Source organism: Heterodontus francisci, unplaced genomic scaffold (assembly GCF_036365525.1).
Source record: "Heterodontus francisci isolate sHetFra1 unplaced genomic scaffold, sHetFra1.hap1 HAP1_SCAFFOLD_359, whole genome shotgun sequence".
Classification (NCBI taxonomy): Eukaryota; Metazoa; Chordata; class Chondrichthyes; order Heterodontiformes; family Heterodontidae; genus Heterodontus; species Heterodontus francisci.
Genome location: NW_027141611.1, coordinates 1749016 through 1821104, shown reverse-complemented (window position 1 = coordinate 1821104; position 72089 = coordinate 1749016).

Below are 72089 nucleotides of genomic sequence, written 5' to 3'. Positions count from 1 at the left end.
TATCAATGTCCTGTTTCAGTCAATTACTATCATCCTGACTGTCTGTCCATTCTGCTAAACTATCAATGTCCTGTTTCAGTCAACTACTATCATCCTGACTGTCTGTCCATTCTGCTAAACTATCAATGTCCTGTTTCAGTCAATTACTATCATCCTGACTGTCTGTCCATTCTGCTAAACTATCAATGTCCTGTTTCAGTCAATTACTATCATCCTGACTGTCTGTCCATTCTGCTAAACTATCCATGTCCTGTTTCAGTCAATTACTATCATCCTGACTGTCTGTCCATTCTGCTAAACTATCAGTGTCCTGTTTCAGTCAATTACTATCATCCTGACTGTCTGTCCATTCTGCTAAACTATCAATGTCCTGTTTCAGTCAATTACTATCATCCTGAATGTCTGTCCATTCTGCTAAACTATCAATGTCCTGTTTCAGTCAATTACTATCATCCTGAATGTCTGTCCATTCTGCTAAACTATCAATGTCCTGTTTCAGTCAATTACTATCATCCTGAATGTCTGTCCATTCTGCTAAACTATCAATGTCCTGTTTCAGTCAATTACTATCATCCTGAATGTCTGTCCATTCTGCTAAACTATCAATGTCCTGTTTCAGTCAATTACTATCATCCTGAATGTCCGTCCATTCTGCTAAACTATCAATGTCCTGTTTCAGTCAATTACTATCATCCTGACTGTCTGTCCATTCTGCTAAACTATCCATGTCCTGTTTCAGTCAACTACTAACATCCTGCCTGTATGTCCAGTCTGCTAAACTATCAATGTCCTGTTTCAGTCAATTACTATCATCCTGAATGTCTGTCCATTCTGCTAAATTATCAATGTCCTGGTTCAGTCAATTACTATCATCCTGACTGTCTGTCCATTCTGCTAAACTATCAGTGTCCTGTTTCAGTCAATTACTATCATCCTGACTGTCTGTCCATTCTGCTAAACTATCAGTGTCCTGTTTCAGTCAATTACTATCATACTGACTGTCTGTCCATTCTGCTAAACTATCAGTGTCCTGTTTCAGTCAATTACTATCATCCTGACTGTCTGTCCATTCTGCTAAACTATCCATGTCCTGTTTCAGTCAATTACTATCATCCTGACTGTCTATCCATTCTGCTAAACTATCAATGTCCTGTTTCAGTCAATTACTATCATCCTGACTGTCTGTCCATTCTGCTAAACTATCAATGTCCTGTTTCAGTCAATTACTATCATCCTGAATGTCTGTCCATTCTGCTAAACTATCAATGTCCTGTTTCAGTCAATTACTATCATCCTGACTGTCTGTCCATTCTGCTAAACTATCCATGTCCTGTTTCAGTCAACTACTATCATCCTGAATGTCTGTCCATTCTGCTAAACTATCAATGTCCTGTTTCAGTCAATTACTATCATCCTGACTGTCTGTCCATTCTGCTAAACTATCCATGTCCTGTTTCAGTCAATTACTAACATCCTGACTGTCTGTCCATTCTGCTAAACTATCCATGTCCTGTTTCAGTCATTTACTATCATCCTGACTGTCTGTCCATTCTGCTAAACTATCCATGTCCTGTTTCAGTCAATTACTATCATCCTGACTGTCTATCCATTCTGCTAAACTATCAATGTCCTGTTTCAGTCAATTACTATCATCCTGACTCTCTGTCCATTCTGCTAAACTATGCATGTCCTGTTTCAGTCAATTACTATCATCCTGACTGTCTGTCCATTCTGCTAAACTATCCATGTCCTGTTTCAGTCAATTACTATCATCCTGACTGTCTATCCATTCTGCTAAACTATCAATGTCCTGTTTCAGTCAATTACTATCATCCTGACTCTCTGTCCATTCTGCTAAACTATGCATGTCCTGTTTCAGTCAATTACTATCATCCTAACTCTCTGTACATTCTGCTAAACTATCAATGTCCTGTTTCAGTCAATTACTATCATCCTGACTGTCTGTCCATTCTGCTAAACTATCAATGTCCTGTTTCAGTCAATTACTGTCATCCTGACTGTCTGTCCATTCTGCTAAACTATCAATCTCCTGTTTCAGTCAATTACTATCATCCTGACTGTCTGTCCATTCTGCTAAACTATCAATGTCCTGTTTCAGTCAATTACTATCATCCTGACTGTCTGTCCATTCTGCTAAACTATCAATGTCCTGTTTCATTCAATTACTATCATCATGACTGTCTGTCCATTCTGCTAAACTATCAATGTCCTGTTTCAGTCAATTACTATCATCCTGACTGTCTGTCCATTCTGCTAAACTATCAATGTCCTGTTTCAGTCAATTACTATCATCCTGACTGTCTGTCCATTCTGCTAAACTATCCATGTACTGTTACAGTCAATTACTATCATCCTGACTGTCTGTCCATTCTGCTAAACTATCCATGTCCTGTTTCAGTCAATTACTATCATCCTGACTGTCTGTCCATTCTGCTAAACTATCAATCTCCTGTTTCAGTCAATTACTATCATCCTGACTGTCTGTCCATTCTGCTAAACTATCCATGTCCTGTTTCAGTCAATTACTATCATCCTGACTGTCTATCCGTTCTCCTAAACTATCCATGTCCTGTTTCAGTCAATTACTATCATCCTGACTGTCTGTCCATTCTGCTAAACTATCCATGTCCTGTTTCAGTCAATTACTGTCATCCTGACTGTCTGTCCATTCTGCTAAACTATCCATGTCCTGTTTCAGTCAACTACTATCATCCTGACTGTCTGTCCATTCTGCTAAACTATCAATGTCCTGTTTCAGTCAATTACTATCATCCTGACTGTCTGTCCATTGTGCTAAACTATCAATGTCCTGTTTCAGTCAATTACTATCATCCTGACTGTCTATCCATTCTGCTAAACTATCAATGTCCTGTTTCAGTCAATTACTATCATCCTGACTGTCTATCCATTCTGCTAAACTATCAATGTCTTGTTTCAGTCAATTACTGTCATCCTGACTGTCTGTCCATTCTGCTAAATTATCAATGTCCTGTTTCAGTCAATTACTATCATCCTGACTGTCTGTCCATTCTGCTAAACTATCCATGTCCTGTTTCAGTCAATTACTATCATCCTGACTGTCTGTCCATTCTGCTAATCTATCCATGTCCTGTTTCTTTCAATTTCTATCATCCTGACTGTCTGTCCATTCTGCTAAACTATCCATGTCCTGTTTCAGTCAATTACTATCATACTGACTGTCTGTCCATTCTGCTAAACTATCCAGGTCCTGTTTCAGTCAATTACTATCATCCTGACTGTCTGTCCATTCTGCTAAACTATCCATGTCCTGTTGCAGTCAATTACTATCATCCTGACTGTCTGTCCATTCTGCTAATCTATCAATGTCCTGTTTCAGTTAATTACTATCATCCTGACTGTCTGTCCATTCTGCTAAACTATCAATGTCCTGTTTCAGTCAATTACTATCATCCTGACTCTGTCCATTCTGCTAACTATCCATGTCCTGTTTCAGTCAATTACTATCATCCTGACTGTCTGTCCATTCTGTTAAACTATCAATGTCCTGTTTCAGTCAATTACTATCATCCTGACTGTCTGTCCATTCTGCTAAACTATCCATGTCCTGTTTCAGTCAATTACTATCATCCTGATGTCTATCCATTCTGCTAAACTATCAATGTCCTGTTTCAGTCAATTACTATCATCCTGACTCTCTGTACATTCTGCTAAACTATCAATGTCCTGTTTCAGTCAATTACTATCATCCTGACTGTCTGTCCATTCTGCTAAACTATCAATGTCCTGTTTCAGTCAATTACTGTCATCCTGACTGTCTGTCCATTCTGCTAAACTATCAATGTCCTGTTTCAGTCAATTACTATCATCCTGACTGTCTGTCCATTCTGCTAAACTATCAATGTCCTGTTTCAGTCAATTACTATCATGCTGACTGTCTGTCCATTCTGCTAAACTATCAATGTCCTGTTTCATTCAATTACTATCATCCTGACTGTCTGTCCATTCTGCTAAACTATCAATGTCCTGTTTCAGTCAATTACTATCATCCTGACTGTCTGTCCATTCTGCTAAACTATCAATGTCCTGTTTCAGTCAGTTACTATCATCCTGACTGTCTGTCCATTCTGCTAAACTATCCATGTACTGTTTCAGTCAATTACTATCATCCTGACTGTCTGTCCATTCTGCTAAACTATCCATGTCCTGTTTCAGTCAACTACTATCATCCTGACTGTCTGTCCATTCTGCTAAACTATCAATCTCCTGTTTCAGTCAATTACTATCATCCTGACTGTCTGTCCATTCTGCTAAACTATCCATGTCCTGTTTCAGTCAATTACTATCATCCTGACTGTCTATCCGTTCTGCTAAACTATCAATGTCCTGTTTCAGTCAATTACTATCATCCTGACTCTCTGTCCATTCTGCTAAACTATCAATGTCCTGTTTCAGTCAATTACTATCATCCTGACTGTCTGTCCATTCTGCTAAACTATCAATCTCCTGTTTCAGTCAATTACTATCATCCTGACTGTCTGTCCATTCTGCTAAACTATCCATGTCCTGTTTCAGTCAATTACTATCATCCTGACTGTCTGTCCATTCTGCTAAACTATCAATCTCCTGTTTCAGTCAATTACTATCATCCTGACTGTCTGTCCATTCTGCTAAACTATCAATCTCCTGTTTCAGTCAATTACTATCATCCTGACTGTCTGTCCATTCTGCTAAACTATCCATGTCCTGTTTCAGTCAATTACTATCATCCTGACTGTCTATCCGTTCTCCTAAACTATCCATGTCCTGTTTCAGTCAATTACTATCATCCTGACTGTCTGTCCATTCTGCTAAACTATCCATGTCCTGTTTCAGTCAATTACTGTCATCCTGACTGTCTGTCCATTCTGCTAAACTATCCATGTCCTGTTTCAGTCAACTACTATCATCCTGACTGTCTGTCCATTCTGCTAAACTATCAATGTCCTGTTTCAGTCAATTACTATCATCCTGACTGTCTGTCCATTCTGCTAAACTATCAATGTCCTGTTTCAGTCAATTACTATCATCCTGACTGTCTATCCATTCTGCTAAACTATCAATGTCCTGTTTCAGTCAATTACTATCATCCTGACTGTCTATCCATTCTGCTAAACTATCAATGTCTTGTTTCAGTCAATTACTGTCATCCTGACTGTCTGTCCATTCTGCTAAATTATCAATGTCCTGTTTCAGTCAATTACTATCATCCTGACTGTCTGTCCATTCTGCTAAACTATCCATGTCCTGTTTCAGTCAATTACTATCATCCTGACTGTCTGTCCATTCTGCTAAACTATCCATGTCCTGTTTCTTTCAATTTCTATCATCCTGACTGTCTGTCCATTCTGCTAAACTATCCATGTCCTGTTTCAGTCAATTACTATCATCCTGACTGTCTGTCCATTCTGCTAAACTATCCAGGTCCTGTTTCAGTCAATTACTATCATCCTGACTGTCTGTCCATTCTGCTAAACTATCAATTTCCTGTTTCAGTCAATTACTATCATCCTGACTCTCTGTCCATTCTGCTAAACTATCAATGTCCTGTTTCAGTCAATTACTATCATCCTGACTGTCTGTCCATTCTGCTAAACTATCAATCTCCTGTTTCAGTCAATTACTATCATCCTGACTGTCTGTCCATTCTGCTAAACTATCCATGTCCTGTTTCAGTCAATTACTATCATCCTGACTGTCTGTCCATTCTGCTAAACTATCAATCTCCTGTTTCAGTCAATTACTATCATCCTGACTGTCTGTCCATTCTGCTAAACTATCAATCTCCTGTTTCAGTCAATTACTATCATCCTGACTGTCTGTCCATTCTGCTAAACTATCCATGTCCTGTTTCAGTCAATTACTATCATCCTGACTGTCTATCCGTTCTCCTAAACTATCCATGTCCTGTTTCAGTCAATTACTATCATCCTGACTGTCTGTCCATTCTGCTAAACTATCCATGTCCTGTTTCAGTCAATTACTGTCATCCTGACTGTCTGTCCATTCTGCTAAACTATCCATGTCCTGTTTCAGTCAACTACTATCATCCTGACTGTCTGTCCATTCTGCTAAACTATCAATGTCCTGTTTCAGTCAATTACTATCATCCTGACTGTCTGTCCATTCTGCTAAACTATCAATGTCCTGTTTCAGTCAATTACTATCATCCTGACTGTCTATCCATTCTGCTAAACTATCAATGTCCTGTTTCAGTCAATTACTATCATCCTGACTGTCTATCCATTCTGCTAAACTATCAATGTCTTGTTTCAGTCAATTACTGTCATCCTGACTGTCTGTCCATTCTGCTAAATTATCAATGTCCTGTTTCAGTCAATTACTATCATCCTGACTGTCTGTCCATTCTGCTAAACTATCCATGTCCTGTTTCAGTCAATTACTATCATCCTGACTGTCTGTCCATTCTGCTAAACTATCCATGTCCTGTTTCTTTCAATTTCTATCATCCTGACTGTCTGTCCATTCTGCTAAACTATCCATGTCCTGTTTCAGTCAATTACTATCATACTGACTGTCTGTCCATTCTGCTAAACTATCCAGGTCCTGTTTCAGTCAATTACTATCATCCTGACTGTCTGTCCATTCTGCTAAACTATCCATGTCCTGTTGCAGTCAATTACTATCATCCTGACTGTCTGTCCATTCTGCTAATCTATCAATGTCCTGTTTCAGTTAATTACTATCATCCTGACTGTCTGTCCATTCTGCTAAACTATCAATGTCCTGTTTCAGTCAATTACTATCATCCTGACTCTGTCCATTCTGCTAACTATCCATGTCCTGTTTCAGTCAATTACTATCATCCTGACTGTCTGTCCATTCTGTTAAACTATCAATGTCCTGTTTCAGTCAATTACTATCATCCTGACTGTCTGTCCATTCTGCTAAACTATCCATGTCCTGTTTCAGTCAATTACTATCATCCTGATGTCTATCCATTCTGCTAAACTATCAATGTCCTGTTTCAGTCAATTACTATCATCCTGACTCTCTGTACATTCTGCTAAACTATCAATGTCCTGTTTCAGTCAATTACTATCATCCTGACTGTCTGTCCATTCTGCTAAACTATCAATGTCCTGTTTCAGTCAATTACTGTCATCCTGACTGTCTGTCCATTCTGCTAAACTATCAATGTCCTGTTTCAGTCAATTACTATCATCCTGACTGTCTGTCCATTCTGCTAAACTATCAATGTCCTGTTTCAGTCAATTACTATCATGCTGACTGTCTGTCCATTCTGCTAAACTATCAATGTCCTGTTTCATTCAATTACTATCATCCTGACTGTCTGTCCATTCTGCTAAACTATCAATGTCCTGTTTCAGTCAATTACTATCATCCTGACTGTCTGTCCATTCTGCTAAACTATCAATGTCCTGTTTCAGTCAGTTACTATCATCCTGACTGTCTGTCCATTCTGCTAAACTATCCATGTACTGTTTCAGTCAATTACTATCATCCTGACTGTCTGTCCATTCTGCTAAACTATCCATGTCCTGTTTCAGTCAACTACTATCATCCTGACTGTCTGTCCATTCTGCTAAACTATCAATCTCCTGTTTCAGTCAATTACTATCATCCTGACTGTCTGTCCATTCTGCTAAACTGTCCATGTCCTGTTTCAGTCAATTACTATCATCCTGACTGTCTATCCGTTCTGCTAAACTATCAATGTCCTGTTTCAGTCAATTACTATCATCCTGACTCTCTGTCCATTCTGCTAAACTATCAATGTCCTGTTTCAGTCAATTACTATCATCCTGACTGTCTGTCCATTCTGCTAAACTATCAATCTCCTGTTTCAGTCAATTACTATCATCCTGACTGTCTGTCCATTCTGCTAAACTATCCATGTCCTGTTTCAGTCAATTACTATCATCCTGACTGTCTATCCGTTCTGCTAAACTATCAATGTCCTGTTTCAGTCAATTACTATCATCCTGACTGTCTGTCCATTCTGCTAAACTATCAATGTCCTGTTTCAGTCAATTACTATCATCCTGACTCTCTGTCCATTCTGCTAAACTATCCATGTCCTGTTTCAGTCAATTACTGTCATCCTGACTGTCTGTCCGTTCTGCTAAACTATCCATGTCCTGTTTCAGTCAATTACTATCATCCTGACTGTCTGTCCATTCTGCTAAACTATCAATGTCCTGTTTCAGTCAATTACTATCATCCTGACTGTCTGTCCATTCTGCTAAACTATCAATGTCCTGTTTCAGTCAATTACTATCATCCTGACTGTCTGTCCATTCTGCTAAACTATCCATGTCCTGTTTCAGTCAATTACTATCATCCTGACTTTCTGTCCATTCTGCTAAACTATCAATGTCCTGTTTCAGTCAATTACTGTCATCCTGACTGTCTGTCCATTCTGCTAAACTATCCATGTCCTGTTTCAGTCAACTACTATCATCCTGACTGTCTGTCCATTCTGCTAAACTATCAATGTCCTGTTTCAGTCAATTACTATCATCCTGACTGTCTGTCCATTCTGCTAAACTATCAATGTCCTGTTTCAGTCAATTACTATCATCCTGACTGTCTATCCATTCTGCTAAACTATCAATGTCCTGTTTCAGTCAATTACTATCATCCTGACTGTCTATCCATTCTGCTAAACTATCAATGTCTTGTTTCAGTCAATTACTGTCATCCTGACTGTCTGTCCATTCTGCTAAATTATCAATGTCCTGTTTCAGTCAATTACTATCATCCTGACTGTCTGTCCATTCTGCTAAACTATCCATGTCCTGTTTCAGTCAATTACTATCATCCTGACTGTCTGTCCATTCTGCTAAACTATCCATGTCCTGTTTCTTTCAATTTCTATCATCCTGACTGTCTGTCCATTCTGCTAAACTATCCATGTCCTGTTTCAGTCAATTACTATCATACTGACTGTCTGTCCATTCTGCTAAACTATCAATGTCCTGTTTCAGTCAATTACTATCATCCTGACTGTCTGTCCATTCTGCTAAACTATCCATGTCCTGTTGCAGTCAATTACTATCATCCTGACTGTCTGTCCATTCTGCTAATCTATCAATGTCCTGTTTCAGTTAATTACTATCATCCTGACTGTCTGTCCATTCTGCTAAACTGTCAATGTCCTGTTTCAGTCAATTACTATCATCCTGACTCTGTCCATTCTGCTAACTATCCATGTCCTGTTTCAGTCAATTACTATCATCCTGACTGTCTGTCCATTCTGTTAAACTATCAATGTCCTGTTTCAGTCAATTACTATCATCCTGACTGTCTGTCCATTCTGCCAAACTATCCATGTCCTGTTTCAGTCAATTACTATCATCCTGATGTCTATCCATTCTGCTAAACTATCAATGTCCTGTTTCAGTCAATTACTATCATCCTGACTCTCTGTACATTCTGCTAAACTATCAATGTCCTGTTTCAGTCAATTACTATCATCCTGACTGTCTGTCCATTCTGCTAAACTATCAATGTCCTGTTTCAGTCAATTACTGTCATCCTGACTGTCTGTCCATTCTGCTAAACTATCAATGTCCTGTTTCAGTCAATTACTATCATCCTGACTGTCTGTCCATTCTGCTAAACTATCAATGTCCTGTTTCAGTCAATTACTATCATGCTGACTGTCTGTCCATTCTGCTAAACTATCAATGTCCTGTTTCATTCAATTACTATCATCCTGACTGTCTGTCCATTCTGCTAAACTATCAATGTCCTGTTTCAGTCAATTACTATCATCCTGACTGTCTGTCCATTCTGCTAAACTATCAATGTCCTGTTTCAGTCAGTTACTATCATCCTGACTGTCTGTCCATTCTGCTAAACTATCCATGTACTGTTTCAGTCAATTACTATCATCCTGACTGTCTGTCCATTCTGCTAAACTATCCATGTCCTGTTTCAGTCAATTACTATCATCCTGACTGTCTGTCCATTCTGCTAAACTATCAATCTCCTGTTTCAGTCAATTACTATCATCCTGACTGTCTGTCCATTCTGCTAAACTATCCATGTCCTGTTTCAGTCAATTACTATCATCCTGACTGTCTATCCGTTCTGCTAAACTATCAATGTCCTGTTTCAGTCAATTACTATCATCCTGACTCTCTGTCCATTCTGCTAAACTATCAATGTCCTGTTTCAGTCAATTACTATCATCCTGACTGTCTGTCCATTCTGCTAAACTATCAATCTCCTGTTTCAGTCAATTACTATCATCCTGACTGTCTGTCCATTCTGCTAAACTATCCATGTCCTGTTTCAGTCAATTACTATCATCCTGACTGTCTATCCGTTCTGCTAAACTATCAATGTCCTGTTTCAGTCAATTACTATCATCCTGACTGTCTGTCCATTCTGCTAAACTATCAATGTCCTGTTTCAGTCAATTACTATCATCCTGACTCTCTGTCCATTCTGCTAAACTATCCATGTCCTGTTTCAGTCAATTACTGTCATCCTGACTGTCTGTCCGTTCTGCTAAACTATCCATGTCCTGTTTCAGTCAATTACTATCATCCTGACTGTCTGTCCATTCTGCTAAACTATCAATGTCCTGTTTCAGTCAATTACTATCATCCTGACTGTCTGTCCATTCTGCTAAACTATCAATGTCCTGTTTCAGTCAATTACTATCATCCTGACTGTCTGTCCATTCTGCTAAACTATCCATGTCCTGTTTCAGTCAATTACTATCATCCTGACTTTCTGTCCATTCTGCTAAACTATCAATGTCCTGTTTCAGTCAATTACTATCATCCTGACTGTCTGTCCATTCTGCTAAACTATCAATGTCCTGTTTCAGTCAATTACTATCATCCTGACTGTCTATCCATTCTGCTAAACTATCAATGTCTTGTTTCAGTCAATTACTATCATCCTGACTGTCTGTCCATTCTGCTACATTATCAATGTCCTGTTTCAGTCAATTACTATCATCCTGACTGTCTGTCCATTCTGCTAAACTATCCATGTCCTGTTTCAGTCAATTACTATCATCCTGACTGTCTGTCCATTCTGCTAAACTATCCATGTCCTGTTTCTTTCAATTTCTATCATCCTGACTGTCTGTCCATTCTGCTAAACTATCCATGTCCTGTTTCAGTCAATTACTATCATACTGACTGTCTGTCCATTCTGCTAAACTATCAATGTCCTGCTTCAGTCAATTACTGTCATCCTGACTGTCTGTCCATTCTGCTGAACTATCAATGTCCTGTTTCAGTCAATTACTGTCATCCTGACTGTCTGTCCATTCTGCTAAACTATCAATGTCCTGTTTCAGTCAATTACTATCATCCTGACTGTCTGTCCATTCTGCTAAACTATCAATGTCCTGTTTCAGTCAATTACTGTCATCCTGACTTTCTGTCCATTCTGCTAAACTATCAATCTCCTGTTTCAGTCAATTACTATCATCCTGACTGTCTGTCCATTCTGCTAAACTATCAATGTCCTGTTTCAGTCAATTACTATCATCCTGACTGTCTGTACATTCTGCTAAACTATCAATGTCCTGTTTCATTCAATTACTATCATCCTGACTGTCTGTCCATTCTGCTAAACTATCAATGTCCTGTTTCAGTCAATTACTATCATCCTGACTGTCTGTCCATTCTGCTAAACTATCAATGTCCTGTTTCAGTCAATTACTATCATCCTGACTGTCTGTCCATTCTGCTAAACTATCCATGTACTGTTTCAGTCAATTACTATCATCCTGACTGTCTGTCCATTCTGCTAAACTATCCATGTCCTGTTTCAGTCAATTACTATCATCCTGACTGTCTGTCCATTCTGCTAAACTATCAATGTCCTGTTTCAGTCAATTACTATCATCCTGACTGTCTGTCCATTCTGCTAAACTATCCATGTCCTGTTTCAGTCAATTACTATCATCCTGACTGTCTATCCGTTCTGCTAAACTATCCATGTCCTGTTTCAGTCAATTACTATCATCCTGACTGTCTGTCCATTCTGCTAAACTATCAATGTCCTGTTTCAGTCAATTACTATCATCCTGACTGTCTGTCCATTCTGCTAAACTATCAATGTCCTGTTTCAGTCAATTACTATCATCCTGACTGTCTGTCCATTCTGCTAAATTATCCATGTCCTGTTTCAGTCAATTACTTTCATCCTGACTGTCTATCCATTCTGCTAAACTATCCATGTCCTGTTTCAGTCAATTACTATCATCCTGACTGTCTATCCATTCTGCTAAACTATCCATGTCCTGTTTCAGTCAATTACTGTCATCCTGACTGTCTGTCCATTCTGCTAAACTATCAATGTCCTGTTTCTTTCAATTTCTATCATCCTGACTGTCTGTCCATTCTGCTAAACTATCAATGTCCTGTTTCTTTCAATTTCTATCATCCTGACTGTCTGTCCATTCTGCTAAACTATCAATGTCCTGTTTCTTTCAATTACTATCATCCTGACTGTCTGTCCATTCTGCTAAACTATCCATGTCCTGTTTCAGTCAATTACTGTCATCCTGACTGTCCATCCATTCTGCTAAACTATCAATGTCCTGTTTCAGTCAATTACTATCATCCTGACTGTCTATCCATTCTGCTAAACTATCAATGTCTTGTTTCAGTCAATTACTATCATCCTGACTGTCTGTCCATTCTGCTAAACTATCAATGTCCTGTTTCAGTCAATTACTATCATCCTGACTGTCTGTCCATTCTGCTAAATTATCAATGTCCTGTTTCAGTCAATTACTATCATCCTGACTGTCTGTCCATTCTGCTAATTTATCAATGTCCTGTTTCAGTCAATTACTATCATCCTGACTGTCTGTCCATTCTGCTAAACTATCAATGTCCTGTTTCTTTCAATTTCTATCATCCTGACTGTCTATCCATTCTGCTAAACTATCAATGTCTTGTTTCAGTCAATTACTATCATCCTGACTGTCTGTCCATTCTGCTAAATTATCAATGTCCTGTTTCAGTCAATTACTATCATCCTGACTGTCTGTCCATTCTGCTAAACTATCCATGTCCTGTTTCTTTCAATTTCTATCATCCTGACTGTCTATCCATTCTGCTAAACTATCAATGTCTTGTTTCAGTCAATTGTAATCATCCTGACTGTCTATCCATTCTGCTAAACTATCAATGTCTTGTTTCAGTCAATTACTATCATCCTGACTGTCTATCCATTCTGCTAAACTATCCATGTCCTGTTTCAGTCATTTACTATCATCCTGACTGTCTGTCCATCCTGCTAAATTATCAATGTCCTGTTTCAGTCAATTACTATCATCCTGACTGTCTGTCCATTCTGCTAAACTATCCATGTCCTGTTTCAGTCAATTACTATCATACTGACTGTCTGTCCATTCTGCTAAACTATCAATGTCCTGTTTCAGTCAATTACTATCATCCTGACTCTCTGTCCATTCTGCTAAATTATCAATGTCCTGTTTCAGTCAATTACTATCATCCTGACTGTCTGTCCATCCTGCTAAACTATCAATGTCCTGTTTCAGTCAATTACTATCATCCTGACTGTCTGTCCATCCTGCTAAACTATCCATGTCCTGTTTCAGTCAATTACTATCATCCTGACTGTCTGTCCATCCTGCTAAATTATCTATGTCCTGTTTCAGTCAATTACTATCATCCTGACTGTCTGTCCATTCTGCTAAACTATCCATGTCCTGTTTCAGTCAATTACTATCATACTGACTGTCTGTCCATTCTGCTAAACTATCAATGTCCTGTTTCAGTCAATTACTATCATCCTGAATGTCTGTCCATTATGCTAAACTATCCATGTCCTGTTTCTTTCAATTTCTATCATCCTGACTGTCTGTCCATTCTGCTAAACTATCCATGTCCTGTTTCAGTCAATTACTATCATCCTGACTGTCTGTCCATTCTGCTAAACTATCAATGTCCTGTTTTAGTTAATTACTATCATCCTGACTGTCTGTCCATTCTGCTAAACTATCAATGTCCTGTTTCAGTCAATTACTATCATCCTGACACTCTGTCCATTCTGTTAAACTATCAATGTCCTGTTTCAGTCAATTGCTATCATCCTGACTGTCTGTCCATTCTGTTAAACTATCAATGTCCTGTTTCAGTCAATTACTATCATCCTGACTCTCTGTCCATTCTGTTAAACTATCAATGTCCTGTTTCAGTCAATTGCTATCATCCTGACTGTCTGTCCATTCTGTTAAACTATCAATGTCCTGTTTCAGTCAATTGCTATCATCCTGACTGTCTGTCCATTCTGTTAAACTATCCATGTCCTGTTTCAGTCAATTACTATCATCCTGACTGTCTATCCATTCTGCTAAACTATCAATGTCCTGTTTCAGTCAATTACTATCATCCTGCCTGTCTGTCCATTCTGCTAAACTATCCATGTCCAGTTTCAGTCAATTACTATCATCCTGACTGTCTGTCCATTCTGCTAAACTTTCCGCGTCCTGTTTCAGACAATTACTATCATCCTGACTGTCTGTCCATTCTGCTAAACTATCCATGTCCTGTTTCAGTCAATTACTATCATCCTGACTGTCTGTCCATTCTGCTAAACTATCCACGTCCTGTTTCTGTCAATTACTATCATCCTGACAGTCTGTCCATTCTGCTAATCTATCCATGTCCTGTTTCAGTCAATTACTATCATCCTGATCCTCTGTCCATTTTGCTAAACTATCAATGTCCTGTTTCAGTCAATTACTATCATCCTGATCCTCTGTCCATTCTGCTAAACTATCCATGTCCTGTTTCAGTCAATTACTATCATCCTGACAGTCTGTCCATTCTGCTAAACTATCCATGTCCTGTTTCAGTCAATTACTATCATCCTGACTGTCTGTCCATTCTGCTAACTATCCATGTCCTGTTTCAGTCAATTACTATCATCCTGACTGTCTGTCCATTCTGCTAAACTATCAATGTCCTGTTTCAGTCAATTACTATCATCCTGACTGTCTGTCCATTCTGCTAAACTATCAATGTCCTGTTTCAGTCAATTACTATCATCCTGACTGTCTGTCCATTCTGCGAAACTATCAATGATCTGTTTCAGTCATTTACTATCACCCTGACTGTCTATCCATTCTGCTAAACTATCAATGTCCTGTTTCTGTGAATTACTATCATCCTGACTGTCTATCCATTCTGCTAAACTATCAATGTCCTGTTTCAGTCAATTACTATCATCCTGACTGTCTGTCCATTCTGCTAAACTATCAATGTCCTGTTTCAGTCAATTACTATCATCCTGACTGTCTGTCCATTCTGCTAAACTATCCATGTCCTGTTTCAGTCAATTACTATCATCCTGACTGTCTGTCCATTCTGCTAAACTATCCATGTCCTGCTTCAGTCAATTGCTATCATCCTGACTGTCTGTCCATTCTGCTAAACTATCCAGGTCCTGTTTCAGTCAATTACTATCATCCTGACTGTCTGTCCATTCTGCTAAACTATCAATGTCCTGTTTCAGTCAATTACTATCATCCTGACTGTCTGTCCATTCTGCTAAACTATCCATGTCCAGTTTCAGTCAATTACTATCATCCTAACTCTCTGTCCATTCTGCTAAACTATCCATGTCCAGTTTCAGTCAATTACTATCATCCTGACTGTCTGTCCATTCTGCTAAACTATCAATGTCCTGTTTCAGTCAATTACTATCATCCTGACTGTCTGTCCATTCTGCTAATCTATCCATGTCCTGTTTCAGTCAATTACTATCATCCTGATTGTCTGTCCATTCTGCTAAACTATCAATGTCCTGTTTCAGTCAATTACTATCATCCTGACTGTCTGTCCATTCTGTTAAACTATCAATGTCCTGTTTCAGTCAATTACTATCATCCTGACTGTCTGTCCATTCTGTTAAACTATCAATGTCCTGTTTCAGTCAATTACTATCATCCTGACTGTCTGTCCATTCTGCTAAACTATCCATGTCCTGTTTCAGTCAATTACTATCATCCTGACTGTCTGTCCATTCTGCTAAACTATCCATGTCCTGCTTCAGTCAATTGCTATCATCCTGACTGTCTGTCCATTCTGCTAAACTATCCATGTCCTGTTTCAGTCAATTACTATCATCCTGACTGTCCATTCTGCTAAACTATCCATGTCCTGTTTCAGTCAATTACTATCATCCTGACTGTCTGTCCATTCTGCTAACTATCCATGTCCTGTTTCAGTCAATTACTATCATCCTGACTGTCTGTCCATTCTGCTAAACTATCAATGTCCTGTTTCAGTCAATTACTATCATCCTGACTGTCTGTCCATTCTGCTAAACTATCAATGTCCTGTTTCAGTCAATTACTATCATCCTGACTGTCTGTCCATTCTGCGAAACTATCAATGACCTGTTTCAGTCATTTACTATCACCCTGACTGTCTATCCATTCTGCTAAACTATCAATGTCCTGTTTCTGTGAATTACTATCATCCTGACTGTCTATCCATTCTGCTAAACTATCAATGTCCTGTTTCAGTCAATTACTATCATCCTGACTGTCTGTCCATTCTGCTAAACTATCAATGTCCTGTTTCAGTCAATTACTATCATCCTGACTGTCTGTCCATTCTGCTAAACTATCCATGTCCTGTTTCAGTCAATTACTATCATCCTGACTGTCTGTCCATTCTGCTAAACTATCCATGTCCTGCTTCAGTCAATTGCTATCATCCTGACTGTCTGTCCATTCTGCTAAACTATCCAGGTCCTGTTTCAGTCAATTACTATCATCCTGACTGTCTGTCCATTCTGCTAAACTATCAATGTCCTGTTTCAGTCAATTACTATCATCCTGACTGTCTGTCCATTCTGCTAAACTATCCATGTCCAGTTTCAGTCAATTACTATCATCCTGATGTCTATCCATCCTGCTAAACTATCCATGTCCAGTTTCAGTCAATTACTATCATCCTGACTGTCTGTCCATTCTGCTAAACTATCAATGTCCTGTTTCAGTCAATTACTATCATCCTGACTGTCTGTCCATTCTGCTAATCTATCCATGTCCTGTTTCAGTCAATTACTATCATCCTGATTGTCTGTCCATTCTGCTAAACTATCAATGTCCTGTTTCAGTCAATTACTATCATCCTGACTGTCTGTCCATTCTGTTAAACTATCAATGTCCTGTTTCAGTCAATTACTATCATCCTGACTGTCTGTCCATTCTGTTAAACTATCAATGTCCTGTTTCAGTCAATTACTATCATCCTGACTGTCTGTCCATTCTGCTAAATTATCCATGTCCTGTTTCAGTCAATTACTATCATCCTGACTGTCTGTCCATTCTGCTAAACTATCCACGTCCTGCTTCAGTCAATTGCTGTCATCCTGACTGTCTGTCCATTCTGCTAAACTATCCATGTCCTGTTTCAGTCAATTACTATCATCCTGACTGTCCATTCTGCTAAACTATCAATGTCCTGTTTCAGTCAATTACTATCATCCTGACTGTCTGTCCATTCTGCTAAACTATCCATGTCCAGTTTCAGTCAATTACTATCATCCTGATGTCTATCCATTCTGCTGAACTATCAATGTCCTGTTTCAGTCAATTACTATCATCCTGACTGTCTGTCCATTCTGCTAAACTATCAATGTCCTGTTTCAGTCAATTACTATCATCCTGACTGTCTGTCCATTCTGCTAAACTATCAATGTCCTGTTTCAGTCAATTATTATCATCCTGACTGTCTGTCCATTCTGCTAAACTATCCATGTCCTGCTTCAGTCAATTGCTATCATCCTGACTGTCTGTCCATTCTGCTAAACTATCCATGTCCTGTTTCAGTCAATTACTATCATCCTGACTGTCTGTCCATTCTGCTAAACTATCAATGTCCTGTTTCAGTCAATTACTATCATCCTGACTGTCTGTCCATTCTGCTAAACTATCCATGTCCTGCTTCAGTCAATTGCTATCATCCTGACTGTCTGTCCATTCTGCTAAACTATCCATGTCCTGTTTCAGTCAATTACTATCATCCTGACTGTCTGTCCATTCCGCTAAACTATCAATGTCCTGTTTCAGTCAATTACTATCTTCCTGACTGTCTGTCCATTCTGCTAAATTATCCATGTCCAGTTTCAGTCAATTACTATCATCCTGATGTCTGTCCATTCTGCTAAACTATCCATGTCCTGCTTCAGTCAATTGCTATCATCCTGACTGTCTGTCCATTCTGCTAAACTATCCATGTCCTGTTTCAGTCAATTACTATCATCCTGACTGTCTGTCCATTCTGCTAAACTATCAATGTCCTGTTTCAGTCAATTACTATCATCCTGACTGTCTGTCCATTCTGCTAAACTATCAATGTCCTGTTTCAGTCAATTACTATCATCCTGACTGTCTGTCCATTCTGCTAAACTATCCATGTCCAGTTTCAGTCAATTACTATCATCCTGACTGTCTGTCCATTCTGTTAAACTATCCATGTCCTGTTTCAGTCAATTACTATCATCCTGACTGTCTGTCCATTCTGCTAAACGATCCATGTCCTGCTTCAGTCAATTGCTATCATCCTGACTGTCTGTCCATTCTGCTAAACTATCCATGTCCTGTTTCAGTCAATTACTATCATCCTGACTGTCTGTCCATTCTGCTAAACTATCAATGTCCTGTTTCAGTCAATTACTATCATCCTGACTGTCTGTCCATTCTGCTAAACTATCCATGTCCTGTTTCAGTCAATTACTATCATCCTGACTGTCTGTCCATTCTGCTAAACTATCAATGTCCTGTTTCAGTCAATTACTATCATCCTGACTGTCTGTCCATTCTGTTAAACTATCAATGTCCTGTTTCAGTCAATTACTATCATCCTGACTGTCTGTCCATTCTGTTAAACTATCAATGTCCTGTTTCAGTCAATTACTATCATCCTGACTGTCTGTCCATTCTGCTAAACTATCAATGTCCTGTTTCAGTCAATTACTATCATCCTGACTGTCTGTCCATTCTGCTAAACTATCAATGTCCTGTTTCAGTCAATTACTATCATCCTGACTGTCTGTCCATTCTGTTAAACTATCAATGTCGTGTTTCAGTCAATTACTATCATCCTGACTGTCTGTCCATTCTGCTAAACTATCAATGTCCTGTTTCAGTCAATTACTATCATCCTGACTGTCTGTCCATTCTGTTAAACTATCAATGTCCTGTTTCAGTCAATTACTATCATCCTGACTGTCTGTCCATTCTGTTAAACTATCCATGTCCTGTTTCAGTCAATTACTATCATCCTGACTGTCTGTCCATTCTGCTAAACTATCAATGTCCTGTTTCAGTCAATTACTATCATCCTGACTGTCTGTCCATTCTGCTAAACTATCCACGTCCTGTTTCAGACAATTACTATCATCCTGATGTCTATCCATTCTGCTAAACTATCCATGTCCTGTTTCAGTCAATTACTATCATCCTGACTGTCTGTCCATTCTGCTCAACTATCCATGTCCTGTTTCGGACTATTACTATCATCCTGACTGTCTATCCATTCTGCTAAACTATCCATGTCCTGTTTCAGTCAATTACTATCATCCTGATGTCTATCCATTCTGCTAAACTATCAATGTCCTGTTTCAGTCAATTACTATCATCCTGACTGTCTGTCCATTCTGCTAAACTATCAATGTCCTGTTTCAGTCAATTACTATCATCCTGACTGTCTGTCCATTCTGCTAAACTATCAATGTCCTGTTTCAGTCAATTACTATCATCCTGACTGTCTGTCCATTCTGTTAAACTATCAATGTCGTGTTTCAGTCAATTACTATCATCCTGACTGTCTGTCCATTCTGCTAAACTATCAATGTCCTGTTTCAGTCAATTACTATCATCCTGACTGTCTGTCCATTCTGTTAAACTATCAATGTCCTGTTTCAGTCAATTACTATCATCCTGACTGTCTGTCCATTCTGTTAAACTATCCATGTCCTGTTTCAGTCAATTACTATCATCCTGACTGTCTGTCCATTCTGCTAAACTATCAATGTCCTGTTTCAGTCAATTACTATCATCCTGACTGTCTGTCCATTCTGCTAAACTATCCACGTCCTGTTTCAGACAATTACTATCATCCTGATGTCTATCCATTCTGCTAAACTATCCATGTCCTGTTTCAGTCAATTACTATCATCCTGACTGTCTGTCCATTCTGCTCAACTATCCATGTCCTGTTTCGGACTATTACTATCATCCTGACTGTCTATCCATTCTGCTAAACTATCCATGTCCTGTTTCAGTCAATTACTATCATCCTGATGTCTATCCATTCTGCTAAACTATCAATGTCCTGTTTCAGTCAATTACTATCATCCTGACTGTCTGTCCATTCTGCTAAACTATCCACGTCCTGTTACAGACAATTACTATCATCCTGATGTCTATCCATTCTGCTAAACTATCCATGTCCTGTTTCAGACAATTACTATCATCCTGATGTCTATCCATTCTGCTAAACTATCCATGTCCTGTTTCAGTCAATTACTATCATCCTGACTGTCTATCCATTCTGCTAAACTATCAATGTCCTGTTTCTGTCAATTACTATCATCCTGACTGTCTGTCCATTCTGCTAAAGTATCCATGTCCTGTTTCAGTCAATTACTATCATCCTGACTGTCTGTCCATTCTGCTAAACTATCCATGTCCTGTTTCCGTCAATTACTATCATCCTGACTGTCTGTCCATTCTGCTAAACTATCAATGTCCTGTTTCAGTCAATTACTATCATCCTGACTGTCTGTCCATTCTGCTAAACTATCAATGTCCTGTTTCAGTCAATTACTATCATCCTGACTGTCTGTCCATTCTGCTAAACTATCAATGTCCTGTTTCAGTCAATTACTATCATCCTGACTGTCTGTCCATTCTGCTAAACTATCAATGTCCTGTTTCAGTCATTTACTATCATCCTGACTGTCTGTCCATTCTGCTAAAGTATCCATGTCCTGTTTCAGACAATTACTATCATCCAGACTGTCTGTCCATTCTGCTAAACTATCAATGTCCTGTTTCAGTCATTTTCTATCATCCTGACTGTCTGTCCATTCTGCTAAACTATCAATGTCCTGTTTCAGTCATTTACTATCATCCTGACTGTCTGTCCATTCTGCTAAAGTATCCATGTCCTGTTTCAGTCAATTACTATCATCCAGACTGTCTGTCCATTCTGCTAAACTATCAATGTCCTGTTTCAGTCAATTACTATCATCCAGACTGTCTGTCCATTCTGCTAAACTATCAATGTCCTGTTTCAGTCAATTACTATCATCCTGACTGTCTGTCCATTCTGCTAAAGTATCCATGTCCTGTTTCAGTCAATTACTATCATCCTGACTGTCTGTCCATTCTGCTAAACTATCAATGTCCTGTTTCAGTCAATTACTATCATCCTGACTGTCTGTCCATTCTGCTAAACTATCCATGTCCTGTTTCAGTCAATTACTATCATCCTGACTGTCTGTCCATTCTGCTAAACTATCCATGTCCTGCTTCAGTCAATTGCTATCATCCTGACTGTCTGTCCATTCTGCTAAACTATCCATGTCCTGTTTCAGTCAATTACTATCATCCTGACTGTCCATTCTGCTAAACTATCCATGTCCTGTTTCAGTCAATTACTATCATCCTGACTGTCTGTCCATTCTGCTAACTATCCATGTCCTGTTTCAGTCAATTACTATCATCCTGACTGTCTGTCCATTCTGCTAAACTATCAATGTCCTGTTTCAGTCAATTACTATCATCCTGACTGTCTGTCCATTCTGCTAAACTATCAATGTCCTGTTTCAGTCAATTACTATCATCCTGACTGTCTGTCCATTCTGCGAAACTATCAATGACCTGTTTCAGTCATTTACTATCACCCTGACTGTCTATCCATTCTGCTAAACTATCAATGTCCTGTTTCTGTGAATTACTATCATCCTGACTGTCTATCCATTCTGCTAAACTATCAATGTCCTGTTTCAGTCAATTACTATCATCCTGACTGTCTGTCCATTCTGCTAAACTATCAATGTCCTGTTTCAGTCAATTACTATCATCCTGACTGTCTGTCCATTCTGCTAAACTATCCATGTCCTGTTTCAGTCAATTACTATCATCCTGACTGTCTGTCCATTCTGCTAAACTATCCATGTCCTGCTTCAGTCAATTGCTATCATCCTGACTGTCTGTCCATTCTGCTAAACTATCCAGGTCCTGTTTCAGTCAATTACTATCATCCTGACTGTCTGTCCATTCTGCTAAACTATCAATGTCCTGTTTCAGTCAATTACTATCATCCTGACTGTCTGTCCATTCTGCTAAACTATCCATGTCCAGTTTCAGTCAATTACTATCATCCTGATGTCTATCCATCCTGCTAAACTATCCATGTCCAGTTTCAGTCAATTACTATCATCCTGACTGTCTGTCCATTCTGCTAAACTATCAATGTCCTGTTTCAGTCAATTACTATCATCCTGACTGTCTGTCCATTCTGCTAATCTATCCATGTCCTGTTTCAGTCAATTACTATCATCCTGATTGTCTGTCCATTCTGCTAAACTATCAATGTCCTGTTTCAGTCAATTACTATCATCCTGACTGTCTGTCCATTCTGTTAAACTATCAATGTCCTGTTTCAGTCAATTACTATCATCCTGACTGTCTGTCCATTCTGTTAAACTATCAATGTCCTGTTTCAGTCAATTACTATCATCCTGACTGTCTGTCCATTCTGCTAAATTATCCATGTCCTGTTTCAGTCAATTACTATCATCCTGACTGTCTGTCCATTCTGCTAAACTATCCACGTCCTGCTTCAGTCAATTGCTGTCATCCTGACTGTCTGTCCATTCTGCTAAACTATCCATGTCCTGTTTCAGTCAATTACTATCATCCTGACTGTCCATTCTGCTAAACTATCAATGTCCTGTTTCAGTCAATTACTATCATCCTGACTGTCTGTCCATTCTGCTAAACTATCCATGTCCAGTTTCAGTCAATTACTATCATCCTGATGTCTATCCATTCTGCTGAACTATCAATGTCCTGTTTCAGTCAATTACTATCATCCTGACTGTCTGTCCATTCTGCTAAACTATCAATGTCCTGTTTCAGTCAATTACTATCATCCTGACTGTCTGTCCATTCTGCTAAACTATCAATGTCCTGTTTCAGTCAATTATTATCATCCTGACTGTCTGTCCATTCTGCTAAACTATCCATGTCCTGCTTCAGTCAATTGCTATCATCCTGACTGTCTGTCCATTCTGCTAAACTATCCATGTCCTGTTTCAGTCAATTACTATCATCCTGACTGTCTGTCCATTCTGCTAAACTATCAATGTCCTGTTTCAGTCAATTACTATCATCCTGACTGTCTGTCCATTCTGCTAAACTATCCATGTCCTGCTTCAGTCAATTGCTATCATCCTGACTGTCTGTCCATTCTGCTAAACTATCCATGTCCTGTTTCAGTCAATTACTATCATCCTGACTGTCTGTCCATTCCGCTAAACTATCAATGTCCTGTTTCAGTCAATTACTATCTTCCTGACTGTCTGTCCATTCTGCTAAATTATCCATGTCCAGTTTCAGTCAATTACTATCATCCTGATGTCTGTCCATTCTGCTAAACTATCCATGTCCTGCTTCAGTCAATTGCTATCATCCTGACTGTCTGTCCATTCTGCTAAACTATCCATGTCCTGTTTCAGTCAATTACTATCATCCTGACTGTCTGTCCATTCTGCTAAACTATCAATGTCCTGTTTCAGTCAATTACTATCATCCTGACTGTCTGTCCATTCTGCTAAACTATCAATGTCCTGTTTCAGTCAATTACTATCATCCTGACTGTCTGTCCATTCTGCTAAACTATCCATGTCCAGTTTCAGTCAATTACTATCATCCTGACTGTCTGTCCATTCTGTTAAACTATCCATGTCCTGTTTCAGTCAATTACTATCATCCTGACTGTCTGTCCATTCTGCTAAACGATCCATGTCCTGCTTCAGTCAATTGCTATCATCCTGACTGTCTGTCCATTCTGCTAAACTATCCATGTCCTGTTTCAGTCAATTACTATCATCCTGACTGTCTGTCCATTCTGCTAAACTATCAATGTCCTGTTTCAGTCAATTACTATCATCCTGACTGTCTGTCCATTCTGCTAAACTATCCATGTCCTGTTTCAGTCAATTACTATCATCCTGACTGTCTGTCCATTCTGCTAAACTATCAATGTCCTGTTTCAGTCAATTACTATCATCCTGACTGTCTGTCCATTCTGTTAAACTATCAATGTCCTGTTTCAGTCAATTACTATCATCCTGACTGTCTGTCCATTCTGTTAAACTATCAATGTCCTGTTTCAGTCAATTACTATCATCCTGACTGTCTGTCCATTCTGCTAAACTATCAATGTCCTGTTTCAGTCAATTACTATCATCCTGACTGTCTGTCCATTCTGCTAAACTATCAATGTCCTGTTTCAGTCAATTACTATCATCCTGACTGTCTGTCCATTCTGTTAAACTATCAATGTCGTGTTTCAGTCAATTACTATCATCCTGACTGTCTGTCCATTCTGCTAAACTATCAATGTCCTGTTTCAGTCAATTACTATCATCCTGACTGTCTGTCCATTCTGTTAAACTATCAATGTCCTGTTTCAGTCAATTACTATCATCCTGACTGTCTGTCCATTCTGTTAAACTATCCATGTCCTGTTTCAGTCAATTACTATCATCCTGACTGTCTGTCCATTCTGCTAAACTATCAATGTCCTGTTTCAGTCAATTACTATCATCCTGACTGTCTGTCCATTCTGCTAAACTATCCACGTCCTGTTTCAGACAATTACTATCATCCTGATGTCTATCCATTCTGCTAAACTATCCATGTCCTGTTTCAGTCAATTACTATCATCCTGACTGTCTGTCCATTCTGCTCAACTATCCATGTCCTGTTTCGGACTATTACTATCATCCTGACTGTCTATCCATTCTGCTAAACTATCCATGTCCTGTTTCAGTCAATTACTATCATCCTGATGTCTATCCATTCTGCTAAACTATCAATGTCCTGTTTCAGTCAATTACTATCATCCTGACTGTCTGTCCATTCTGCTAAACTATCAATGTCCTGTTTCAGTCAATTACTATCATCCTGACTGTCTGTCCATTCTGCTAAACTATCAATGTCCTGTTTCAGTCAATTACTATCATCCTGACTGTCTGTCCATTCTGTTAAACTATCAATGTCGTGTTTCAGTCAATTACTATCATCCTGACTGTCTGTCCATTCTGCTAAACTATCAATGTCCTGTTTCAGTCAATTACTATCATCCTGACTGTCTGTCCATTCTGTTAAACTATCAATGTCCTGTTTCAGTCAATTACTATCATCCTGACTGTCTGTCCATTCTGTTAAACTATCCATGTCCTGTTTCAGTCAATTACTATCATCCTGACTGTCTGTCCATTCTGCTAAACTATCAATGTCCTGTTTCAGTCAATTACTATCATCCTGACTGTCTGTCCATTCTGCTAAACTATCCACGTCCTGTTTCAGACAATTACTATCATCCTGATGTCTATCCATTCTGCTAAACTATCCATGTCCTGTTTCAGTCAATTACTATCATCCTGACTGTCTGTCCATTCTGCTCAACTATCCATGTCCTGTTTCGGACTATTACTATCATCCTGACTGTCTATCCATTCTGCTAAACTATCCATGTCCTGTTTCAGTCAATTACTATCATCCTGATGTCTATCCATTCTGCTAAACTATCAATGTCCTGTTTCAGTCAATTACTATCATCCTGACTGTCTGTCCATTCTGCTAAACTATCCACGTCCTGTTACAGACAATTACTATCATCCTGATGTCTATCCATTCTGCTAAACTATCCATGTCCTGTTTCAGACAATTACTATCATCCTGATGTCTATCCATTCTGCTAAACTATCCATGTCCTGTTTCAGTCAATTACTATCATCCTGACTGTCTATCCATTCTGCTAAACTATCAATGTCCTGTTTCTGTCAATTACTATCATCCTGACTGTCTGTCCATTCTGCTAAAGTATCCATGTCCTGTTTCAGTCAATTACTATCATCCTGACTGTCTGTCCATTCTGCTAAACTATCCATGTCCTGTTTCCGTCAATTACTATCATCCTGACTGTCTGTCCATTCTGCTAAACTATCAATGTCCTGTTTCAGTCAATTACTATCATCCTGACTGTCTGTCCATTCTGCTAAACTATCAATGTCCTGTTTCAGTCAATTACTATCATCCTGACTGTCTGTCCATTCTGCTAAACTATCAATGTCCTGTTTCAGTCAATTACTATCATCCTGACTGTCTGTCCATTCTGCTAAACTATCAATGTCCTGTTTCAGTCATTTACTATCATCCTGACTGTCTGTCCATTCTGCTAAAGTATCCATGTCCTGTTTCAGACAATTACTATCATCCAGACTGTCTGTCCATTCTGCTAAACTATCAATGTCCTGTTTCAGTCATTTTCTATCATCCTGACTGTCTGTCCATTCTGCTAAACTATCAATGTCCTGTTTCAGTCATTTACTATCATCCTGACTGTCTGTCCATTCTGCTAAAGTATCCATGTCCTGTTTCAGTCAATTACTATCATCCAGACTGTCTGTCCATTCTGCTAAACTATCAATGTCCTGTTTCAGTCAATTACTATCATCCAGACTGTCTGTCCATTCTGCTAAACTATCAATGTCCTGTTTCAGTCAATTACTATCATCCTGACTGTCTGTCCATTCTGCTAAAGTATCCATGTCCTGTTTCAGTCAATTACTATCATCCTGACTGTCTGTCCATTCTGCTAAACTATCAATGTCCTGTTTCAGTCAATTACTATCATCCTGACTGTCTGTCCATTCTGCTAAACTATCAATGTCCTGTTTCAGTCAATTACTATCATCCTGACTGTCTGTCCATTCTGCTAAACTATCAATGTCCTGTTTCTGTCAATTACTATCATCCTGACTGTCTGTCCATTCTGCTAAACTATCAATGTCCTGTTTCAGTCATTTACTATCATCCTGACTGTCTGTCCATTCTGCTAAACTATCAATGTCCTGTTTCAGTCAATTACTATCATCCTGATTGTCTGTCCATTCTGCTAAACTATCCATGTCCTGTTTCAGTCAATTACTATCATCCTGACTGTCTGTCCATTCTGCTAAATTATCAATGTCCTGTTTCCGTCAATTACTATCATTCTGACTGTCTGTCCATTCTGCTAAAGTATCCATGTCCTGTTTCAGTCAATTACTATCATCCTGACTGTCTGTCCATTCTGCTAAACTATCCATGTCCTGTTTCAGTCAATTACTATCATCCTGACTGTCTGTCCATTCTGTTAAACTATCAATGTCCTGTTTCAGTCAATTACTATCATCCTGACTGTCTGTCCATTCTGCTAAACTATCCATGTCCTGTTTCAGTCAATTACTATCATCCTGACTGTCTGTCCATTCTGCTAATCTATCCATGTCCTGCTTCAGTCAATTGCTATCATCCTGACTGTCTTTCCATTCTGCTAAACTATCCATGTCCTGTTTCAGTCAATTACTATCATCCTGACTGTCTGTCCATTCTGCTAAACTATCAATGTCCTGTTTCAGTCAATTACTATCATCCTGACTGTCTGTCCATTCTGCTAAACTATCCATGTCCTGTTTCAGTCAATTACTATCATCCTGACTGTCTGTCCATTCTGCTAAACTATCAATGTCCTGTTTCAGTCAATTACTATCATCCTGACTGTCTGTCCATTCTGTTAAACTATCAATGTCCTGTTTCAGTCAATTACTATCATCCTGACTGTCTGTCCATTCTGTTAAACTATCAATGTCCTGTTTCAGTCAATTACTATCATCCTGACTGTCTGTCCATTCTGCTAAACTATCAATGTCCTGCTTCAGTCAATTACTATCATCCTGACTGTCTGTCCATTCTGCTAAACTATCCATGTCCTGTTTCAGTCAATTACTATCATCCTGACTGTCTGTCCATTCTGTTAAACTATCAATGTCCTGTTTCAGTCAATTACTATCATCCTGACTGTCTGTCCATTCTGTTAAACTATCAATGTCCTGTTTCAGTCAATTACTTTCATCCTGACTGTCTGTCCATTCTGCTAAACTATCAATGTCCTGTTTCAGTCAATTACTATCATCCTGACTGTCTGTCCATTCTGTTAAACTATCAATGTCCTGTTTCAGTCAATTACTATCATCCTGATGTCTATCCATTCTGTTAAACTATCAATGTCCTGTTTCAGTCAATTACTATCATCCTGACTGTCTGTCCATTCTGTTAAACTATCCATGTCCTGTTTCAGTCAATTACTATCATCCTGACTGTCTGTCCATTCTGTTAAACTATCACTGTCCTGTTTCAGTCAATTACTATTATCCTGATGTCTATCCATTCTGTTAAACTATCAATGTCCTGTTTCAGTCAATTACTATCATCTTGATGTCTATCCATTCTGTTAAACTATCAATGTCCTGTTTCAGTCAATTACTATCATCCTGATGTCTATCCATTCTGTTAAACTATCAATGTCCTGTTTCAGTCAATTACTATCATCCTGACTGTCTGTCCATTCTGTTAAACTATCAATGTCCTGTTTCAGTCAATTACTATCATCCTGACTGTCTGTCCATTCTGTTAAACTATCAATGTCCTGTTTCAGTCAATTACTATCATCCTGACTGTCTGTCCATTCTGTTAAACTATCAATGTCCTGTTTCAGTCAATTACTATCATCCTGACTGTCTGTCCATTCTGTTAAACTATCAATGTCCTGTTTCAGTCAATTACTATCATCCTGATGTCTATCCATTCTGTTAAACTATCAATGTCCTGTTTCAGTCAATTACTATCATCCTGATGACTATCCATTCTGTTAAACTATCAATGTCCTGTTTCAGTCAATTACTATCATCCTGACTGTCTGTCCATTCTGCTAAACTATCAATGTCCTGTTTCAGTCAATTACTATCACCCTGACTGTCTGTCCATTCTGTTAAACTATCAATGTCCTGTTCCAGTCAATTACTATCATCCTGACTGTCTGTCCATTCTGCTAAACTATCAATGTCCTGTTTCAGTCAATTACTATCATCCTGACCGTCTGTCCATTCTGTTAAACTATCAATGTCCTGTTCCAGTCAATTACTATCATCCTGACTGTCTGTCCATTCTGCTAAACTATCCATGTCCTGTTTCAGTCAATTACTATCATCCTGATGTCTATCCATTCTGTTAAACTATCAATGTCCTGTTTCAGTCAATTACTATCATCCTGACTGTCTGTCCATTCTGCTAAACTATCAATGTCCTGTTTCAGTCAATTACTATCATCCTGACTGTCTGTCCATTCTGTTAAACTATCAATGTCCTGTTTCAGTCAATTACTATCATCCTGATGTCTATCCATTCTGTTAAACTATCAATGTCCTGTTTCAGTCAATTACTATCATCCTGACTGTCTGTCCATTCTGTTAAACTATCCATGTCCTGTTTCAGTCAATTACTATCATCCTGACTGTCTGTTCATTCTGCTAAACTATCACTGTCCTGTTTCAGTCAATTACTATCATCCTGACTGTCTGTCCATTCTGTTAAACTATCAATGTCCTGTTTCAGTCAATTACTATCATCCTGACTGTCTGTCCATTCTGCTAAACTATCCATGTCCTGTTTCAGTCAATTACTATCATCCTGACTGTCTGTCCATTCTGCTAAACTATCAATGTCCTGTTTCAGTCAATTACTATCATCCTGACTGTCTGTCCATTCTGCTAAACTATCCACGTCCTGTTTCAGACAATTACTATCATCCTGATGTCTATCCATTCTGCTAAACTATCCATGTCCTGTTTCAGTCAATTACTATCATCCTGACTGTCTGTCCATTCTGCTCAACTATCCATGTCCTGTTTCAGACAATTACTATCATCCTGACTGTCTATCCATTCTGCTAAACTATCCAAGTCCTGTTTCAGTCAATTACTATCATCCTGATGTCTATCCATTCTGCTAAACTGTCAATGTCCTGTTTCAGTCAATTACTATCATCCTGACTGTCTGTCCATTCTGCTAAACAATCCACGTCCTGTTTCAGACAATTACTATCATCCTGATGTCGATCCATTCTGCTAAACTATCCATGTCCTGTTTCAGTCAATTACTATCATCCTGATGTCTATCCATTCTGCTAAAGTATCAATGTCCTGTTTCTGTCAATTACTATCATCCTGACTGTCTATCCATTCTGCTAAACTATCAATGTCCTGTTTCAGTCAATTACTATCATTCTGACTGTCTGTCCATTCTGCTAAAGTATCCATGTCCTGTTTCAGTCAATTACTATCATCCTGACTGTCTGTCCATTCTGCTAAACTATCCATGTCCTGTTTCCGTCAATTACTATCATCCTGACTGTCTGTCCATTCTGCTAAACTATCAATGTCCTGTTTCAGTCAATTACTATCATCCTGACTGTCTGTCCATTCTGCTAAACTATCAATGTCCTGTTTCAGTCAATTACTATCATCCTGACTGTCTGTCCATTCTGCTATACTATCAATGTCCTGTTTCAGTCAATTACTATCATCCTGACTGTCTGTCCGTTCTGCTAAACTATCCATGTCCTGTTTCAGTCAATTACTATCATCCTGACTGTCTGTCCATTCTGCTAAACTATCAATGTCCTGTTTCAGTCATTTACTATCATCCTGACTGTCTGTCCATTCTGCTAAAGTATCCACGTCCTGTTTCAGACAATTACTATCATCCTGATGTCGATCCATTCTGCTAAACTATCCATGTCCTGTTTCAGTCAATTACTATCATCCTGATGTCTATCCATTCTGCCAAACTATCAATGTCCTTTTTCTGTCAATTACTATCATCCTGACTGTCTATCCATTCTGCTAAACTGTCAATGTACTGTTTCAGTCAATTACTATCATTCTGACTGTCTGTCCATTCTGCGAAAGTATCCATGTCCTGTTTCAGTCAATTACTATCATCCTGACTGTCTGTCCATTCTGCTAAACTATCCATGTCCTGTTTCCGTCAATTACTATCATCCTGACTGTCTGTCCATTCTGCTAAACTATCAATGTCCTGTTTCAGTCAATTACTATCATCCTGACTGTCTGTCCATTCTGCTAAACTATCAATGTCCTGTTTCAGTCAATTACTATCATCCTGACTGTCTGTCCGTTCTGCTAAACTATCCATGTCCTGTTTCAGTCAATTACTATCATCCTGACTGTCTGTCCATTCTGCTAAACTATCAATGTCCTGTTTCAGTCAATTACTATCATCCTGACTGTCTGTCCATTCTGCTAAACTATCAATGTCCTGTTTCAGTCATTTACTATCATCCTGACTGTCTGTCCATTCTGCTAAACTATCCATGTCCTGTTTCAGTCAATTACTATCATCCAGACTGTCTGTCCATTCTGCTAAACTATCAATGTCCTGTTTCAGTCATTCTCTATCATCCTGACTGTCTGTCCATTCTGCTAAACTATCAATGTCCTGTTTCAGTCATTTACTATCATCCTGACTGTCTGTCCATTCTGCTAAAGTATCCATGTCCTGTTTCAGTAAATTACTATCATCCTGACTGTCTGTCCATTCTGCTAAACTATCAATGTCCTGAGTCAGTCAATTACTATCATCCAGACTGTCTGTCCATTCTGCTAAACTATCAATGTCCTGTTTCAGTCAATTACTATCATCCTGACTGTCTGTCCATTCTGCTAAAGTATCCATGTCCTGTTTCAGTCAATTACTATCATCCTGACTGTCTGTCCATTCTGCTAAACTATCAATGTCCTGTTTCAGTCAATTACTATCATCCTGACTGTCTGTCCATTCTGCTAAACTATCAATGTCCTGTTTCTGTCAATTACTATCATCCTGACTGTCTGTCCATTCTGCTAAACTATCAATGTCCTGTTTCAGTCATTTACTATCATCCTGACTGTCTGTCCATTCTGCTAAACTATCAATGTCCTGTTTCAGTCAATTACTATCATCCTGATTGTCTGTCCATTCTGCTAAACTATCCATGTCCTGTTTCAGTCAATTACTATCATCCTGACTGTCTGTCCATTCTGCTAAACTATCAATGTCCTGTTTCCGTCAATTACTATCATTCTGACTGTCTGTCCATTCTGCTAAAGTATCCATGTCTTGCTTCAGTCAATTACTATCATCCTGACTGTCTGTCCATTCTGCTAAACTATCCATGTCCTGTTTCCGTCAATTACTATCATCCTGACTGTCTGTCCATTCTGCTAAACTATGAATGTCCTGTTTCAGTCAATTACTATCATCCAGACTGTCTGTCCATTCTGCTAAACTATCAATGTCCTGTTTCAGTTAATTACTATCATCCTGACTGTCTGTCCATTCTGCTAAACTATCCATGTCCTGTTTCCGTCAATTACTATCATCCTGACTGTCTGTCCATTCTGCTAAACTATCAATGTCCTGTTTCAGTTAATTACTATCATCCTGACTGTCTGTCCATTCTGCTAAACTATCCATGTCCTGTTTCAGTCAATTACTATCATCCTGACTGTCTGTCCATTCTGCTAAACTATCAATGTCCTGTTTCTGTCAATTACTATCATCCTGACTTTCTGTCCATTCTGCTAAACTATCAATGTCCTGTTTCAGTCAATTACTATCATCCTGACTGTCTGTCCATTCTGATAAACTATCAATGTCCTGTTTCAGTCAATTACTATCATCCTGACTGTCCGTCCATTCTGCTAAACTATCAATGTCCTGTTTCAGTCAATTACTATCATCCTGACTGTCTGTCCGTTCTGCTAAACTATCCATGTCCTGTTTCAGTCAATTACTATCATCCTGACTGTCTGTCCATTCTGCTAAACTATCAATGTCCTGTTTCAGTCAATTACTATCATCCTGACTGTCTGTCCATTCTGCTAAACTATCAATGTCCTGTTTCAGTCATTTACTATCATCCTGACTGTCTGTCCATTCTGCTAAAGTATCCAAGTCCTGTTTCAGTCAATTACTATCATCCAGACTGTCTGTCCATTCTGCTAAACTATCAATGTCCTGTTTCAGTCATTTTCTATCATCCTGACTCTCTGTCCATTCTGCTAAACTATCAATGTCCTGTTTCAGTCATTTACTATCATCCTGACTGTCTGTCCATGCTGCTAAAGTATCCATGTCCTGTTTCAGTCAATTACTATCATCCTGACTGTCTGTCCATTCTGCTAAACTATCAATGTCCTGTTTCAGTCAATTACTATCATCCAGACTGTCTGTCCATTCTGCTAAACTATCAATGTCCTGTTTCAGTCAATTACTATCATCCTGACTGTCTGTCCATTCTGCTAAAGTATCCATGTCCTGTTTCAGTCAATTACTATCATCCTGACTGTCTGTCCATTCTGCTAAACTATCAATGTCCTTTTTCAATCAAATACTATCATCCTGACTGTCTGTCCATTCTGCTAAACTATCAATGTCCTGTTTCTGTCAATTACTATCATCCTGACTGTCTGTCCATTCTGCTAAACTATCAATGTCCTGTTTCAGTCATTTACTATCATCCTGACTGTCTGTCCATTCTGCTAAACTATCAATGTCCTGTTTCAGTCAATTACTATCATCCTGACTGTCTGTCCATTCTGCTAAACTATCAATGTCCTGTTTCAGTTAATTACTATCATCCTGACTGTCTGTCCATTCTGCTAAACTATCCATGTCCTGTTTCAGTCAATTACTATCATCCTGACTGTCTGTCCATTCTGCTAAACTATCAATGTCCTGTTTCCGTCAATTACTATCATTCTGACTGTCTGTCCATTCTGCTAAAGTATCCATGTCTTGCTTCAGTCAATTACTATCATCCTGACTGTCTGTCCATTCTGCTAAACTATCCATGTCCTGTTTCCGTCAATTACTATCATCCTGACTGTCTGTCCATTCTGCTAAACTATGAATGTCCTGTTTCAGTCAATTACTATCATCCAGACTGTCTGTCCATTCTGCTAAACTATCAATGTCCTGTTTCAGTTAATTACTATCATCCTGACTGTCTGTCCATTCTGCTAAACTATCCATGTCCTGTTTCCGTCAATTACTATCATCCTGACTGTCTGTCCATTCTGCTAAACTATCAATGTCCTGTTTCAGTTAATTACTATCATCCTGACTGTCTGTCCATTCTGCTAAACTATCAATGTCCTGTTTCAGTCAATTACTATCATCCTGACTGTCTGTCCATTCTGCTAAACTATCCATGTCCTGTTTCAGTCAATTACTATCATCCTGACTGTCTGTCCATTCTGCTAAACTATCAATGTCCTGTTTCTGTCAATTACTATCATCCTGACTTTCTGTCCATTCTGCTAAACTATCAATGTCCTGTTTCAGTCAATTACTATCATCCTGACTGTCTGTCCATTCTGATAAACTATCAATGTCCTGTTTCAGTCAATTACTATCATCCTGACTGTCCGTCCATTCTGCTAAACTATCAATGTCCTGTTTCAGTCAATTACTATCATCCTGACTGTCTGTCCGTTCTGCTAAACTATCCATGTCCTGTTTCAGTCAATTACTATCATCCTGACTGTCTGTCCATTCTGCTAAACTATCAATGTCCTGTTTCAGTCAATTACTATCATCCTGACTGTCTGTCCATTCTGCTAAACTATCAATGTCCTGTTTCAGTCATTTACTATCATCCTGACTGTCTGTCCATTCTGCTAAAGTATCCATGTCCTGTTTCAGTCAATTACTATCATCCAAACTGTCTGTCCATTCTGCTAAACTATCAATGTCCTGTTTCAGTCATTTTCTATCATCCTGACACTCTGTCCATTCTGCTAAACTATCAATGTCCTGTTTCAGTCATTTACTATCATCCTGACTGTCTGTCCATTCTGCTAAAGTATCCATGTCCTGTTTCAGTCAATTACTATCATCCTGACTGTCTGTCCATTCTGCTAAACTATCAATGTCCTGTTTCAGTCAATTACTATCATCCAGACTGTCTGTCCATTCTGCTAAACTATCAATGTCCTGTTTCAGTCAATTACTATCATCCTGACTGTCTGTCCATTCTGCTAAAGTATCCATGTCCTGTTTCAGTCAATTACTATCATCCTGACTGTCTGTCCATTCTGCTAAACTATCAATGTCCTGTTTCAATCAAATACTATCATCCTGACTGTCTGTCCATTCTGCTAAACTATCAATGTCCTGTTTCTGTCAATTACTATCATCCTGACTGTCTGTCCATTCTGCTAAACTATCAATGTCCTGTTTCAGTCATTTACTATCATCCTGACTGTCTGTCCATTCTGCTAAACTATCAATGTCCTGTTTCAGTCAATTACTATCATCCTGATTGTCTGTCCATTCTGCTAAACTATCCATGTCCTGTTTCAGTCAATTACTATCATCCTGACTGTCTGTCCATTCTGCTAAACTATCAATGTCCTGTTTCCGTCAATTACTATCATTCTGACTGTCTGTCCATTCTGCTGAAGTATCCATGTCCTGTTTCAGTCAATTACTATCATCCTGACTGTCTGTCCATTCTGCTAAACTATGAATGTCCTGTTTCCGTCAATTACTATCATCCTGACTGTCTGTCCATTCTGCTAAACTATCAATGTCCTGTTTCAGTCAATTACTATCATCCAGACCGTCTGTCCATTCTGCTAAACTATCCATGTCCTGTTTCCGTCAATTACTATCATCCTGACTGTCTGTCCATTCTGCTAAACTATCAATGTCCTGTTTCAGTTAATTACTATCATCCTGACTGTCTGTCCATTCTGCTAAACTATCAATGTCCTGTTTCAGTCAATTACTATCATCCTGACTGTCTGTCCATTCTGCTAAACTATCCATGTCCTGTTTCAGTCAATTACTATCATCCTGACTGTCTGTCCATTCTGCTAAACTATCAATGTCCTGTTTCTGTCAATTACTATCATCCTGACTGTCTATCCATTCTGCTAAACTATCCAAGTCCTGTTTCAGTCAATTACTATCATCCTGATGTCTATCCATTCTGCTAAACTGTCAATGTCCTGTTTCAGTCAATTACTATCATCCTGACTGTCTGTCCATTCTGCTAAACAATCCACGTCCTGTTTCAGACAATTACTATCATCCTGATGTCGATCCATTCTGCTAAACTATCCATGTCCTGTTTCAGTCAATTACTATCATCCTGATGTCTATCCATTCTGCTAAAGTATCAATGTCCTGTTTCTGTCAATTACTATCATCCTGACTGTCTATCCATTCTGCTAAACTATCAATGTCCTGTTTCAGTCAATTACTATCATTCTGACTGTCTGTCCATTCTGCTAAAGTATCCATGTCCTGTTTCAGTCAATTACTATCATCCTGACTGTCTGTCCATTCTGCTAAACTATCCATGTCCTGTTTCCGTCAATTACTATCATCCTGACTGTCTGTCCATTCTGCTAAACTATCAATGTCCTGTTTCAGTCAATTACTATCATCCTGACTGTCTGTCCATTCTGCTAAACTATCAATGTCCTGTTTCAGTCAATTACTATCATCCTGACTGTCTGTCCATTCTGCTAAACTATCAATGTCCTGTTTCAGTCAATTACTATCATCCTGACTGTCTGTCCGTTCTGCTAAACTATCCATGTCCTGTTTCAGTCAATTACTATCATCCTGACTGTCTGTCCATTCTGCTAAACTATCAATGTCCTGTTTCAGTCATTTACTATCATCCTGACTGTCTGTCCATTCTGCTAAAGTATCCACGTCCTGTTTCAGACAATTACTATCATCCTGATGTCGATCCATTCTGCTAAACTATCCATGTCCTGTTTCAGTCAATTACTATCATCCTGATGTCTATCCATTCTGCCAAACTATCAATGTCCTTTTTCTGTCAATTACTATCATCCTGACTGTCTATCCATTCTGCTAAACTATCAATGTACTGTTTCAGTCAATTACTATCATTCTGACTGTCTGTCCATTCTGCTAAACTATCCATGTCCTGTTTCAGTCAATTACTATCATCCTGACTGTCTGTCCATTCTGCTAAACTATCCATGTCCTGTTTCCGTCAATTACTATCATCCTGACTGTCTGTCCATTCTGCTAAACTATCAATGTCCTGTTTCAGTCAATTACTATCATCCTGACTGTCTGTCCATTCTGCTAAACTATCAATGTCCTGTTTCAGTCAATTACTATCATCCTGACTGTCTGTCCATTCTGCTAAACTATCAATGTCCTGTTTCAGACAATTACTATCATCCTGACTGTCTGTCCGTTCTGCTAAACTATCCACGTCCTGTTTCAGTCAATTACTATCATCCTGACTGTCTGTCCATTCTGCTAAACTATCAATGTCCTGTTTCAGTCAATTACTATCATCCTGACTGTCTGTCCATTCTGCTAAACTATCAATGTCCTGTTTCAGTCATTTACTATCATCCTGACTGTCTGTCCATTCTGCTAAACTATCCATGTCCTGTTTCAGTCAATTACTATCATCCAGACTGTCTGTCCATTCTGCTAAACTATCAATGTCCTGTTTCAGTCATTCTCTATCATCCTGACTGTCTGTCCATTCTGCTAAACTATCAATGTCCTGTTTCAGTCATTTACTATCATCCTGACTGTCTGTCCATTCCGCTAAAGTATCCATGTCCTGTTTCAGTCAATTACTATCATCCTGACTGTCTGTCCATTCTGCTAAACTATCAATGTCCTGTTTCAGTCAATTACTATCATCCTGACTGTCTGTCCATTCTGCTAAACTATCAATGTCCTGTTTCAGTCAATTACTATCATCCTGACTGTCTGTCCATTCTGCTAAAGTATCCATGTCCTGTTTCAGTCAATTACTATCATCCTGACTGTCTGTCCATTCTGCTAAACTATCAATGTCCAGTTTCAGTCAATTACTATCATCCTGACTGTCTGTCCATTCTGCTAAACTATCAATGTCCTGTTTCTGTCAATTACTATCATCCTGACTGTCTGTCCATTCTGCTAAACTATCAATGTCCTGTTTCAGTCATTTACTATCATCCTGACTGTCTGTCCATTCTGCTAAACTATCCATGTCCTGTTTCAGTCAATTACTATCATCCTGATTGTCTGTCCATTCTGCTAAACTATCCATGTCCTGTTTCAGTCAATTACTATCATCCTGACTGTCTGTCCATTCTGCTAAACTATCAATGTCCTGTTTCCGTCAATTACTATCATTCTGACTGTCTGTCCATTCTGCTAAAGTATCCATGTCTTGCTTCAGTCAATTACTATCATCCTGACTGTCTGTCCATTCTGCTAAACTATCCATGTCCTGTTTCCGTCAATTACTATCATCCTGACTGTCTGTCCATTCTGCTAAACTATGAATGTCCTGTTTCAGTCAATTACTATCATCCAGACTGTCTGTCCATTCTGCTAAACTATCAATGTCCTGTTTCAGTTAATTACTATCATCCTGACTGTCTGTCCATTCTGCTAAACTATCCATGTCCTGTTTCCGTCAATTACTATCATCCTGACTGTCTGTCCATTCTGCTAAACTATCAATGTCCTGTTTCAGTTAATTACTATCATCCTGACTGTCTGTCCATTCTGCTAAACTGTCAATGTCCTGTTTCAGTCAATTACTATCATCCTGACTGTCTGTCCATTCTGCTAAACAATCCACGTCCTGTTTCAGACAATTACTATCATCCTGATGTCGATCCATTCTGCTAAACTATCCATGTCCTGTTTCAGTCAATTACTATCATCCTGATGTCTATCCATTCTGCTAAAGTATCAATGTCCTGTTTCTGTCAATTACTATCATCCTGACTGTCTATCCATTCTGCTAAACTATCAATGTCCTGCTTCAGTCAATTACTATCATTCTGACTGTCTGTCCATTCTGCTAAAGTATCCATGTCCTGTTTCAGTCAATTACTATCATCCTGACTGTCTGTCCATTCTGCTAAACTATCCATGTCCTGTTTCCGTCAATTACTATCATCCTGACTGTCTGTCCATTCTGCTAAACTATCAATGTCCTGTTTCAGTCAATTACTATCATCCTGACTGTCTGTCCATTCTGCTAAACTATCAATGTCCTGTTTCAGTCAATTACTATCATCCTGACTGTCTGTCCATTCTGCTAAACTATCAATGTCCTGTTTCAGTCAATTACTATCATCCTGACTGTCTGTCCGTTCTGCTAAACTATCCATGTCCTGTTTCAGTCAATTACTATCATCCTGACTGTCTGTCCATTCTGCTAAACTATCAATGTCCTGTTTCAGTCATTTACTATCATCCTGACTGTCTGTCCATTCTGCTAAAGTATCCACGTCCTGTTTCAGACAATTACTATCATCCTGATGTCGATCCATTCTGCTAAACTATCCATGTCCTGTTTCAGTCAATTACTATCATCCTGATGTCTATCCATTCTGCCAAACTATCAATGTCCTTTTTCTGTCAATTACTATCATCCTGACTGTCTATCCATTCTGCTAAACTATCAATGTACTGTTTCAGTCAATTACTATCATTCTGACTGTCTGTCCATTCTGCTAAAGTATCCATGTCCTGTTTCAGTCAATTACTATCATCCTGACTGTCTGTCCATTCTGCTAAACTATCCATGTCCTGTTTCAGTCAATTACTATCATCCTGACTGTCTGTCCATTCTGCTAAACTATCAATGTCCTGTTTCAGTCAATTACTATCATCCTGACTGTCTGTCCATTCTGCTAAACTATCAATGTCCTGTTTCAGTCAATTACTATCATCCTGACTGTCTGTCCATTCTGCTAAACTATCAATGTCCTGTTTCAGTCAATTACTATCATCCTGACTGTCTGTCCGTTCTGCTAAACTATCCATGTCCTGTTTCAGTCAATTACTATCATCCTGACTGTCTGTCCATTCTGCTAAACTATCAATGTCCTGTTTCAGTCAATTACTATCATCCTGACTGTCTGTCCATTCTGCTAAACTATCAATGTCCTGTTTCAGTCATTTACTATCATCCTGACTGTCTGTCCATTCTGCTAAACTATCCATGTCCTGTTTCAGTCAATTACTATCATCCAGACTGTCTGTCCATTCTGCTAAACTATCAATGTACTGTTTCAGTCATTCTCTATCATCCTGACTGTCTGTCCATTCTGCTAAACTATCAATGTCCTGTTTCAGTCATTTACTATCATCCTGACTGTCTGTCCATTCTGCTAAAGTATCCATGTCCTGTTTCAGTCAATTACTATCATCCTGACTGTCTGTCCATTCTGCTAAACTATCAATGTCCTGTTTCAGTCAATTATTATCATCCAGACTGTCTGTCCATTCTGCTAAACTATCAATGTCCTGTTTCAGTCAATTACTATCATCCTGACTGTCTGTCCATTCTGCTAAAGTATCCATGTCCTGTTTCAGTCAATTACTATCATCCTGACTGTCTGTCCATTCTGCTAAACTATCAATGTCCTGTTTCAGTCAATTACTATCATCCTGACTGTCTGTCCATTCTGCTAAACTATCAATGTCCTGTTTCTGTCAATTACTATCATCCTGACTGTCTGTCCATTCTGCTAAACTATCAATGTCCTGTTTCAGTCATTTACTATCATCCTGACTGTCTGTCCATTCTGCTAAACTATCAATGTCCTGTTTCAGTCAATTACTATCATCCTGATTGTCTGTCCATTCTGCTAAACTATCCATGTCCTGTTTCAGTCAATTACTATCATCCTGACTGTCTGTCCATTCTGCTAAACTATCAATGTCCTGTTTCCGTCAATTACTATCATTCTGACTGTCTGTCCATTCTGCTAAAGTATCCATGTCTTGCTTCAGTCAATTACTATCATCCTGACTGTCTGTCCATTCTGCTAAACTATCCATGTCCTGTTTCCGTCAATTACTATCATCCTGACTGTCTGTCCATTCTGCTAAACTATGAATGTCCTGTTTCAGTCAATTACTATCATCCAGACTGTCTGTCCATTCTGCTAAACTATCAATGTCCTGTTTCAGTTAATTACTATCATCCTGACTGTCTGTCCATTCTGCTAAACTATCCATGTCCTGTTTCCGTCAATTACTATCATCCTGACTGTCTGTCCATTCTGCTAAACTATCAATGTCCTGTTTCAGTTAATTACTATCATCCTGACTGTCTGTCCATTCTGCTAAACTATCAATGTCCTGTTTCAGTCAATTACTATCATCCTGACTGTCTGTCCATTCTGCTAAACTATCCATGTCCTGTTTCAGTCAATTACTATCATCCTGACTGTCTGTCCATTCTGCTAAACTATCAATGTCCTGTTTCTGTCAATTACTATCATCCTGACTTTCTGTCCATTCTGCTAAACTATCAATGTCCTGTTTCAGTCAATTACTATCATCCTGACTGTCTGTCCATTCTGATAAACTATCAATGTCCTGTTTCAGTCAATTACTATCATCCTGACTGTCCGTCCATTCTGCTAAACTATCAATGTCCTGTTTCAGTCAATTACTATCATCCTGACTGTCTGTCCGTTCTGCTAAACTATCCATGTCCTGTTTCAGTCAATTACTATCATCCTGACTGTCTGTCCATTCTGCTAAACTATCAATGTCCTGTTTCAGTCAATTACTATCATCCTGACTGTCTGTCCATTCTGCTAAACTATCAATGTCCTGTTTCAGTCATTTACTATCATCCTGACTGTCTGTCCATTCTGCTAAAGTATCCATGTCCTGTTTCAGTCAATTACTATCATCCAGACTGTCTGTCCATTCTGCTAAACTATCAATGTCCTGTTTCAGTCATTTTCTATCATCCTGACTCTCTGTCCATTCTGCTGAACTATCAATGTCCTGTTTCAGTCATTTACTATCATCCTGACTGTCTGTCCATTCTGCTAAAGTATCCATGTCCTGTTTCAGTCAATTACTATCATCCTGACTGTCTGTCCATTCTGCTAAACTATCAATGTCCTGTTTCAGTCAATTACTATCATCCAGACTGTCTGTCCATTCTGCTAAACTATCAATGTCCTGTTTCAGTCAATTACTATCATCCTGACTGTCTGTCCATTCTGCTAAAGTATCCATGTCCTGTTTCAGTCAATTACTATCATCCTGACTGTCTGTCCATTCTGCTAAACTATCAATGTCCTGTTTCAATCAAATACTATCATCCTGACTGTCTGTCCATTCTGCTAAACTATCAATGTCCTGTTTCAGTCATTTACTATCATCCTGACTGTCTGTCCATTCTGCTAAAGTATCCATGTCCTGTTTCAGTCAATTACTATCATCCTGACTGTCTGTCCATTCTGCTAAACTATCAATGTCCTGTTTCAGTCAATTACTATCATCCAGACTGTCTGTCCATTCTGCTAAACTATCAATGTCCTGTTTCAGTCAATTACTATCATCCTGACTGTCTGTCCATTCTGCTAAAGTATCCATGTCCTGTTTCAGTCAATTACTATCATCCTGACTGTCTGTCCATTCTGCTAAACTATCAATGTCCTGTTTCAGTCAATTACTATCATCCTGACTGTCTGTCCATTCTGCTAAACTATCAATGTCCTGTTTCTGTCAATTACTATCATCCTGACTGTCTGTCCATTCTGCTAAACTATCAATGTCCTGTTTCAGTCATTTACTATCATCCTGACTGTCTGTCCATTCTGCTAAACTATCAATGTCCTGTTTCAGTCAATTACTATCATCCTGATTGTCTGTCCATTCTGCTAAACTATCCATGTCCTGTTTCAGTCAATTACTATCATCCTGACTGTCTGTCCATTCTGCTAAACTATCAATGTCCTGTTTCCGTCAATTACTATCATTCTGACTGTCTGTCCATTCTGCTAAAGTATTCATGTCTTGCTTCAGTCAATTACTATCATCCTGACTGTCTGTCCATTCTGCTAAACTATCCATGTCCTGTTTCCGTCAATTACTATCATCCTGACTGTCTGTCCATTCTGCTAAACTATGAATGTCCTGTTTCAGTCAATTACTATCATCCAGACTGTCTGTCCATTCTGCTAAACTATCAATGTCCTGTTTCAGTTAATTACTATCATCCTGACTGTCTGTCCATTCTGCTAAACTATCCATGTCCTGTTTCCGTCAATTACTATCATCCTGACTGTCTGTCCATTCTGCTAAACTATCAATGTCCTGTTTCAGTTAATTACTATCATCCTGACTGTCTGTCCATTCTGCTAAACTATCAATGTCCTGTTTCAGTCATTTACTATCATCCTGACTGTCTGTCCATTCTGCTAAAGTATCCACGTCCTGTTTCAGACAATTACTATCATCCTGATGTCGATCCATTCTGCTAAACTATCCATGTCCTGTTTCAGTCAATTACTATCATCCTGATGTCTATCCATTCTGCCAAACTATCAATGTCCTTTTTCTGTCAATTACTATCATCCTGACTGTCTATCCATTCTGCTAAACTATCAATGTACTGTTTCAGTCAATTACTATCATTCTGACTGTCTGTCCATTCTGCTAAAGTATCCATGTCCTGTTTCAGTCAATTACTATCATCCTGACTGTCTGTCCATTCTGCTAAACTATCCATGTCCTGTTTCCGTCAATTACTATCATCCTGACTGTCTGTCCATTCTGCTAAACTATCAATGTCCTGTTTCAGTCAATTACTATCATCCTGACTGTCTGTCCATTCTGCTAAACTATCAATGTCCTGTTTCAGTCAATTACTATCATCCTGACTGTCTGTCCATTCTGCTAAACTATCAATGTCCTGTTTCAGTCAATTACTATCATCCTGACTGTCTGTCCGTTCTGCTAAACTATCCATGTCCTGTTTCAGTCAATTACTATCATCCTGACTGTCTGTCCATTCTGCTAAACTATCAATGTCCTGTTTCAGTCAATTACTATCATCCTGACTGTCTGTCCATTCTGCTAAACTATCAATGTCCTGTTTCAGTCATTTACTATCATCCTGACTGTCTGTCCATTCTGCTAAACTATCCATGTCCTGTTTCAGTCAATTACTATCATCCAGACTGTCTGTCCATTCTGCTAAACTATCAATGTCCTGTTTCAGTCATTCTCTATCATCCTGACTGTCTGTCCATTCTGCTAAACTATCAATGTCCTGTTTCAGTCATTTACTATCATCCTGACTGTCTGTCCATTCTGCTAAAGTATCCATGTCCTGTTTCAGTCAATTACTATCATCCTGACTGTCTGTCCATTCTGCTAAACTATCAATGTCCTGTTTCAGTCAATTACTATCATCCAGACTGTCTGTCCATTCTGCTAAACTATCAATGTCCTGTTTCAGTCAATTACTATCATCCTGACTGTCTGTCCATTCTGCTAAAGTATCCATGTCCTGTTTCAGTCAATTACTATCATCCTGACTGTCTGTCCATTCTGCTAAACTATCAATGTCCTGTTTCAGTCAATTACTATCATCCTGACTGTCTGTCCATTCTGCTAAACTATCAATGTCCTGTTTCTGTCAATTACTATCATCCTGACTGTCTGTCCATTCTGCTAAACTATCAATGTCCTGTTTCAGTCATTTACTATCATCCTGACTGTCTGTCCATTCTGCTAAACTATCAATGTCCTGTTTCAGTCAATTACTATCATCCTGATTGTCTGTCCATTCTGCTAAACTATCCATGTCCTGTTTCAGTCAATTACTATCATCCTGACTGTCTGTCCATTCTGCTAAACTATCAATGTCCTGTTTCCGTCAATTACTATCATTCTGACTGTCTGTCCATTCTGCTAAAGTATCCATGTCTTGCTTCAGTCAATTACTATCATCCTGACTGTCTGTCCATTCTGCTAAACTATCCATGTCCTGTTTCCGTCAATTACTATCATCCTGACTGTCTGTCCATTCTGCTAAACTATGAATGTCCTGTTTCAGTCAATTACTATCATCCAGACTGTCTGTCCATTCTGCTAAACTATCAATGTCCTGTTTCAGTTAATTACTATCATCCTGACTGTCTGTCCATTCTGCTAAACTATCCATGTCCTGTTTCCGTCAATTACTATCATCCTGACTGTCTGTCCATTCTGCTAAACTATCAATGTCCTGTTTCAGTTAATTACTATCATCCTGACTGTCTGTCCATTCTGCTAAACTATCAATGTCCTGTTTCAGTCAATTACTATCATCCTGACTGTCTGTCCATTCTGCTAAACTATCCATGTCCTGTTTCAGTCAATTACTATCATCCTGACTGTCTGTCCATTCTGCTAAACTATCAATGTCCTGTTTCTGTCAATTACTATCATCCTGACTTTCTGTCCATTCTGCTAAACTATCAATGTCCTGTTTCAGTCAATTACTATCATCCTGACTGTCTGTCCATTCTGATAAACTATCAATGTCCTGTTTCAGTCAATTACTATCATCCTGACTGTCCGTCCATTCTGCTAAACTATCAATGTCCTGTTTCAGTCAATTACTATCATCCTGACTGTCTGTCCGTTCTGCTAAACTATCCATGTCCTGTTTCAGTCAATTACTATCATCCTGACTGTCTGTCCATTCTGCTAAACTATCAATGTCCTGTTTCAGTCAATTACTATCATCCTGACTGTCTGTCCATTCTGCTAAACTATCAATGTCCTGTTTCAGTCATTTACTATCATCCTGACTGTCTGTCCATTCTGCTAAAGTATCCATGTCCTGTTTCAGTCAATTACTATCATCCAGACTGTCTGTCCATTCTGCTAAACTATCAATGTCCTGTTTCAGTCATTTTCTATCATCCTGACTCTCTGTCCATTCTGCTGAACTATCAATGTCCTGTTTCAGTCATTTACTATCATCCTGACTGTCTGTCCATTCTGCTAAAGTATCCATGTCCTGTTTCAGTCAATTACTATCATCCTGACTGTCTGTCCATTCTGCTAAACTATCAATGTCCTGTTTCAGTCAATTACTATCATCCAGACTGTCTGTCCATTCTGCTAAACTATCAATGTCCTGTTTCAGTCAATTACTATCATCCTGACTGTCTGTCCATTCTGCTAAAGTATCCATGTCCTGTTTCAGTCAATTACTATCATCCTGACTGTCTGTCCATTCTGCTAAACTATCAATGTCCTGTTTCAATCAAATACTATCATCCTGACTGTCTGTCCATTCTGCTAAACTATCAATGTCCTGTTTCAGTCATTTACTATCATCCTGACTGTCTGTCCATTCTGCTAAAGTATCCATGTCCTGTTTCAGTCAATTACTATCATCCTGACTGTCTGTCCATTCTGCTAAACTATCAATGTCCTGTTTCAGTCAATTACTATCATCCAGACTGTCTGTCCATTCTGCTAAACTATCAATGTCCTGTTTCAGTCAATTACTATCATCCTGACTGTCTGTCCATTCTGCTAAAGTATCCATGTCCTGTTTCAGTCAATTACTATCATCCTGACTGTCTGTCCATTCTGCTAAACTATCAATGTCCTGTTTCAGTCAATTACTATCATCCTGACTGTCTGTCCATTCTGCTAAACTATCAATGTCCTGTTTCTGTCAATTACTATCATCCTGACTGTCTGTCCATTCTGCTAAACTATCAATGTCCTGTTTCAGTCAATTACTATCATCCTGACTGTCTGTCCATTCTGCTAAACTATCAATGTCCTGTTTCAGTCAATTACTATCATCCTGACTGTCTGTCCATTCTGCTAAACTATCAATGTCCTGTTTCAGTCAATTACTATCATCCTGACTGTCTGTCCATTCTGCTAAACTATCAATGTCCTGTTTCTGTCAATTACTATCATCCTGACTGTCTGTCCATTCTGCTAAACTATCAATGTCCTGTTTCAGTCATTTACTATCATCCTGACTGTCTGTCCATTCTGCTAAACTATCAATGTCCTGTTTCAGTCAATTACTATCATCCTGATTGTCTGTCCATTCTGCTAAACTATCAATGTCCTGTTTCAGTCAATTACTATCATCCTGACTGTCTGTCCATTCTGCTAAACTATCAATGTCCTGTTTCCGTCAATTACTATCATTCTGACTGTCTGTCCATTCTGCTAAAGTATCCATGTCTTGCTTCAGTCAATTACTATCATCCTGACTGTCTGTCCATTCTGCTAAACTATCCATGTCCTGTTTCCGTCAATTACTATCATCCTGACTGTCTGTCCATTCTGCTAAACTATGAATGTCCTGTTTCAGTCAATTACTATCATCCAGACTGTCTGTCCATTCTGCTAAACTATCAATGTCCTGTTTCAGTTAATTACTATCATCCTGACTGTCTGTCCATTCTGCTAAACTATCCATGTCCTGTTTCCGTCAATTACTATCATCCTGACTGTCTGTCCATTCTGCTAAACTATCAATGTCCTGTTTCAGTTAATTACTATCATCCTGACTGTCTGTCCATTCTGCTAAACTATCAATGTCCTGTTTCAGTCAATTACTATCATCCTGACTGTCTGTCCATTCTGCTAAACTATCCATGTCCTGTTTCAGTCAATTACTATCATCCTGACTGTCTGTCCATTCTGCTAAACTATCAATGTCCTGTTTCTGTCAATTACTATCATCCTGACTTTCTGTCCATTCTGCTAAACTATCAATGTCCTGTTTCAGTCAATTACTATCATCCTGACTGTCTGTCCATTCTGATAAACTATCAATGTCCTGTTTCAGTCAATTACTATCATCCTGACTGTCCGTCCATTCTGCTAAACTATCAATGTCCTGTTTCAGTCAATTACTATCATCCTGACTGTCTGTCCGTTCTGCTAAACTATCCATGTCCTGTTTCAGTCAATTACTATCATCCTGACTGTCTGTCCATTCTGCTAAACTATCAATGTCCTGTTTCAGTCAATTACTATCATCCTGACTGTCTGTCCATTCTGCTAAACTATCAATGTCCTGTTTCAGTCATTTACTATCATCCTGACTGTCTGTCCATTCTGCTAAAGTATCCATGTCCTGTTTCAGTCAATTACTATCATCCAGACTGTCTGTCCATTCTGCTAAACTATCAATGTCCTGTTTCAGTCATTTTCTATCATCCTGACTCTCTGTCCATTCTGCTGAACTATCAATGTCCTGTTTCAGTCATTTACTATCATCCTGACTGTCTGTCCATTCTGCTAAAGTATCCATGTCCTGTTTCAGTCAATTACTATCATCCTGACTGTCTGTCCATTCTGCTAAACTATCAATGTCCTGTTTCAGTCAATTACTATCATCCAGACTGTCTGTCCATTCTGCTAAACTATCAATGTCCTGTTTCAGTCAATTACTATCATCCTGACTGTCTGTCCATTCTGCTAAAGTATCCATGTCCTGTTTCAGTCAATTACTATCATCCTGACTGTCTGTCCATTCTGCTAAACTATCAATGTCCTGTTTCAATCAAATACTATCATCCTGACTGTCTGTCCATTCTGCTAAACTATCAATGTCCTGTTTCAGTCATTTACTATCATCCTGACTGTCTGTCCATTCTGCTAAAGTATCCATGTCCTGTTTCAGTCAATTACTATCATCCTGACTGTCTGTCCATTCTGCTAAACTATCAATGTCCTGTTTCAGTCAATTACTATCATCCAGACTGTCTGTCCATTCTGCTAAACTATCAATGTCCTGTTTCAGTCAATTACTATCATCCTGACTGTCTGTCCATTCTGCTAAAGTATCCATGTCCTGTTTCAGTCAATTACTATCATCCTGACTGTCTGTCCATTCTGCTAAACTATCAATGTCCTGTTTCAGTCAATTACTATCATCCTGACTGTCTGTCCATTCTGCTAAACTATCAATGTCCTGTTTCTGTCAATTACTATCATCCTGACTGTCTGTCCATTCTGCTAAACTATCAATGTCCTGTTTCAGTCATTTACTATCATCCTGACTGTCTGTCCATTCTGCTAAACTATCAATGTCCTGTTTCAGTCAATTACTATCATCCTGATTGTCTGTCCATTCTGCTAAACTATCCATGTCCTGTTTCAGTCAATTACTATCATCCTGACTGTCTGTCCATTCTGCTAAACTATCAATGTCCTGTTTCCGTCAATTACTATCATTCTGACTGTCTGTCCATTCTGCTAAAGTATCCATGTCTTGCTTCAGTCAATTACTATCATCCTGACTGTCTGTCCATTCTGCTAAACTATCCATGTCCTGTTTCCGTCAATTACTATCATCCTGACTGTCTGTCCATTCTGCTAAACTATGAATGTCCTGTTTCAGTCAATTACTATCATCCAGACTGTCTGTCCATTCTGCTAAACTATCAATGTCCTGTTTCAGTTAATTACTATCATCCTGACTGTCTGTCCATTCTGCTAAACTATCCATGTCCTGTTTCCGTCAATTACTATCATCCTGACTGTCTGTCCATTCTGCTAAACTATCAATGTCCTGTTTCAGTTAATTACTATCATCCTGACTGTCTGTCCATTCTGCTAAACTATCAATGTCCTGTTTCAGTCAATTACTATCATCCTGACTGTCTGTCCATTCTGCTAAACTATCCATGTCCTGTTTCAGTCAATTACTATCATCCTGACTGTCTGTCCATTCTGCTAAACTATCAATGTCCTGTTTCTGTCAATTACTATCATCCTGACTTTCTGTCCATTCTGCTAAACTATCAATGTCCTGTTTCAGTCAATTACTATCATCCTGACTGTCTGTCCATTCTGATAAACTATCAATGTCCTGTTTCAGTCAATTACTATCATCCTGACTGTCCGTCCATTCTGCTAAACTATCAATGTCCTGTTTCAGTCAATTACTATCATCCTGACTGTCTGTCCGTTCTGCTAAACTATCCATGTCCTGTTTCAGTCAATTACTATCATCCTGACTGTCTGTCCATTCTGCTAAACTATCAATGTCCTGTTTCAGTCAATTACTATCATCCTGACTGTCTGTCCATTCTGCTAAACTATCAATGTCCTGTTTCAGTCATTTACTATCATCCTGACTGTCTGTCCATTCTGCTAAAGTATCCATGTCCTGTTTCAGTCAATTACTATCATCCAGACTGTCTGTCCATTCTGCTAAACTATCAATGTCCTGTTTCAGTCATTTTCTATCATCCTGACTCTCTGTCCATTCTGCTAAACTATCAATGTCCTGTTTCAGTCATTTACTATCATCCTGACTGTCTGTCCATTCTGCTAAAGTATCCATGTCCTGTTTCAGTCAATTACTATCATCCTGACTGTCTGTCCATTCTGCTAAACTATCAATGTCCTGTTTCAGTCAATTACTATCATCCAGACTGTCTGTCCATTCTGCTAAACTATCAATGTCCTGTTTCAGTCAATTACTATCATCCTGACTGTCTGTCCATTCTGCTAAAGTATCCATGTCCTGTTTCAGTCAATTACTATCATCCTGACTGTCTGTCCATTCTGCTAAACTATCAATGTCCTGTTTCAATCAAATACTATCATCCTGACTGTCTGTCCATTCTGCTAAACTATCAATGTCCTGTTTCTGTCAATTACTATCATCCTGACTGTCTGTCCATTCTGCTAAACTAGCAATGTCCTGTTTCAGTCATTTACTATCATCCTGACTGTCTGTCCATTCTGCTAAACTATCAATGTCCTGTTTCAGTCAATTACTATCATCCTGATTGTCTGTCCATTCTGCTAAACTATCCATGTCCTGTTTCAGTCAATTACTATCATCCTGACTGTCTGTCCATTCTGCTAAACTATCAATGTCCTGTTTCCGTCAATTACTATCATTCTGACTGTCTGTCCATTCTGCTAAAGTATCCATGTCCTGTTTCAGTCAATTACTATCATCCTGACTGTCTGTCCATTCTGCTAAACTATCCATGTCCTGTTTCCGTCAATTACTATCATCCTGACTGTCTGTCCATTCTGCTAAACTATCAATGTCCTGTTTCAGTCAATTACTATCATCCAGACCGTCTGTCCATTCTGCTAAACTATCCATGTCCTGTTTCCGTCAATTACTATCATCCTGACTGTCTGTCCATTCTGCTAAACTATCAATGTCCTGTTTCAGTTAATTACTATCATCCTGACTGTCTGTCCATTCTGCTAAACTATCAATGTCCTGTTTCAGTCAATTACTATCATCCTGACTGTCTGTCCATTCTGCTAAACTATCCATGTCCTGTTTCAGTCAATTACTATCATCCTGACTGTCTGTCCATTCTGCTAAACTATCAATGTCCTGTTTCTGTCAATTACTATCATCCTGACTGTCTGTCCATTCTGCTAAACTATCAATGTCCTGTTTCAGTCAATTACTATCATCCTGACTGTCTGTCCATTCTGCTAAACTATCAATGTCCTGTTTCAGTCAATTGCTATCATCCTGACTGTCTGTCCATTCTGCTAAACTATCCATGTCCTGTTTCAGTCAATTACTATCATCCTGACTGTCTGTCCATTCTGCTAAACTATCAATGTCCTGTTTCAGTCAATTACTATCATCCTGACTGTCTGTCCATTCTGCTAAATTATCCATGTCCTGTTTCAGTCAATTACTATCATCCTGACTGTCTGTCCATTCTGCTAAACTATCAATGTCCTGTTTCAGTCAATTACTATCATCCTGACTGTCTGTCCATTCTGCTAAACTATCAATGTCCTGTTTCAGTCAATTACTATCATCCTGACTGTCTGTCCATTCTGCTAAACTATCCATGTCCTGTTTCAGTCAATTACTATCATCCTGACTGTCTGTCCTTTCTGCTAAACTATCAATGTCCTGTTTCAGTCAATTACTATCATCCTGACTGTCTGTCCATTCTGCTAAACTATCAATGTCCTGTTTCAGTCAATTACTATCATCCTGACTGTCTGTCCATTCTGCTAAACTATCAGTGTCCTGTTTCAGTCAATTACTATCATCCTGACTGTCTGTCCATTCTGCTAAACTATCAATGTCCTGTTTCAGTCAATTACTATCATCCTGACTGTCTGTCCATTCTGCTAAACTATCAATGTCCTGTTTCAGTCAATTACTATTATCCTGACTGTCTGTCCATTCTGCTAAACTATCCATGTCCAGTTTCTGTCAATTACTATCATCCTGACTGTCTGTCCATTCTGCTAAACTATCAATGTCCTGTTTCAGTCAATTACTATCATCCTGACTGTCTGTCCATTCTGCTAAACTATCCATGTCCTGTTTCAGTCAATTACTATCATCCTGACTGTCTGTCCATTCTGCTAAACTATCCATGTCCTGCTTCAGTCAATTACTATCATCCTGACTGTCTGTCCATTCTTCAGAACTATCCATGTCCTGCTTCAGTCAATTGCTATCATCCTGACTGTCTGTCCATTCTGCTAAACTATCCATGTCCTGCTTCAGTCAATTGCTATCATCCTGACTGTCTGTCCATTCTGCTAAACTATCCATGTCCTGCTTCAGTCAATTGCTATCATCCTGACTGTCTGTCCATTCTGCTAAACTATCCATGTCCTGTTTCAGTCAATTACTATCATCCTGACTGTCTGTCCATTCTGCTAAACTATCAATGTCCTGTTTCAGTCAATTACTATCATCCTGACTGTCTGTCCATTCTGCTAAACTATCCATGTCCTGTTTCAGTCAATTACTATCATCCTGACTGTCTGTCCATTCTGCTAAACTATCAATGTCCTGTTTCAGTCAATTACTATGATCCTGACTGTCTGTCCATTCTGCTAAACTATCCATGTCCTGTTTCAGTCCATTTTATCATCCTGACTGTCTGTCCATTCTGTTAAACTATCAATGTCCTGTTTCAGTCAATTACTATCATCCTGACTGTCTGTCCATTCTGTTAAACTATCAATGTCCTGTTTCAGTCAATTACTATCATCCTGACTGTCTGTCCATTCTGCTAAACTATCAATGTCCTGTTTCAGTCAATTACTATCATCCTGACTGTCTGTCCATTCTGTTAAACTATCAATGTCCTGTTTCAGTCAATTACTATCATCCTGATGTCTATCCATTCTGTTAAACTATCAATGTCCTGTTTCAGTCAATTACTATCATCCTGACTGTCTGTCCATTCTGTTAAACTATCAATGTCCTGTTTCAGTCAATTACTATCATCCTGACTGTCTGTCCATTCTGTTAAACTATCCATGTCCTGTTTCAGTCAATTACTATCATCCTGACTGTCTGTCCATTCTGTTAAACTATCAATGTCCTGTTTCAGTCAATTACTATCATCCTGACTGTCTGTCCATTCTGCTAAACTATCCACGTCCTGTTTCAGACAATTACTATCATCCTGATGTCTGTCCATTCTGCTAAACTATCAATGTCCTGTTTCAGTCAATTACTATCATCCTGACTGTCTGTCCATTCTGCTAAACTATCAATGTCCTGTTTCAGTCAATTACTATTATCCTGACTGTCTGTCCATTCTGCTAAACTATCCATGTCCAGTTTCTGTCAATTACTATCATCCTGACTGTCTGTCCATTCTGCTAAACTATCAATGTCCTGTTTCAGTCAATTACTATCATCCTGACTGTCTGTCCATTCTGCTAAACTATCCATGTCCTGTTTCAGTCAATTACTATCATCCTGACTGTCTGTCCATTCTGCTAAACTATCCATGTCCTGCTTCAGTCAATTACTATCATCCTGACTGTCTGTCCATTCTTCAGAACTATCCATGTCCTGCTTCAGTCAATTGCTATCATCCTGACTGTCTGTCCATTCTGCTAAACTATCCATGTCCTGCTTCAGTCAATTGCTATCATCCTGACTGTCTGTCCATTCTGCTAAACTATCCATGTCCTGCTTCAGTCAATTGCTATCATCCTGACTGTCTGTCCATTCTGCTAAACTATCAATGTCCTGTTTCAGTCAATTACTATCATCCTGACTGTCTGTCCATTCTGCTAAACTATCCATGTCCTGTTTCAGTCAATTACTATCATCCTGACTGTCTGTCCATTCTGCTAAACTATCAATGTCCTGTTTCAGTCAATTACTATGATCCTGACTGTCTGTCCATTCTGCTAAACTATCCATGTCCTGTTTCAGTCCATTTTATCATCCTGACTGTCTGTCCATTCTGTTAAACTATCAATGTCCTGTTTCAGTCAATTACTATCATCCTGACTGTCTGTCCATTCTGTTAAACTATCAATGTCCTGTTTCAGTCAATTACTATCATCCTGACTGTCTGTCCATTCTGCTAAACTATCAATGTCCTGTTTCAGTCAATTACTATCATCCTGACTGTCTGTCCATTCTGTTAAACTATCAATGTCCTGTTTCAGTCAATTACTATCATCCTGATGTCTATCCATTCTGTTAAACTATCAATGTCCTGTTTCAGTCAATTACTATCATCCTGACTGTCTGTCCATTCTGTTAAACTATCAATGTCCTGTTTCAGTCAATTACTATCATCCTGACTGTCTGTCCATTCTGTTAAACTATCCATGTCCTGTTTCAGTCAATTACTATCATCCTGACTGTCTGTCCATTCTGTTAAACTATCAATGTCCTGTTTCAGTCAATTACTATCATCCTGACTGTCTGTCCATTCTGCTAAACTATCCACGTCCTGTTTCAGACAATTACTATCATCCTGATGTCTATCCATTCTGCTAAACTATCCATGTCCTGTTTCAGTCAATTACTATCATCCTGACTGTCTGTCCATTCTGCTAAACTATCCATGTCCTGTTTCAGACAATTACTATCATCCTGACTTTCTATCCATTCTGCTAAACTATCCATGTCCTGTTTCAGTCAATTACTATCATCCTGATGTCTATCCATTCTGCTAAACTATCAATGTCCTGTTTCAGTCAATTACTATCATCCTGACTGTCTGTCCATTCTGCTAAACTATCCACGTCCTGTTTCAGACAATTACTATCATCCTGATGTCTATCCATTCTGCTAAACTATCCATGTCCTGTTTCAGTCAATTACTATCATCCTGATGTCTATCCATTCTGCTAAACTATCAATGTCCTGTTTCTGTCAATTACTATCATCCTGACTGTCTGTCCATTCTGCTAAACTATCCATGTCCTGTTTCAGTCAATTACTATCATCCTGACTGTCTGTCCATTCTGTTAAACTATCAATGTCCTGTTTCAGTCAATTACTATCATCCTGACTGTCTGTCCATTCTGCTAAACTATCAATGTCCTGTTTCAGTCAATTACTATCATCCTGACTGTCTGTCCATTCTGTTAAACTATCAATGTCCTGTTTCAGTCAATTACTATCATCCTGATGTCTATCCATTCTGTTAAACTATCAATGTCCTGTTTCAGTCAATTACTATCATCCTGACTGTCTGTCCATTCTGTTAAACTATCAATGTCCTGTTTCAGTCAATTACTATCATCCTGACTGTCTGTCCATTCTGTTAAACTATCCATGTCCTGTTTCAGTCAATTACTATCATCCTGACTGTCTGTCCATTCTGTTAAACTATCAATGTCCTGTTTCAGTCAATTACTATCATCCTGACTGTCTGTCCATTCTGCTAAACTATCCACGTCCTGTTTCAGACAATTACTATCATCCTGATGTCTGTCCATTCTGCTAAACTATCAATGTCCTGTTTCAGTCAATTACTATCATCCTGACTGTCTGTCCATTCTGCTAAACTATCAATGTCCTGTTTCAGTCAATTACTATTATCCTGACTGTCTGTCCATTCTGCTAAACTATCCATGTCCAGTTTCTGTCAATTACTATCATCCTGACTGTCTGTCCATTCTGCTAAACTATCAATGTCCTGTTTCAGTCAATTACTATCATCCTGACTGTCTGTCCATTCTGCTAAACTATCCATGTCCTGTTTCAGTCAATTACTATCATCCTGACTGTCTGTCCATTCTGCTAAACTATCCATGTCCTGCTTCAGTCAATTACTATCATCCTGACTGTCTCTCCATTCTTCAGAACTATCCATGTCCTGCTTCAGTCAATTGCTATCATCCTGACTGTCTGTCCATTCTGCTAAACTATCCATGTCCTGCTTCAGTCAATTGCTATCATCCTGACTGTCTGTCCATTCTGCTAAACTATCCATGTCCTGCTTCAGTCAATTGCTATCATCCTGACTGTCTGTCCATTCTGCTAAACTATCAATGTCCTGTTTCAGTCAATTACTATCATCCTGACTGTCTGTCCATTCTGCTAAACTATCAATGTCCTGTTTCAGTCAATTACTATGATCCTGACTGTCTGTCCATTCTGCTAAACTATCCATGTCCTGTTTCAGTCCATTTTATCATCCTGACTGTCTGTCCATTCTGTTAAACTATCAATGTCCTGTTTCAGTCAATTACTATCATCCTGACTGTCTGTCCATTCTGTTAAACTATCAATGTCCTGTTTCAGTCAATTACTATCATCCTGACTGTCTGTCCATTCTGCTAAACTATCAATGTCCTGTTTCAGTCAATTACTATCATCCTGACTGTCTGTCCATTCTGTTAAACTATCAATGTCCTGTTTCAGTCAATTACTATCATCCTGATGTCTATCCATTCTGTTAAACTATCAATGTCCTGTTTCAGTCAATTACTATCATCCTGACTGTCTGTCCATTCTGTTAAACTATCAATGTCCTGTTTCAGTCAATTACTATCATCCTGACTGTCTGTCCATTCTGTTAAACTATCCATGTCCTGTTTCAGTCAATTACTATCATCCTGACTGTCTGTCCATTCTGTTAAACTATCAATGTCCTGTTTCAGTCAATTACTATCATCCTGACTGTCTGTCCATTCTGCTAAACTATCCACGTCCTGTTTCAGACAATTACTATCATCCTGATGTCTATCCATTCTGCTAAACTATCCATGTCCTGTTTCAGTCAATTACTATCATCCTGACTGTCTGTCCATTCTGCTAAACTATCCATGTCCTGTTTCAGACAATTACTATCATCCTGACTTTCTATCCATTCTGCTAAACTATCCATGTCCTGTTTCAGTCAATTACTATCATCCTGATGTCTATCCATTCTGCTAAACTATCAATGTCCTGTTTCAGTCAATTACTATCATCCTGACTGTCTGTCCATTCTGCTAAACTATCCACGTCCTGTTTCAGACAATTACTATCATCCTGATGTCTATCCATTCTGCTAAACTATCCATGTCCTGTTTCAGTCAATTACTATCATCCTGATGTCTATCCATTCTGCTAAACTATCAATGTCCTGTTTCTGTCAATTACTATCATCCTGACTGTCTGTCCATTCTGCTAAAGTATCCATGTCCTGTTTCAGTCAATTACTATCATCCTGACTGTCTGTCCATTCTGCTAAACTATCCATGTCCTGTTTCCGTCAATTACTATCATCCTGACTGTCTGTCCATTCTGCTAAACTATCAATGTCCTGTTTCAGTCAATTACTATCATCCTGACTGTCTGTCCATTCTGCTAAACTATCAATGTCCTGTTTCAGTCAATTACTATCATCCTGACTGTCTGTCCATTCTGCTAAACTATCAATGTCCTGTTTCAGTCAATTACTATCATCCTGACTGTCTGTCCATTCTGCTAAACTATCCATGTCCTGTTTCAGTCAATTACTATCATCCTGACTGTCTGTCCATTCTGCTAAACTATCCATGTCCTGTTTCAGTCAATTACTATCATCCTGACTGTCTGTCCATTCTGCTAAACTATCCATGTCCTGTTTCAGTCAATTACTATCATCCTGACTGTCTGTCCATTCTGCTAAACTATGCATGTCCTGTTTCAGTCAATTACTATCATCCTGACTCTCTGTCCATTCTGCTAAACTATCCATGTCCTGTTTCAGTCAATTACTATCATCCTGACTGTCTGTCCATTCTGCTAAACTATCAATGTCCTGTTTCAGTCAATTACTATCATCCTGACTGTCTGTCCATTCTGCTAAACTATCAATGTCCTGTTTCAGTCAATTACTATCATCCTGACTGTCTGTCCATTCTGCTAAACTATCAATGTCCTGTTTCAGTCATTTACTATCATCCTGACTGTCTGTCCATTCTGCTAAACTATCAATGTCCTGTTTCAGTCATTTACTATCATCCTGACTGTCTGTCCATTCTGCTAAACTATCAATGTCCTGTTTCAGTCAATTACTATCATCCTGACTGTCTGTCCATTCTGCTAAACTATCAATGTCCTGTTTCAGTCAATTACTATCATCCAGACTGTCTGTCCATTCTGCTAAACTATCAATGTCCTGTTTCAGTCAATTACTATCATCCTGACTGTCTGTCCATTCTGCTAAAGTATCCATGTCCTGTTTCAGTCAATTACTATCATCCTGACTGTCTGTCCATTCTGCTAAACTGTCAATGTCCTGTTTCAGTCAATTACTATCATCCTGACTGTCTGTCCATTCTGCTAAACTATCAATGTCCTGTTTCAGTCAATTACTATCATCCTGATTGTCTGTCCATTCTGCTAAACTATCCATGTCCTGTTTCAGTCAATTACTATCATCCCGACTGTCTGTCCATTCCGCTAAAGTATCAATGTCCTGTTTCAGTTAATTACTATCATCCTGACTGTCTGTCCATTCTGCTAAACTATCAATGTCCTGTTTCTGTCAATTACTATCATCCTGACTGTCTGTCCATTCTGCTAAACTATCAATGTCCTGTTTCAGTCATTTACTATCATCCTGACTGTCTGTCCATTCTGCTAAACTATCAATGTCCTGTTTCAGTCAATTACTATCATCCTGATTGTCTGTCCATTCTGCTAAACTATCCATGTCCTGTTTCAGTCAATTACTATCATCCTGACTGTCTGTCCATTCTGCTAAACTATCCATGTCCTGTTTCAGTCAATTACTGTCATCCTGACTGTCTGTCCATTCTGCTAAACTATCCATGTCCTGTTTCAGTCAATTACTATCATCCTGACTGTCTGTCCATTCTGCTAAACTATCAATGTCCTGTTTCTGTCAATTACTATCATCCTGACTGTCTGTCCATTCTGCTAAACTATCAATGTCCTGTTTCAGTCAATTACTACCATCCTGACTGTCTGTCCATTCTGCTAAACTATCAATGTCCTGTTTCAGTCAATTGCTATCATCCTGACTGTCTGTCCATTCTGCTAAACTATCCATGTCCTGTTTCAGTCAATTACTATCATCCTGACTGTCTGTCCATTCTGCTAAACTATCAATGTCCTGTTTCAGTCAATTACTATCATCCTGACTGTCTGTCCATTCTGCTAAACTATCCATGTCCTGTTTCAGTCAATTACTATCATCCTGACTGTCTGTCCATTCTGCTAAACTATCAATGTCCTGTTTCAGTCAATTACTATCATCCTGACTGTCTGTCCATTCTGCTAAACTATCAATGTCCTGTTTCAGTCAATTACTATCATCCTGACTGTCTGTCCATTCTGCTAAACTATCCATGTCCTGTTTCAGTCAATTACTATCATCCTGACTGTCTGTCCTTTCTGCTAAACTATCAATGTCCTGTTTCAGTCAATTACTATCATCCTGACTGTCTGTCCATTCTGCTAAACTATCAATGTCCTGTTTCAGTCAATTACTATCATCCTGACTGTCTGTCCATTCTGCTAAACTATCAGTGTCCTGTTTCAGTCAATTACTATCATCCTGACTGTCTGTCCATTCTGCTAAACTATCAATGTCCTGTTTCAGTCAATTACTATCATCCTGACTGTCTGTCCATTCTGCTAAACTATCAATGTCCTGTTTCAGTCAATTACTATTATCCTGACTGTCTGTCCATTCTGCTAAACTATCCATGTCCAGTTTCTGTCAATTACTATCATCCTGACTGTCTGTCCATTCTGCTAAACTATCAATGTCCTGTTTCAGTCAATTACTATCATCCTGACTGTCTGTCCATTCTGCTAAACTATCCATGTCCTGTTTCAGTCAATTACTATCATCCTGACTGTCTGTCCATTCTGCTAAACTATCCATGTCCTGCTTCAGTCAATTACTATCATCCTGACTGTCTGTCCATTCTTCTGAACTATCCATGTCCTGCTTCCGTCAATTGCTATCATCCTGACTGTCTGTCCATTCTGCTAAACTATCCATGTCCTGCTTCAGTCAATTGCTATCATCCTGACTGTCTGTCCATTCTGCTAAACTATCCATGTCCTGCTTCAGTCAATTGCTATCATCCTGACTGTCTGTCAATTCTGCTAAACTATCCATGTCCTGTTTCAGTCAATTACTATCATCCTGACTGTCTGTCCATTCTGCTAAACTATCAATGTCCTGTTTCAGTCAATTACTATGATCCTGACTGTCTGTCCATTCTGCTAAACTATCCATGTCCTGTTTCAGTCCATTACTATAATCCTGACTGTCTGTCCATTCTGTTAAACTATCAATGTCCTGTTTCAGTCAATTACTATCATCCTGACTGTCTGTCCATTCTGTTAAACTATCAATGTCCTGTTTCAGTCAATTACTATCATCCTGACTGTCTGTCCATTCTGCTAAACTATCAATGTCCTGTTTCAGTCAATTACTATGATCCTGACTGTCTGTCCATTCTGCTAAACTATCCATGTCCTGTTTCAGTCCATTACTATAATCCTGACTGTCTGTCCATTCTGTTAAACTATCAATGTCCTGTTTCAGTCAATTACTATCATCCTGACTGTCTGTCCATTCTGTTAAACTATCAATGTCCTGTTTCAGTCAATTACTATCATCCTGACTGTCTGTCCATTCTGCTAAACTGTCAATGTCCTGTTTCAGTCAATTACTATCATCCTGACTGTCTGTCAATTCTGCTAAACTATCAATGTCCTGTTTCAGTCAATTACTATCATCCTGACTGTCTGTCCATTCTGTTAAACTATCAATGTCCTGTTTCAGTCAATTACTATCATCCTGATGTCTATCCATTCTGTTAAACTATCAATGTCCTGTTTCAGTCAATTACTATCATCCTGACTGTCTGTCCATTCTGTTAAACTATCAATGTCCTGTTTCAGTCAATTACTATCATCCTGACTGTCTGTCCATTCTGTTAAACTATCCATGTCCTGTTTCAGTCAATTACTATCATCCTGACTGTCTGTCCATTCTGCTAAACTATCCACGTCCTGTTTCAGACAATTACTATCATCCTGATGTCTATCCATTCTGCTAAACTATCCATGTCCTGTTTCAGTCAATTACTATCATCCTGACTGTCTGTCCATTCTGCTAAACTATCCATGTCCTGTTTCAGACAATTACTATCATCCTGACTTTCTATCCATTCTGCTAAACTATCCATGTCCTGTTTCAGTCAATTACTATCATCCTGATGTCTATCCATTCTGCTAAACTATCAATGTCCTGTTTCAGTCAATTACTATCATCCTGACTGTCTGTCCATTCTGCTAAACTATCCACGTCCTGTTTCAGACAATTACTATCATCCTGATGTCTATCCATTCTGCTAAACTATCCATGTCCTGTTTCAGTCAATTACTATCATCCTGATGTCTATCCATTCTGCTAAACTATCAATGTCCTGTTTCTGTCAATTACTATCATCCTGACTGTCTGTCCATTCTGCTAAACTATCAATGTCCTGTTTCAGTCAATTACTATCATCCTGACTGTCTGTCCATTCTGCTAAACTATCAATGTCCTGTTTCAGTCAATTACTATCATCCTGACTGTCTGTCCATTCTGCTAAACTATCCATGTCCTGTTTCAGTCAATTACTATCATCCTGACTGTCTGTCCATTCTGCTAAACTATCCATGTCCTGTTTCAGTCAATTACTATCATCCTGACTGTCTGTCCATTCTGCTAAACTATGCATGTCCTGTTTCAGTCAATTACTATCATCCTGACTCTCTGTCCATTCTGCTAAAGTATCCATGTCCTGTTTCAGTCAATTACTATCATCCTGACTGTCTGTCCATTCTGCTAAACTATCAATGTCCTGTTTCAGTCAATTACTATCATCCTGACTGTCTGTCCATTCTGCTAAACTATCAATGTCCTGTTTCAGTCAATTACTATCATCCTGACTGTCTGTCCATTCTGCTAAACTATCAATGTCCTGTTTCAGTCATTTACTATCATCCTGACTGCCTGTCCATTCTGCTAAACTATCAATGTCCTGTTTCAGTCATTTACTATCATCCTGACTGTCTGTCCATTCTGCTAAACTATCAATGTCCTGTTTCAGTCAATTACTATCATCCTGACTGTCTGTCCATTCTGCTAAACTATCAATGTCCTGTTTCAGTCAATTACTATCATCCAGACTGTCTGTCCATTCTGCTAAACTATCAATGTCCTGTTTCAGTCAATTACTATCATCCTGACTGTCTGTCCATTCTGCTAAAGTATCCATGTCCTGTTTCAGTCAATTACTATCATCCTGACTGTCTGTCCATTCTGCTAAACTATCAATGTCCTGTTTCAGTCAATTACTATCATCCTGACTGTCTGTCCATTCTGCTAAACTATTAATGTCCTGCTTCAGTCAATTACTATCATCCTGATTGTCTGTCCATTCTGCTAAACTATCCATGTCCTGTTTCAGTCAATTACTATCATCCCGACTGTCTGTCCATTCTGCTAAAGTATCAATGTCCTGTTTCAGTTAATTACTATCATCCTGACTGTCTGTCCATTCTGCTAAACTATCAATGTCCTGTTTCTGTCAATTACTATCATCCTGACTGTCTGTCCATTCTGCTAAACTATCAATGTCCTGTTTCAGTCATTTACTATCATCCTGACTGTCTGTCCATTCTGCTAAACTATCAATGCCCTGTTTCAGTCAATTACTATCATCCTGATTGTCTGTCCATTCTGCTAAACTATCCATGTCCTGTTTCAGTCAATTACTATCATCCTGACTGTCTGTCCATTCTGCTAAACTATCCATGTCCTGTTTCAGTCAATTACTGTCATCCTGACTGTCTGTCCATTCTGCTAAACTATCCATGTCCTGTTTCAGTCAATTACTATCATCCAGACTGTCTGTCCATTATGCTAAACTATCCATGTCCTGTTTCAGTCAATTACTATCATCCTGACTGTCTATCCATTCTGCTAAACTATCAATGTCCTGTTTCCGTCAATTACTATCATCCTGACTGTCTGTCCATTCTGCTAAACTATCCATGTCCTGTTTCAGTCAATTACTATCATCCTGACTGTCTGTCCATTCTGCTAAACTATCCATGTCCTGTTTCCGTCAATTACTATCATCCTGACTGTCTGTCCATTCTGCTAAACTATCAATGTAATGTTTCAGTCAATTACTATCATCCAGACTGTCTGTCCATTCTGCTAAACTATCCATGTCCTGTTTCCGTCAATTACTATCATCCTGACTGTCTGTCCATTCTGCTAAACTATCAATGTAATGTTTCAGTCAATTACTATCATCCAGACTGTCTGTCCATTCTGCTAAACTATCCATGTCCTGTTTCCGTCAATTACTATCATCCTGACTGTCTGTCCATTCTGCTAAACTATCAATGTCCTGTTTCAGTTAATTACTATCATCCTGACTGTCTGTCCATTCTGCTAAACTATCAATGTCCTGTTTCAGTCAATTACTATCATCCTGACTCTCTGTCCATTCTGCTAAAGTATCCATGTCCTGTTTCAGTCAATTACTATCATCCTGACTGTCTGTCCATTCTGCTAAACTATCAATGTCCTGTTTCAGTCAATTACTATCATCCTGACTGTCTGTCCATTCTGCTAAACTATCAATGTCCTGTTTCAGTCAATTACTATCATCCTGACTGTCTGTCCATTCTGCTAAACTATCAATGTCCTGTTTCAGTCATTTACTATCATCCTGACTGTCTGTCCATTCTGCTAAACTATCAATGACCTGTTTCAGTCATTTACTATCATCCTGACTGTCTGTCCATTCTGCTAAACTATCAATGTCCTGTTTCAGTCAATTACTATCATCCTGACTGTCTGTCCATTCTGCTAAACTATCAATGTCCTGTTTCAGTCAATTACTATCATCCAGACTGTCTGTCCATTCTGCTAAACTATCAATGTCCTGTTTCAGTCAATTACTATCATCCTGACTGTCTGTCCATTCTGCTAAAGTATCCATGTCCTGTTTCAGTCAATTACTATCATCCTGACTGTCTGTCCATTCTGCTAAACTATCAATGTCCTGTTTCAGTCAATTACTATCATCCTGACTGTCTGTCCATTCTGCTAAACTATTAATGTCCTGCTTCAGTCAATTACTATCATCCTGATTGTCTGTCCATTCTGCTAAACTATCCATGTCCTGTTTCAGTCAATTACTATCATCCCGACTGTCTGTCCATTCTGCTAAAGTATCAATGTCCTGTTTCAGTTAATTACTATCATCCTGACTGTCTGTCCATTCTGCTAAACTATCAATGTCCTGTTTCTGTCAATTACTATCATCCTGACTGTCTGTCCATTCTGCTAAACTATCAATGTCCTGTTTCAGTCATTTACTATCATCCTGACTGTCTGTCCATTCTGCTAAACTATCAATGCCCTGTTTCAGTCAATTACTATCATCCTGATTGTCTGTCCATTCTGCTAAACTATCCATGTCCTGTTTCAGTCAATTACTATCATCCTGACTGTCTGTCCATTCTGCTAAACTATCCATGTCCTGTTTCAGTCAATTACTGTCATCCTGACTGTCTGTCCATTCTGCTAAACTATCCATGTCCTGTTTCAGTCAATTACTATCATCCAGACTGTCTGTCCATTATGCTAAACTATCCATGTCCTGTTTCAGTCAATTACTATCATCCTGACTGTCTATCCATTCTGCTAAACTATCAATGTCCTGTTTCCGTCAATTACTATCATCCTGACTGTCTGTCCATTCTGCTAAAGTATCCATGTCCTGTTTCAGTCAATTACTATCATCCTGACTGTCTGTCCATTCTGCTAAACTATCCATGTCCTGTTTCCGTCAATTACTATCATCCTGACTGTCTGTCCATTCTGCTAAACTATCAATGTAATGTTTCAGTCAATTACTATCATCCAGACTGTCTGTCCATTCTGCTAAACTATCCATGTCCTGTTTCCGTCAATTACTATCATCCTGACTGTCTGTCCATTCTGCTAAACTATCAATGTAATGTTTCAGTCAATTACTATCATCCAGACTGTCTGTCCATTCTGCTAAACTATCCATGTCCTGTTTCCGTCAATTACTATCATCCTGACTGTCTGTCCATTCTGCTAAACTATCAATGTCCTGTTTCAGTTAATTACTATCATCCTGACTGTCTGTCCATTCTGCTAAACTATCAATGTCCTGTTTCAGTCAATTACTATCATCCTGACTGTCTGTCCATTCTGCTAAACTATCAATGTCCTGTTTCAGTCAATTACTATCATCCAGACTGTCTGTCCATTCTGCTAAACTATCAATGTCCTGTTTCAGTCATTTACTATCATCCTGACTGTCTGTCCATTCTGCTAAACTATCAATGTCCTGTTTCAGTTAATTACTATCATCCTGACTGTCTGTCCATTCTGATAAACTATCAATGTCCTGTTTCAGTTAATTACTATCATCCTGACTGTCTATCCATTCTGCTAAACTATCAATGTCCTGTTTCAGTCAATTACTATCATCCTGACTGTCTGTCCATTCTGCTAAACTATCAATGTCCTGTTTCAGTCAATTACTATCATCCTGACTGTCTGTCCATTCTGCTAAACTATCAATGTCCTGTTTCAGTCAATTACTATCATCCTGACTGTCTGTCCATTCTGCTAAACTATCAATGTCCTGTTTCAGTTAATTACTATCATCCTGACTGTCTGTCCATTCTGCTAACCTATCAATGTCCTGTTTCAATCAATTACTATCATCCTGACTCTCTGTCCATTCTGCTAAACTATCAATGTCCTGTTTCAGTCAATTACTGTCATCCTGACCGTCTGTCCATTCTGCTAAACTATCCATGTCCTGTTTCAGTTATTTACTATCATCCTGACTGTCAGTCCATTCTGCTAAACTATCCATGTCCTGTTTCAGTCAATTACTATCATCCTGACTGTCTGTCCATTCTGCTAAACTATCCATGTCCTGTTTCAGTCAATTACTATCATCCTGACTGTATGTCCATTCTGCTAAACTATCTATGTCCTGTTTCAGTCAATTACTATCATCCTGACTGTCTGTCCATTCTGCTAAACTATCAATGTCCTGTTTCAGTCAATCACTATCATCCTGACTGTCTGTCCATTCTGCTAAACTATCAATGTCCTGTTTTAGTCAATTACTATCATCCTGACTGTCTGTCCATTCTGCTAAACTATCCATGTCCTGTTTCAGTCAATTACTATCATACTGACTGTCTGTCCATTCTGCTAAAGTATCCATGTCGTGTTTCAGTCAATTACTATCATCCGGACTGTCTGTCCATTCTGCTAAACTATCCATGTCCTGTTTCAGTCAATTACTATCATCCTGACTGTCTGTCCATTCTGCTAACCTATCAATGTCCTGTTTCAGTCAATTACTATCATCCTGACTGTCTGTCCATTCTGCTAAACTATCCATGTCCAGTTTCAGTCAATTACTATCATCCTGACTGTCTGTCCATTCTGCTAAACTATCCATGTCCTGTTTCAGTCAATTACTATCATCCTGATGTCTATCCATTCTGCTAAACTATCAATGTCCTGTTTCAGTCAATTACTATCATCCTGATGTCTATCCATTCTGCTAAACTATCCATGTCCAGTTTCAGTCAATTACTATCATCCTGATGTCTATCCATTCTGCTATACTATCAATGTCCAGTTTCAGTCAATTACTATCATCCTGATGTCTATCCATTCTGCTAAACTATCCATGTCCTGTTTCAGTCAATTACTATCATCCTGACTGTCTGTCCATTCTGCTAAACTATCAATGTCCTGTTTCAGTCAATTACTATCATCCTGACAGTCTGTCCATTCTGCTAAACTATCAATGTCCTGTTTCAGTCAATTACTATCATCCTGACTGTCTGTCCATTCTGCTAAACTATCCATGTCCTGTTTCAGTCAATTACTATCATCCTGACTGTCTGTCCATTCTGCTAAACTATCAATGTCCTACTTAAGTCAATTGCCATCATCCTGACTGTCTGTCCATTCTGCTAAACTATCAATGTCCTATTTCAGTCAATTACTATCATCCTGACTGTCTGTCCATTCTGCTAAACTATCAATGTCCTGTTTCAGTCAATTACTATCATCCTGACTGTCTGTCCATTCTGCTAAACTATCCATGTCCTGTTTCAGTCAATTACTATCATCCTGACTGTCTGTCCATTCTGCTAAACTATCAATGTCCTGTTTCAGTCAATTACTATCATCCTGACTGTCTGTCCATTCTGCTAAACTATCCATGTCCTGTTTCAGTCAATTACTATCATCCTGACTGTCTGTCCATTCTGCTAAACTATCCATGTCCTGTTTCAGTCAATTACTATCATCATGACTGTCTGTCCATTCTGCTAAACTATCAATGTCCTGTTTCAGTCAATTACTATCATCCTGACTGTCTGTCCATTCTGCTAAACTATCAATGTCCTATTTCAGTCAATTACTATCATCCTGACTGTCTGTCCATTCTGCTAAATTATCAATGTCCTGTTTCAGTCAATTACTATAATCCTGACTGTCTGTCCATTCTGCTAAACTATCCATGTCCAGTTTCAGTCAATTACTATCATCCTGACTGTCTGTCCATTCTGCTAAACTATTCATGTCCTGTTTCAGTCAATTACTATCATCCTGACTGTCTGTCCATTCTGCTAAACTATCCATGTCCTATTTCAGTCAATTACTATCATCCAGATGTCTATCCATTCTGCTAAACTATCCATGTCCTGTTTCAGTCAATTACTATCATCCTGATGTCTATCCATTCTGCTAAACTATCCATGTCCAGTTTCAGTCAATTACTATCATCCTGATGTCTATCCATTCTGCTAAACTATCCATGTCCAGTTTCAGTCAATTACTATCATCCTGACTGTCTGTCCATTCTGCTAAACTATCCATGTCCTGTTTCAGTCAATTACTATCATCCTGACTGTCTGTCCATTCTGCTAAACTATCAATGTCCTGTTTCAGTCAATTACTATCATCCTGACTGTCTGTCCATTCTGCTAAACTATCCATGTCCTGTTTCAGTCAATTACTATCATCCTGACTGTCTGTCCATTCTGCTAAACTATCAATGTCCTGTTTCAGTCAATTACTATCATCCTGACAGTCTGTCCATTCTGCTAAACTATCAATGTCCTGTTTCAGTCAATTACTATCATCCTGACTGTCTGTCCATTCTGCTAAACTATCCATGTCCTGTTTCAGTCAATTACTATCATCCTGACTGTCTGTCCATTCTGCTAAACTATCAATGTCCTATTTAAGTCAATTGCCATCATCCTGACTGTCTGTCCATTCTGCTAAACTATGAATGTCCTATTTCAGTCAATTACTATCATCCTGACTGTCTGTCCATTCTGCTAAACTATCAATGTCCTGTTTCAGTCAATTACTATCATCCTGACTGTCTGTCCATTCTGCTAAACTATCCATGTCCTGTTTCAGTCAATTACTATCATCCTGACTGTCTGTCCATTCTGCTAAACTATCAATGTCCTGTTTCAGTCAATTACTATCATCCTGACTGTCTGTCCATTCTGCTAAACTATCCATGTCCTGTTTCAGTCAATTACTATCATCCTGACTGTCTGTCCATTCTGCTAAACTATCCATGTCCTGTTTCAGTCAATTACTATCATCATGACTGTCTGTCCATTCTGCTAAACTATCAATGTCCTGTTTCAGTCAATTACTATCATCCTGACTGTCTGTCCATTCTGCTAAACTATCAATGTCCTATTTCAGTCAATTACTATCATCCTGACTGTCTGTCCATTCTGCTAAATTATCAATGTCCTGTTTCAGTCAATTACTATAATCCTGACTGTCTGTCCATTCTGCTAAACTATCCATGTCCAGTTTCAGTCAATTACTATCATCCTGACTGTCTGTCCATTCTGCTAAACTATTCATGTCCTGTTTCAGTCAATTACTATCATCCTGACTGTCTGTCCATTCTGCTAAACTATCCATGTCCTATTTCAGTCAATTACTATCATCCAGATGTCTATCCATTCTGCTAAACTATCCATGTCCTGTTTCAGTCAATTACTATCATCCTGATGTCTATCCATTCTGCTAAACTATCCATGTCCAGTTTCAGTCAATTACTATCATCCTGATGTCTATCCATTCTGCTAAACTATCCATGTCCAGTTTCAGTCAATTACTATCATCCTGACTGTCTGTCCATTCTGCTAAACTATCCATGTCCTGTTTCAGTCAATTACTATCATCCTGACTGTCTGTCCATTCTGCTAAACTATCAATGTCCTGTTTCAGTCAATTACTATCATCCTGACTGTCTGTCCATTCTGCTAAACTATCCATGTCCTGTTTCCGTCAATTACTATCATCCTGACTGTCTGTCCATTCTGCTAAACTATCAATGTAATGTTTCAGTCAATTACTATCATCCAGACTGTCTGTCCATTCTGCTAAACTATCCATGTCCTGTTTCCGTCAATTACTATCATCCTGACTGTCTGTCCATTCTGCTAAACTATCAAGGTAATGTTTCAGTCAATTACTATCATCCAGACTGTCTGTCCATTCTGCTAAACTATCCATGTCCTGTTTCCGTCAATTACTATCATCCTGAATGTCTGTCCATTCTGCTAAACTATCAATGTCCTGTTTCAGTTAATTACTATCATCCTGACTGTCTGTCCATTCTGCTAAACTATCAATGTCCTGTTTCAGTCAATTACTATCATCCTGACTGTCTGTCCATTCTGCTAAACTATCAATGTCCTGTTTCAGTCAATTACTATCATCCTGACTGTCTGTCCATTCTGCTAAACTATCAATGTCCTGTTTCAGTTAATTACTATCATCCTGACTGTCTGTCCATTCTGATAAACTATCAATGTCCTGTTTCAGTTAATTACTATCATCCTGACTGTCTATCCATTCTGCTAAACTATCAATGTCCTGTTTCAGTCAATTACTATCATCCTGACTGTCTGTCCATTCTGCTAAACTATCAATGTCCTGTTTCAGTCAATTACTATCATCCTGACTGTCTGTCCATTCTGCTAAACTATCAATGTCCTGTTTCAGTCAATTACTATCATCCTGACTGTCTGTCCATTCTGCTAAACTATCAATGTCCTGTTTCAGTTAATTACTATCATCCTGACTGTCTGTCCATTCTGCTAACCTATCAATGTCCTGTTTCAGTCAATTACTATCATCCTGACTCTCTGTCCATTCTGCTAAACTATCAATGTCCTGTTTCAGTCAATTACTGTCATCCTGACCGTCTGTCCATTCTGCTAAACTATCCATGTCCTGTTTCAGTTATTTACTATCATCCTGACTGTCAGTCCATTCTGCTAAACTATCCATGTCCTGTTTCAGTCAATTACTATCATCCTGACTGTCTGTCCATTCTGCTAAACTATCCATGTCCTGTTTCAGTCAATTACTATCATCCTGACTGTATGTCCATTCTGCTAAACTATCTATGTCCTGTTTCAGTCAATTACTATCATCCTGACTGTCTGTCCATTCTGCTAAACTATCAATGTCCTTATTCAGTCAATTACTATCATCCTGACTGTCTGTCCATTCTGCTAAACTATCAATGTCCTGTTTTAGTCAATTACTATCATCCTGACTGTCTGTCCATTCTGCTAAACTATCCATGTCCTGTTTCAGTCAATTACTATCATACTGACTGTCTGTCCATTCTGCTAAAGTATCCATGTCGTGTTTCAGTCAATTACTATCATCCTGACTGTCTGTCCATTCTGCTAAACTATCCATGTCCTGTTTCAGTCAATTACTATCATCCTGACTGTCTGTCCATTCTGCTAACCTATCAATGTCCTGTTTCAGTCAATTACTATCATCCTGACTGTCTGTCCATTCTGCTAAACTATCCATGTCCAGTTTCAGTCAATTACTATCATCCTGACTGTCTGTCCATTCTGCTAAACTATCCATGTCCTGTTTCAGTCAATTACTATCATCCTGATGTCTATCCATTCTGCTAAACTATCAATGTCCTGTTTCAGTCAATTACTATCATCCTGATGTCTATCCATTCTGCTAAACTATCAATGTCCTGTTTCAGTCAATTACTATCATCCTGACTGTCTGTCCATTCTGCTAAACTATCAATGTCCTGTTTTAGTCAATTACTATCATCCTGACTGTCTGTCCATTCTGCTAAACTATCCATGTCCTGTTTCAGTCAATTACTATCATACTGACTGTCTGTCCATTCTGCTAAAGTATCCATGTCATGTTTCAGTCAATTACTATCATCCGGACTGTCTGTCCATTCTGCTAAACTATCCATGTCCTGTTTCAGTCAATTACTATCATCCTGACTGTCTGTCCATTCTGCTAACCTATCAATGTCCTGTTTCAGTCAATTACTATCATCCTGACTGTCTGTCCATTCTGCTAAACTATCCATGTCCAGTTTCAGTCAATTACTATCATCCTGACTGTCTGTCCATTCTGCTAAACTATCCATGTCCTGTTTCAGTCAATTACTATCATCCTGATGTCTATCCATTCTGCTAAACTATCAATGTCCTGTTTCAGTCAATTACTATCATCCTGATGTCTATCCATTCTGCTAAACTATCCATGTCCAGTTTCAGTCAATTACTATCATCCTGATGTCTATCCATTCTGCTATACTATCAATGTCCAGTTTCAGTCAATTACTATCATCCTGATGTCTATCCATTCTGCTAAACTATCCATGTCCTGTTTCAGTC